This window comes from Enoplosus armatus, chromosome 17, assembly GCF_043641665.1.
Source record: "Enoplosus armatus isolate fEnoArm2 chromosome 17, fEnoArm2.hap1, whole genome shotgun sequence".
NCBI lineage: Eukaryota > Metazoa > Chordata > Actinopteri > Centrarchiformes > Enoplosidae > Enoplosus > Enoplosus armatus.
In genome coordinates, this window is record NC_092196.1 from 17,587,622 (window position 1) to 17,656,799 (window position 69,178).

The window sequence follows — 69,178 nt, forward strand, 5'->3', positions numbered from 1 at the left end:
CAAAGATGTGTACATTAAATACAAGCGGTCTAACTGAGAGGCTGTAAAGGAAAACAAAAAAGCACACTTCCAAGCCAAGGACATGTCTATGCACTCTCTTTGCCTTTAACACAGGCATTAACAGCTATTACGATGCTGCTAAGAGGGCAGAAGCATAGTATTCTCTCAGCTGCTTCTCTTAACAAACTGAGGTCATCTCTCTCTGCCTAGTGATCCACAGTGTGTGAATATGGTACACCTAACAAGCCCTCCCCAAATACTGCATTAGGTCATGTCGGACAACATTCAGTTTCCTAGAGATGAACAAAAGGAAAGCTCAACAGTCGGTGTGTGTTGTCTGAAATGTGATCCACCTAATGTCTCGTTGTTGTGTTTTAAATCTTTTTGTACATACTCTCTTAATATGTAACATATTGTATTGTGTACATTTGGAATTGCTTTTGAGTATAACTAATATGAAAAATGACTGGACTTAAAGGGTTGTCCGCCTGAAACTATTTCCCTCATGGCTCGTGTGCTTTAAAGCAAAGTTATATGATGTAAATAAACAGAACTATGTTTAAAAAAAAAAAATGTTCACGTGTATTTGTTTTTGAGATTTTGCAAGACACACACACGAACTTGTACAGAGAGGATGAACTTAAAACAGGAGCTGAATGCTGCCCTCTAGAGGCTGCACATGAATAAGGTCTCTCCAGGCCAAATGGCACAGATTGCCTCTGCACATGAAGGAAACTTCATCTGAACTACTAAGGCTCTGTTTGAACTAACATGGACAGTTTAACATTTATGCATTCTGTAGAAGTTAGCTGTAATACTGGGAATATATGATCATTCTACCTAAATATAGAGATTTAGTGAACATTTGCGGCAGATTGGGTGGCTTTTAACATAACCTGCACTCCTTGTGAACAAAATCTACTTCAAAAGAGGGAAATAAACCCATTTTGCATTCCTTCTTGCGAAACATCCTTAACAGATTTAACTCAGAGTGGGTTAACCTTCATAAAGCGCATATCCATCATATCCCATCCCCCCCTTCTGTTCTGGCTACAGCCCGTGTATTCTTCCTATTCAGACTCCTCTGATGTCGTCTTTCTGGCCCATTTCAGGATCCTCACAAGAAAAGCTTTGTGATTATTTGTGTGGTGACAAACGCCACATACAGTAGTTTCACACTGCAGCATTCATGCGCCGCTTCCTGTGTCTGAGATCAGGCTTTACAACACATGACAGCAGAATTTCAAAATTTTATTTGAACTTATGTTAACACACAACTGTTAAAACGGTCACTCTGGAATTTACTTCTGCAAAAAAAATGAGCTGTAATCTGTTATTCTTTCTTTTTTGGAGAAAATGCAACATACGATGTTTGTTTTTAAATTCAAAATGGAACAGTAAATGTCAATATACCTACGAAGTTGACCGGGGAAACAAACAAAATATCCTGGTGTTTTCAAATACATTCTCTTTATAAAAAGAATCTTATTTTTGAAATATTTACATTTCTTCTTGAAAAAAAAATTGAACAGGACACCCTTACAGTCCAAATAGAAAAGAAACGTCAAGTATTGCATTGCAATGCAAGGACTTCAGATGACAAACTGATTACAGAAAACTGATGACAATTTTAAAAAAATGCAGCAGTCCCATGTTTTTTTTACCTTTTTCAAAGGGTTATTCCCTACTTGAATTGTGTCCTTTAATTGGTAGCGACCTGGCCCCTGTCCTTGCTCGGCTGGCTCTGCAGAAGGAGCTCCGTGTTTTGGGCCCTCAGTCTCTCCAGTTCCCTCTCCAGCTCTCCGAGCCGGACCAGGGAGCTCTCCACGGTCAGACCCCCGGGCTCCACGGCGCGCCTCAGCCGGTTGTTCTCCTCCTCCAGCCGGGACATGCACTTCTCCAGCTCCAGGTACTCCTGGACCAGCTCCTGCTTGGTCATATTCTGCAGGCTCTCGACGTGGTACATCTCGTAGGTCTCGGAAAAGTCTCTCTGGAGAAACTCCCCACCTGCGTTCCCAGGCCTCCCGATACCGTCGCTGCCTCCGCCGCTGCCGTCATCATCGTCCTCCTCCTCATTGTCGAAGAAGTCCTCCTCGCTGCCCGTGTCCTCCATGCGGCCACCGACCCCTGAGGGTCGCCTGACCCCGGTCTCAGTGTTGAGGTCTGGCTCCTCTCGGTCGTGCTCGTCCATCAGGAACTGGGTGGTGTTATAGGGGGCCACAGGGAGCCCTTTGGCGAACATCTCCTCTCTCAGCCGGGATGCCCTGGCTGTCTCCTTCTCCTCCAGTTCTTTCCTTTCCTCCCAGGAAAGTTTATAATAAGGCTTCCAGCTGCGCTTCTTCTTGGAGTTCCTGCGCCTGTGTCTCTTCTTGCCCAGACGCACATCAAAGCCAGTGTCGGAGTCGATGAGGGAACTCTCCTCTTGCACCTGGTTTAAGGTCTCCTCCAGCGGTCTGTCTTCACCGTTTTTCCCCTGTGAGATGTGATTACCGTCTCCCGCTGCAAGAACATCGGATTTCTGATGAGGCTGAGCTGCAATCGGGCACTTTGGGAGCTCGTTTCCGGCTGCGAAGGCAGGGCACACCCCCCTCTGTCCGCCTTTCATTTGCCATAACTTGTCTGTGTTGATATCCCCACAGTTCTCCGCCCGCTGCTGCCGCTTCTGGTCTCTCTGTCGCCCCCTGTCGCCGTTCTCTGGTCTACCACGGTTTCTGGCTGGGAGATGCTCCAACGCGTCTCCGCTGCTCCCACCTGATGGGCTGCCTGAAGTTTTCAGGTGATGGGTCTGCTCCGCTGGCTCTGTCATCCTGATAATCCGCTCTGATGGCTCCACTTTAGCGCATTTCAGATCATATTCACGCTCTCAAAGCTGAGCTTCGAAGTTCGTTAAAAGACGTTAAACTTAATTTGAACAAAAATATTCCAGAATGAGCCGAAGTCACTAAAGTAAGTTTGAGTTCTGACGTTTGAAAACAAACTCCCGCAAAATAAAAGTAAACTTCCGAACAGTAAACACTTGTTACTCCTCCAAGGGTTTGTCAGAGCAACTGTCGCTAACTACCATTAACTGTTTCGATGCTGTCAGAGCTGTCGTTCACTCGGAGACGACGTTCCGCCGTCACAACAGTGTCCAGTGTGCTATTCAAGAAGAGGGAGCTCGTGTTTATATAGTGGCTCCGCCTCTAGCCGTGCGCATGCTGCTGCTTGTAGCGTCAGTTGAATTGTGGGACATGTGGTTTCAATTTCAGTGAAACACTAGCGGAGGCCTCTGTACTAAACTACATAGTCCACAAGTCTACCATAACTGACGAGCATTTCAACCAATCAAGTGGAAGAATCTTGAGCACGATAAAGCCCACCCTTCTCTTTGTTGATTGGACAAGAAGATAACTTTGCTGTTGCTAAGCTTAAAGTATTTTCTGATTGGGCAATCCAGCAGGCAATCAAATGTACGTAATCCACACCAAGAAAGCAGTCCGGGGCATTTTTTTGGACGCTACTATCCACAAATATAGGGGGATTGGTTAAAAGTTACGAAATACAAGTTGATTTGAATACTTTCCAATGACATTATATTACAACTGAAACAAAGTAGGACATTTTACACGTAAGATCATATGGTTTATTTATATTTGCTGACCACACAGTCTAACGCCGAATTAATAATACCATGAAAATCCTCCTGTATTTTAAGCAAAATGAAGACAACCTCTTACGGAAACTAGTCCCTTTTGAATGTTCATATAAGAATATAACTAAACACGGCTCATTTTCTAAATTTAATTATCTTTCATCTTTAGAGGAATAAAAGGCGTCGTTTTGGTGCCAATTGGATGATGAAATGTTTCAGTATGAATGCTCTATGTGTCGTGCGGAGTGATACGCTGTGGGTCAGGGGTTCGGGCGAAGTCTGGAGGCAGCGTAAACAAACGACATTTATTGTCAAACTGCCGCTACGAGCACACCTCCAAGCCCCTCGTTGTTAAAGGGTGGGTCAGGCGATCTCACACTTGCTCAATAATCCTGCTACCAGTGGACGGAGTGGTGTAGAGCAGTTTTGAGTATTTCTGCGCAATCCATGTGCTGATATGCAGTGTTGGTTTTACACTGTTGTGTCGTGTTAACAGCTAAGGATAAGCTAGCTAGCTAACGTTAGCCAACTGTTAACGTTAGTTAGCAAATGGGCGCTACGTGGTGTCGCTTCCAAACTAAACACTGCATCAATCTATAAAGTGTGAAGCCATACGCACTACAATGAAAATAAACGTGAATTTTGAGCACCGCAACATGTCAAGAGACCGTGGGTTTTAGCCAGGACTAGTTACGTTGTAACGATGAATCGCCATACTGCACATGAAGCCAAGTTCGCTAATGCTAACTTAACTAACCTAATAAACCATGAGCGGTCGACCAGTTTCAAACAAAATATTTCCCGTGTTATTTATTTGTTGATACAGCTTTCGCGAACCCACAACAAAGTAAATAGATCACAATGCAACTAGCCTCAGAAATTGCTAACATTAGCCATTGCTAACTAGGCCAATGTGTTTGTACTGGGTCCGTGTAATTGCTGGAACGTAATGTTTCCCGTGAGAGTTTCCCCACAACAGAATTACGATTAATTAAAACATTATCATTACGAGATTATGTCGGAACGATATAGACCACATCCTGTAAAAATACGTAAACCGAGTGGAAATACAGCCCTTGTTCGTATTAACCCGTGATACGGAACCATCGATGAACTATTTTAGTTCCAGGAAGTAGACAACCCCTGATCTTGCAAGGCAGCACTGAAGCTTTCCTTTATTTTCCTGATGGTTAGCAAGCTCTAATTGGGTTTTACACGCTAAAATAACAATCTGCCTATACATTGTCAGTAACATTTCTTTTTAACTATTGTGGGTTTGTGTAAAATATAATGTTGAAGTGAATTGTTGTTTGATAAAACAAAAATATGGCATTCTTATTATGGATTATAAATATCCAAATATTGGTTTTGTATTTTTATGATGTATTACACATTGTTTACATACACAAACTATATTGAAGGAGTGTTTGAACACACTGTCCACTGTACTGTAATAGTCAATAAACTGACTTCATCTTTAACTGTGCATGTTTCTCTATACCATGTATACGCACACATACAGTTTCTTAACAGTTTCCACGAAACATTTTACTTCTACTAATGGAAGAAATGGGTTATTCAGTCTGTGACCTCTTATGGTGGGTGACTGGTCTTTCCTAACACTGCTTGTAACTTAGACTGGGGAAGCCAATGGCTACAAACAACACAGGCCTACTGTTTCTACTAATAGAAGCAGGCAGAGTTTCAGCTCTGGCAAATAAGCAAGCTGAGCTGGGAATCCTGTGAGGACGAGCTGATACGTTCCACTTAATAAGAAGCCTAATGACCAGGGAGATTGAGAAATCATAGCAATTGTTCCCATATTCTCAAATCAAGGAGCGGTGCAGCTACAGAACCAAAGCTGCTCCTGCATAGATCACAGCTTGTGAGGATTAGTAGGCATGACTTAATCTCTCACCCTGTCTAACATGGTTGTTGCTGCAATTGAGAGGAGATAAAAGATAGAAATTGTTACAGGCCTACGCATGGCCTTGAAGTGTAAATTTAACTAATGGCTGATATCTGAATCTTTTTAGATGTTTTATGAAAACAGCAGGTTCAGATTGGTGTTTTTGCAAAAGTGTGACAGAGAGAGAAAAACACTGGATACATCGGCTGCATTAAATGACGGAGTGAAAGAAACATATCACTTTAAATGCCTCCCACCCACCCCACCAAACCTGCTTGTTTGTATGTGTGTGTGCTCACAGTCCTATGTGAGTTCAGGCTGCAGATCAGGGAAGATCACTTTTTTTTTCTTTGCTCTTCCTGACAGGACCAGTTCCAGACTGCCCAGCTGAGCTCTGTCCCACTCTGCTGTCTGTTATAACTCCATTACAAAGACTTAATTAAGTTTCCAGCCGGTGCTCTGGTGCTGTGGTGCTTTCTCTTTCATACAGAACATCACCATTTAGATCCAAGCGTGCTCATACATCTGGCAGATGTAAGCAGATGAATTTGACTTGAATTGATTGTTGTTGAAGTGTTTGCAGTTTCCTTTCATGACCAGCAGGGGGCGCTGCACTCTAACTGATTGGTGAGAATTGGATAGGGAATATTTTTGTGCTATCAGATTTTTTAAAATAATAATTCTAATTTGCCCTTTTTTTTTTTTTTACCCACAAATTTCTCATCAGTTGTCCCAGAGCTTTGAGAGGACACGTGTTGTCCTCATGAACCTCACCTGGGTAATATGAAAGGATTTCAGGTGTTAGATGACAAAAAAAATGGCAAATATGACCATCAGGCAGTGGTCAGCAATACACACACAACCATCCATACACAGGTAAGCACACATTTATCATATTTTAACACGTTTCCAGTGTATTTAAAGCCCTCATGGTGGGAATTGGCGTTTTAGTTCAGTTTCTTCTCTGCGCATTAAAGTTAGTTCACAAAGTTTATATGTGTTTTTACCTTAATGGGGAGAACTATACATTAAGCAGCCATTATGAATTATTTTACTGCGTTAATATGTACTTCTGTACCCTCTTCTGGACTTTCTGAACGCCACTTAGGAAATAGGGAGAAAACAACGTTATATTTATAGCGTCCACCGAGTCAAAGATGTCCTATTACTACTCCAAAGTCCATAGAACTTCATTTAAAGCAAAATAACAGAGTATTTCCCAGATCAATGTGTGCTCAGTGAACTTTAAACAGTTTGAAACATGTTTTAGACACATCGGGACTTGACTTGACCATCCCTGGTTCATGTTGTTCAGCTGGTCTGTGTTTGTTGGGGCAGGAGGAGGAGGTGGAGGTGGGAGTGAGTAAAGTGTGCGCCTTGTTTGGAGTCGTATTACGCACAGGCATGGAGAGCAGCGCCGGGGAGGGACTCTGCACATGTGGAAAAGGAATAACTGTTGCGCTCGGCCGTCTCTCTCTCTCTGCTCGGGGCCTCTGTGGGACAGCTCAAACACCTGCACCCTCAGACTGACTATCTCCCAGAGTTAACGGGCGAGCCTCGAACAGCAAAGTCGTAGTTTGCAATTAGTTTCGCTGGAGTTTCCATAAGTTGTAAGCATGTTAGGCAGCGGGAAGTCAGCGGCCACCAGTCCCAGAGAGCAGAGGAGGAAAGGGGCCGAGAAGACGGTGGACCCCAGCAAGAGGCTCGGTAAGGAAAAGCTCCTCCGTCTGTTGCCACAAAGTTAACTGTCTCACCATCACACTGTTTCTGCTGTGGTGTTACCTCAGTATCCCCATGACTTTCTTTATACGAGTGCACATTGATTTCAGTCATTTCTACCATGTTTTATCGTGGCATTTCTATGGTTTGTGTTATCAATACCATTATTATAGTAGTTATTTAACTGGTGTGCTGATATTTGCATCCTCATATCCTTAACTAGCTCGCTCACTACTGACTTATCTGATGAATATGTGGTATGATTTAAAGCCTGAAACACATTTACTCTACTTACACATGTGCTTGTGGCCTAGTTGCCCGTCAGAAATCCAGTAATGCTTGTATTTATAATAGCTTGTATTTAAAGTTTGCTGGTAATCAGCAGATAGTGACAGCTCACTGACACATCAAACACAGCTGAAATGGACAGTGTGTGTGTGTGTGTGTGTGTGTGTGTGGGTGTGGGTGTGTGTGGGTGTGGGTGTAGTTGAGGTGATCATGTGTTTATGAATTGGCTCACTAGCCCACTTGTGTGATTCAGGCTCCTCACCATTCCCATCCCTGCCTACTCCCTCCCGCTGCTGGCCCTTCACACAGCCCCCCCCCCCCCCCCCCCCCAGTTCGCGGTCAAACCTCGCCCCAAAATAGACACCTGCTGAGCAGCGACGCAGCACCTGTCAGAATCTCTGAAAAGACATTAGATGTCTGGAAATCTGGACCACTGTTGTTTCCACCTGTTTATACTTGACATTAAGTATAGTATAATTATGTAAAATGTGCTTTGCAGCCAATCATGTTTCATGTTCTCTGGCAGGTCTACAATATCAAATTAGCAGTTTTGCATCAATTTTAAATGCATGTAATAATAATTTCACAATAAAATACTGTTTGCAGTACAAGTAGAAGTACAAGTAATCACTTTTTTAAAAAAAACTTTATTTTCGCTGATTCCTTTTTCTGTTCTTGTAACATATCATCAGTGTTTATTTTGGCATTCATATAACTGAACCTGCTGCAAACATTTCATTCCTGAACATGCAACTCCTGATTTTTCATGTTTTTTGCAGCAGTGTCTGTGTGTGTGTGTGTGTGTGTGTGTGTGTGTGTGTGTGTGTGTGTGTGTGTGCAAGGATCCAGTCCGTGGCATTGACACAGCAGACTCTGTTGAACCTCTGACACTATGCAGACACGTGTTAAAGCATCGCTGATGTTTGAGTTATGAGTTATCTCTGTGCCTGAAAATGTAATACGCAACTGTCAACTCTATATTTGAATGTGCCGCTAATTCTGAATAATGAAGCCAGTGAGGTCGCCCCCCCACCACCACCCTGACCCCTTACCGCCATGTGTCGACATAAATCAGTCCGATGGCCTTCAACCCACCACGTCTTAGCAGCTTTTTAATCCTTCCTTACATCAAATGGAAAACACAGTTTTGTCATTTGCAGAGTGGAGGGAAGTGAGTTCAGAGGTTTTGTGTCATGTGGTGTCACAGGACTACTTGTTTGCTCCTACAGATAAAGTGGTAAATGTGGTCTTTGAGCCTGTTAGTTTTCAGATAATCTATGTTTGAATCAGACAAGTGCACATATGGAGAAATACATTCGTTGCCACAGACGTCCCCGGTGGTGTTTGTGGATTTGATTTCAGAGAGCTTGTCTGCGGTGTTCTTAACTCTGGAGTTCTGCGGACGCAGCAATTAGTTTCTTGTGAGAAGAAACAGTTTGCCTGCGTACGCTGAGGATTTACACAAACTAAATCCATAACTTGACTTTATGGGTTTGGACTGAAGCTATGAGTTCACAGGTTGCACATGTGCTGTGCAGACAGTCAACATCAATTGTCTTGGTTAGCCCGCATGGGTTCACAAGACACCACAAACTCATAAAAAAACAGATCCAGGATGCAGTTTGTTCATAAGAGGTCTGACTGGGATTTAGACCTCTCTGAGTCCCCAAACAAACGCTATGTGGAATAACAAAGTGTGCATTCACTTTCTCTGAAAAACCTTTTCAAATCAAATGTGCCTAAATTGTCTATATATTACGTTTTAATGAAGATTGGACCCCAAACATTGAGAAAGTAAAGCCAAGGTCAAATCAGATTTACAGACTTTCATGACTGCAACTAAATTCATAAATCACTGACAAAACACGTCCTGTACATTCTGGAGAAATCAGAATAAATACGAATTAAATAGTCAATCTTGCCTTCTTTTCGAGGCTTTTGAGACAAAGTTAGCAAACTTAGACACATCAAAAATGTTTCATGCACGCCAGAATATTTAAATCACAGCTCACACAGCTCAGACAATCTGGTTTCCTCCTGAATATTCTGTATATATCTGCCAACTTCAGACGCCGGAGGAGGAATCCCAGCGACTAAAGACCTTTGGCTTCCACATAAGCGAGATGCAACTTGTAAATCGGGGCCGTAACTGTTTAATATACAAGCTAAAAGTGAAATAATGTCATTAACAATGTTAATTGTTTCACAACCCAGATGTTAAACTTGTGATAGCTGATCAATTACTATTACTTACTCAATTACGTAGATCCGAACAATTACTTCGTCACTGTGTGGTCACATCCAGCTTATTAATGAGTGAGTGATTGATGCACCATTCATTCTGAAAGACAAAGAGAATGTGAGAACTGAATGCTGCTTACTTTCAGCTGAATACAAAGAGGCTGCTTTGCTTTCATGTTCAAACATGCGCTGTCCAAAAACCATTGGCAGCAATCGTGCATTTCAAAATAACACTCAGTTCTAATCCTTTTTCTGGGGAATCTGTTCTCAGATCAGACGCTGTGAGTCACAACTCCAAAGTACAGTCATTTTTTTTGTCAGGTTTTCCTCAGATCGTCTTTAAACTCTGAGGTTGGGATGTCATCATTCTCATTAAAGGCTGGGCCTCACATTAAGGGACTGGACTGCCCTACTTGCTGCCTGAGCCGTCTCGTGGGGACAGCTGTGGGACAGAATTGAGAAAATTAAAATTTCCTGTCACCGGTTTCATTTCAACAACACCCTTAAGTGTCTATCTTTATGCAAGTGCAGAATCAGTGCTAGCTGGCTCTCGTGACAGTTGTTATGCCGAGAGAAACGTGAACCGTGTCCCAGGAGGAGCTGGTATGTGGGCCTGAGTGAAGAGGACTCATGCAGACACAATCTATTACTGACCAGCTGATATGGTGATTTTCTTTCTGATCCCCCCAACCCCCCGCTGCTCACAGTGTCGGTACACCCTCAGAGAAATATACCTTATGGGACTGATTTGAATGTTTATTGTTTTCTCGCTGCTGAAACAGCAGAAGCCTTTTTTAGTTTTTGCTTTTTGCCAGTTGTCCACACATGGAGCTGTTTGTTGGTATGGTAGCAGCATGCCTGGAGGGATGGCGAAGTCGTTCTATTGGTCCACTTGGTCCACTTGGCCTGTTAGTCCACTACTCTGGACCACAGTGAAACATCTCAATCATTAAATAGATTGCCATGAAATTTTGTCCAGACATTCATGATCCTCCGAGGATGAACCCTAAAGACTCTGATGGCTGCCTGACTTTTCCTCTAGCTCCACCAGCAGGTCAAACGTTTTACTTATCCCGTGATCCTGTTATCTCAACATCTACCTGATGGATTGGCATCAACATTCGTGGCTCCCAGATGATGATGATGATGATGAACCCTGGTGATTCTCTGACTTTTCCTCTAGCGCCACTATGAGGTTCACATTTGTGCTTTTAGGTAAAATGTCTTAACAACTGTTCAGTGGATTGTCATGAAAGTTGGTAAACACATTCATGTCCCCCACAGGATGAAGTGTCATCACTTTGGGATCCCTTAGCTTTAGATATAGTGTCATCATTAAAGTCATAATATTTTAATCTGTCCAATACTTTAGTTTATGACCAGATACCGACATTCCCATCAGCCTCAGTTGTACTTGTGTTTTTGTGATTTTTGGCGAAGGTTTGCATGCTAAGATGCTAATCTAAGATGGCAAACATATCTGCTTTACATCAGCATGTTAGCATTGCCAATGTGAGCATGTTAGCATGCTGATGTTAGCATTTAGCTCAAAGCATTGCTGTGCTAAAATATAGCCTCTATAGACTCTTAGTCTTGCTTTAAACTTTCTTTCCTCTGCAACATTTTCTACTTCTGCTGCTCTTCTACTTTTTCTTTTGTGCCGCGTTGAGATGCTTTCATTACAACACATCAGCATGGTTGCTAGCCGGTCGGCATGCGGGGCTTTGACCATCTGATGAAGTGGATGTCAACCAGATTTCCAGCAGGAGACGATGAAAAGAAAACACGATTCGAAGACTCATCCCTCCGTTTACACCCTCATGAATGGGCTTTCAGAAGCGTTTAGTGTATCAAAATGTGAATGTGCATTGAAAGACGTGGATTGGCCCACGCTCGCAGACTTGTGTTCTGTCGCGGTTAGATATTAAAACGATGCTGGTAGGAAAGCAAGAATTTGGTTGCGGCCGGAGAGGCAATAATAAAAGGTGAAGCAGTGGGTTGAGATAGAGGCAGTTAAGGCTGTTTGGGCAGCATAGCGTGGTCAGTGACCTGCAGTTAATCGGGTCCATGTGCTCTGCTTGTGGGAATGCCTTGCATGTGGTAACAGCTTGGAAAAACAGGCTTGTTATGGATGGAGGGCTAGAAGGGGGATTTCTTTGTGTTCGACCCTGATGGGGAAGAATCCACAGCTCCATTTGGTTTCTAGTCAGGGGGGGGGAGGGGGCTGAGAGCAGTTTCTGTTGTGCTATAGCTTTGGGGGCCCTCGGAGGAGCGAGTTGGCACCAACAGTATGAGGACTGTGATTTAAGAGAAAGATGCCAACTGTGTGTGGACAAATCTTCAGGGGTGAGCAGAAGAGACTAAGCCATGAAGAACAATTTGACAAGAGTAAGAGTTTGTTTAGACTTCTCCTTTGAACAGTCCTGAAAGAGAAAGCAGCTCTGTGAGAGGTCCCATTCATCCCTGCAATAGAAGCAATGACGCATAGCTGAACGTTTATTAACACTTGAACTGTAAAGCTGTAGCTGCACATGAAGTTGCTCATATTTTTTCACATTTTATTGTCAATTTTATATTTAAGCTTCTTGACAGTACTTGCTTTATGTTTTCTACTCACCATGTTTATTATCATGCACCAATATACCAAGGCAAGTTTCTTGTATGTGAAAACCTCCTTGCCAATTAACTTCATTCTGATTCATTACTTTGCAGACAAAACAATTTGCTATAACCAGGAGTAAATCTTGTGTAATTTTACTTTTGACTCATGCAAAATGTCCACTCCACAGTATTGGATTTCACACTGAGCCTCCTTTGGGTCTCCCATGTTTGAACTTCAGAGAAAATGACTGTGTAAACACTCTGCATACTTTCAACCTCAACCCTGCAGTCCAAAAGCATTCTTAGCTTTAAACCAGAACTGCAGATAACAGCTTTGTTCATTGTCAATTATTTTTAACCAATCAACAGTCCAAACTCCAACTATATTCAGTGTGCAATGATATAAAAAAGAAAAAACAGCAAATCCTCACCAAAAAGATCTAATGATTAATCACTAATCATGTGTGCTCTATTTTAGTCCTTATTTAATCAAAACCAGCTCATGTAAAAATGGCCTCATACTTTATCAAAATATTTGGCTTTGTGAACAGTCATAAAACCTTCTTCTTCTTGTTATTTTTTTACAAGATATAGCACATGCACCAAACAGTACGTAGTTACTCCATGATCCCACATGACTGTTCACTCTCAACTTAAACCTTTATTGTTTGTTTCACCATATAGATCCCTCAGGCTTCCTGCTTTCTCCTATAACATGCCCCGATCCTCTCAGTGCTCACAACAAATAATAATCTGCTCTGAGGCTCTGCATTTGTTTTCGCTTCTTCTATGATTACATTTCCATTGCTGGTAGTAGCTGGGGAGAACTAGTATGAACGGCACAGCCAGGCAAACACTTTCCATACTGCTGTCTGTTGGCCCGCTGCTGCCCCAAGAGAGACATAAATCTACAAATTATCATGACTGATTCACGTCTCAGCATTCGATTTCTCTCAGCTTTATTCTGAACTTAAAGTACGGTGTTCATTTTTCAGTCTAGGCTGATAGAAAACGCACAATAAGACACAATAAGTCCCCTTTCAAGACATCCGTGACAGCTTCACTCAGCACACTGAAAACCGTCTCTATGACCGGTATGAACTTCTGGTCCCAGGTCTGTATATAAAACACAAGCTTGGGTTTAGGGTGTAAGCAGGAAAGTGTTGACTATATTTGTGAGGTCGGCCGGAGAAATACAACAAGGTCAAGCCAGCAAGGTCTGTTTTCAGGGGGTTTATTGCGGTTGCTTGAGAGTTTGTCATTTTTAAAAGCAATATCCACTGCCAAGCTCTTAAAAAAGAAAAAAAAACATTATTAAGTTTGGTGAAGTGGCCGTACTATTGGAAGGTTTGCTCTGAAAGTTTCATGGTGTCTGACTGACCACCATGAAGTCTGCGTTTGTGGTTTTGAGGTGAAATGTCTCAACAACTATAAATTGTCATGAAATTTGATAACACATTCATGTCCCTTTACTTTTCAGCCACCGTGAAGCCAAAATTGTAATCTGTCCAATACTTTGGTTCATGATCAAATACCGACAATCCCATCAGCCTCAGCTGCACTTTGTGTTGTGTGCTAATTAGCAAAACTTAGCATGCTAACACGCTAAACTAAAATGGTGGACATGATAGCATTATACCTGCTAAACATCAGCATGTTAGCCTTGTCATGGTGAGCATGTTAGCATTTAGCTCAAAGCTCTGCTGTGGCTTATCACAGCTGGCTGTGGACTCTTGTTGGCCTTACAGACAGCAACAAACAGTCAACTACAACCATCATACTCAGAGGTACGTTTTTAGAAACTTTATTGTAATTTACAGTATTTTTTATCATATTCTTACATTTGTGTCTGATACTTTTATGGCCCTTCACTGTAGTTTCAGCTTTTTTGTAACTTTTTCTTGGCACATCTTTGTGAGAGATAGTCAAAGATGGTCGAGTTAACAGACAGTATGAACTTCTGATGAACCTCATTAGACTCATTACATTAAGCCTGTAAGTCATCACACTAAAACAGCACGAGACCAAGTCAAACTCAACTTGCTGATGACGTCGTGACTCAATTTCAAACTGAATCACTGCTTATTTTTACATTAAAACTTCCCGTTTTGTTTTGTGTGTGTGTGTGTGTGTGTGTGTGTGCTCCAGGGCTGCTGGACAATGAGGACATTCGCATGATGATGCAGGGCTCCAACATGGTGAAAGTTCGCTCTCAGAGGTGGCAGAAGAGCCGAAACCTGCGGCTGCTGGAGGACGGACTCACCGTGTGGTGCGAGTCCACCAAGAGCTCCCGCAAAGCCAAGGCCCAGCAGACTTGTAAGTACTGCTGAAACTTGGTTTCAACAATGTGTGTGTGTGTGTGTGTGTGTGTGTGTGGGCTGGCTCGAGCAGACTAATCATCAGGAGGGAGGATTTAAGGTGGAAAAGAGGCTGAGCACCAAGTGGAAAAGGGAGTTAGCTGAGGAGAGGGAGGAAAGGGAGCTCTGAAAGTGAGAGCGCTCATGAATAGGAACTGGTGCTCCACTCTGACAAGAAGGGAAACTTAAGCGATATCAGATTAGGAGCGAAGGGCTTTGCCTGGAGGGAAACTTATCTACAGGGGAGTAATGTTGAAACAGACCAGCAGGCCTTCCACCAGTCCAGCACAGACCTGGATGTGAGTCAGCGCGCTCATTCAGCCTGCTTATTGTTCAGAGTTGTTGAGCTGTTTTATCTTGGCTCTATCTCATGCCCTCTCCTCTACTTTGCCTCATTAAAGTGGCTGCTTGTTTCCTTGGTGAGTGAGGAGACTAATCATGGGCCCTGCAACCTGACTAAATAATAATCACGTGTAATTGATGCACCAATTCATGAAACATGTACCTTGACTTGTGAAGAGTCAGGTACGGTATGCTGGCTCACTTCTGCTCTGTGAAACTGTCGTGTGAACTGCAGATCAGAAGGGGAAGCTGCTGTGAGCTCACTGATGGTGGTTATCCTGCGTGACTGGGCTGCCTTAATTATGGGAATGCAATCTCTAATCTTGTCATCTCAAGTCAAAAAACAAGTATATACAAGTAATATAAATGCAATTTTATTCATTTATATAAATTTATATCATCTTGCAAATAATAAATCATGATTGGATTGACTATCATGCTTTTAATAATGTTAATATACAACAAAGCCACATAAACTGTTGCACTATAATTCACTAATGTCATCAATGAACTCAATAAATAATGTTTTATTTCTGTCTTTACCACAAAGAGCACTGTGTTTTTTACTTCATTATCTGATGGATGATCAGCCCTGAGTTGTGTCTGCAGTCTTCCTCACAAGCTGCATAAATCCCCAACAACCTCCACAAGGAAGGTAGGGCAGCTTGTATGCAGCCTGAGAGGCAAAATCCAGGGCAAAAGGAAGACTGCAATTCACTGGTTACTGCTTGTAAAACTTAAAAGCTGTGAGTGCACTGTAATCACTGATGGCGACTCAGATTATTAAACATTTTGATCAACTCAGATCTTCTCCCATCTGGATTTTGGCGGTTTAGTGTTTAGTCTTTTTATAAATGAATAAAACTTAAACTGTAAAATTGAAATTGTGGAAATTGCATGCTTGTTCAATCTTGAGGTTTTGACCTGAGGAGAACGGTTTAAAGCCTTCCGGCTTTTTTGAAGACACGAGGCACAAAGACATCAAAGGGTCAGTTCAAACAAATTGAATAAAGAAACCAAAACACTCCCACTTACCCCTGAAGGTCTAAAGTCATGCAAATAGTTTTGGTTTAATTTGCCATGCTCTGAAATCTCTACCACTGATACTTGTTCCATTGCTCTCATTCAATGGCTCTTACTGTCTTCCCAGAAATGGAAATAAAGCGATGAAAAGTGGGAGTCAGCAGTAACCTTTGAAAATGGAAAGAAAAAGGGGAAACGGTGCAAAGCAAAACAAGAAGTGAATTTAATGGTTTTTCATTAAAGCAGATAACAGGAAACAGAAAAATATTCGATAGAAACTACGAGCTGGCAGGTAGGGTTTCAGTACCTCGCCAGTGGTCGATACGGTAAAACACGAGTCCCACTCATGTGCATTCAGATCGCAGCCTGCCATCTTTCTCATTAGCACACAAAAGTATTGTTTATATATATATCTTTTTATATAGACTGTATATTTATCTTCTTTCACCTACTTATATGTACATAATAGCGTAATATTGCCCTTGTTTGTAGCTGTATTTCTTTTCTGTGTCAGCACATTGAGAGCAACATAAAAACAGAGTCACATTCCTTGTATGTGTAAACGTACTTGGTCATAAAGTTGATTCTGATTCTGAAATGACAGGAACACAAATGCCTGGAAGAGGCAATAAAACAGGAAGACTGATTGGGGTGATAGTCATAAAAACAATATCAATCCTGAGAAGACGGTGATTTATGAGGACAGCATTGGCTCTTTTAACCTCAGCAGAGGCATTTCACCTGCCTCGTATTTTCCATATTGACACAGAAAAGGTATTTGAACAACAGATATTTGACTCTGGAGAATGCCAAAGAGCAGGGTATTTATTTAACCTTACATTTTTTTGGAGATAAAAAAATGTACTGCGAGGGGGCTAAAGGTGTCAGCTGACATCTCCCCCCACCCTCCCTCTCTTTGTCCCTCTTTTATTTTCTTCCTTGTTGTTTGACCTTTAGCTCTCCCACCTCTCCTCTGTTGGTGCTGTCCATTCTGATGTTTAATGCTAACCCCCGCTGGCCTTACAGCGGGGTGGATGGGTAGGCAGGTTTGTGGGTCAGCGGGTGGTGAAGGCCGTCTTGATTGTGCTGCAGCTGTGCCAGAAATAGACACAGAGTGCTCGAGTTGCAGTGTGTAACGCTCCTTACAATGATGACAACAAGCAGCGCGAGGGGAGATACTGATAATGCCACTCAGGCAGGCTGCTGAGGACCATATCTGTGTGTGTTTAAGCGTGTGTTCGTGTGAGTCCAGGAAGAAGGCTTGGCTTGGTTCCTCTTTTCCAAGCTCCAGGCGCTTCTCCAGGTCCAGTGTGATCTGACGCCTGTATTTCAGCGCTGTCTTGTGCTCAAAAGCACTTGGCACAGAATACAACACTTAACACTTCTGCTGTTGCTTTCTAAACCACACACACACACACATGCGCACACATGTCACTTTTGCCATGTCTCTGGGATAACCACAGAGGAGGAATGTGGAGTCATTTTGAAGAGGTGGACGGCAGAGGCTTTATGACCTCCAGCAAGAGAATGAGGCTTTTGTCAGGGCAGACACTGCTTATTACCCCACTGAGTGATCACCACTCTGCAGGCATCCCAGTGCACAACTAGACGAGTTCCAGCGCTGAATAAAGTTGTTGTTTTGGGATCAGCTCGTCGCCAGCGCGTATTTGTGTTTGGCTGTCTTTTCTGGGCATCAAGCGTTGCCCGGACTCACAAGAGCTCCGCAAATACAAGATAAACAGATCACATACAGTTAAAGAAATGTCAGCCTGTTTGACTCCTCAGACAAAGTGGTAATGTCTGCCTGTCAGTCCACCACTTTGACTGAAATATCTCAACAATTATTGGATGGATTGCCACGAAATTTGGTTCGCTCACACACACGGTGCGCAGAGGATGATTCCTAAATACATCATCAGCAAAATTTCCAACGTCAAAATGTAGTGAAAAATGTCCATCACAACTTCCAAAAGTGATGTCCTTAAATATCTCCTTTCACCCGACCAACAGTCCAAAACCAATAAAACATTTGATTCACTGTCATATATGATAAAAACATCAAATCCTCACATTTGAGAAGCAGCAAATATTTGGCATTTGTGCTTGAAAAATTAGTGAAAGGATTTATCGATTTGATCTCTGCAGACTCTTTTGTTATTTTTCAAATTCTATTTATCAGCCCTCAAAGTGATGCTGTGCAGCCACCACATTGAGATACTGTGATACTGAAGGTCCTGCTTTCACATGCGTGTCAGTCTGTGTGCTGTTAAGAGTCATAAAGTAGCAGGTTAAAATTATCCCGTTGAGAAGAAGTACATATTATCTTTTACAATCACGAAGCTATGTCACTCTTGCTTGGTGGGATTTATGAATCCCTAAAAACACATGACGTTTGACCTTTAGCTGCTGTGCTCCATGTGTTGTGGTGATGTCCTGCCAAAGCTGTGTTTACTCAACAACACAAGAACTTTTTTTTTGGTCTGAACTCTTCTTCCCTCTTTTCTATTTCCCCTCTCCTCTCTCAGTCGCAGTGACGGAGGTGGAGTGTGTGCGCGAAGGCTGCCAGTCCGAGGCGTTGAGGCGTCTGTCTGGGTCGGTGCCGGAGAACCAGTGCTTCACAGTGATCTTCAGAGGAGCCAGGAAGAGCCTGGACCTGCTGTGCCCCTGCGAGGATGAAGCTCAGCGCTGGGTGCGAGGGCTCCGCACTTTAAAGGAGCACGTGGCCAACATGAGTCAGAATGAAAAACTGGACCAATATCCTGCCCATTTTCCAATATGCTAGAATAAATATAGTGTAGCTGAGGCAGCACTGTCACATGTGCCATCCCACGTCCACAGCATAGCTAAGGTGAGCAGTAATGACTAGATAAGAAAGCTCTGTCTAAATATAGTCCGACTATCACTGTTAATTACGATCCCTCACAGCCAGAGTGTAGCAGTCAGGTAGTGTATAACATTAAGATCATCTCTGCCTCTCTGTTTATTGCACCCTCTTTCTTCTGTTGATATATTTTTAGCTTTGTGAACATACAAATCATCAGGGCAGTTATCTAGTTTATTATGTTTCATACTGTAGACTTTTTGTAGCCTAGGTGATGTTTATCGTAATGGTGTGATGTGTATGTGTGGGCTATCTGCGTTACAGGCAGGTGACAACGAACTAAAATTAGTCTCTTCTTGAAAGTGACTCTTTTAGGCTGTAACATTACATTACATTCATTTGGAAGATTTTTTGTTTCCAAAGGGACTTACAATAATTGCATTCTACCTGCATAGAAACAAGATTTCATCAAAAAATAAGTAAGTGCATCCCTCGCTGTTCAGTGGTGTTTAAAAATGCATTTATTTATAAGAGATCTTGGTGCTAACAGATCACAATGTTAAACAATGTTGGCATTGACAAAAGATAGATTATACCACTTATTCACTACACACTGCCAGATTATTCTAACTTCTTGATTTGGCCAACTCAGACTGCTGAAGCCTCGTATTAGAAATGCATTTTGTCCTGATGATTACAGCAACTAGTAACTCTTTCAATGTTCTTATGGGGAAGTGAGTGTTGTATTAACATTGTGAACTTCCTTCAAACAAAACCCTCTCAAGTGGGCAGGGAAACATTGGGTGGGACCACATCCCCCTCCAGGGCAAACAATAGGTGCCAAGTGGTTTATAATAACAAATAAAATCTCTGCAATATGACAGAATGGAGCTCAGTAAAGACTCTCTGATGTCTCTCTGTGTAAGATTTAAGTGTATCTCTGCCGTAACTGTTCTAAGACTATAGTCTCTATGTTCTAGTCTGGTTTTATTCCTTAACCCTTCACACTTGGATCCGAGGCTACCTGAGGCGAGCGGATCAGAACCAGGACGGCAAGATGAGCTACGATGAGGTCAAACGGCTGCTCCAGATGATCAACATTGACCTGAGTGAGCAGTACGCCCGCTCTTTATTCAAGGTCAGGGTCATCATGTGTACATTGTGTACGCTCGGCTTGTGGTCAGTAGATGTAATTTATATGAGCTGAATGCTATAAACATAAACAGTAAGAGGAGAGGGAGGAGCTGCACGGAGATGTAGAGTTGGTGGTATTTTTGCTAGTTAGGATTGTATCAGTTTACTGTGACACCCTGGAGTCTGTGTTCAATTACCAAGCCAGCGGCAAGCCAACCACCAGCCCCCCTCCTCCTCTTCATCCCTCCCTCTTGTCTTCTCCACAACAAATCATGAGCCTGTTATTTCTTTATGGGGGAATACTGCCTGCTATGTCCCTCAGCTCTCTATTACAGCTCATTGTTGGTTTTTACGCTCCTTCCCGATGCAATTTGCAACACTGACCCTCCTCAGAGAAGTTTGCACAGATGGGTTGTATTATTATGGGGATGCTTTCCCCACAGGGAATTTGAAGCACTCCCAAAATAAAAGCATACTGTGTTTGATATGTGTCTGTCTCTCTCAGTGTGTGTTCGCATGTTTGACTTTTTTAACTCATCCCTATCCCCTGTACCTCAGAGGTGTGACCGATCCGGCGATGGTCGTCTGGATCATATAGAGATTGAGGAGTTCTGCAGGGAGCTGCTGCGACGGCCCGAGCTGGATGCCGTGTTCAGACACTATTCGAGTAATGGTTGTGTGCTCGCCACGGCTGAGCTGCGCGACTTCCTGGGAGACCAAGGAGAAGATGCCTCACTGAATCACGCTCAGAGCCTCATACTTACCTATGAGCTCAATGACTGGGGTAGGTCCTAAAAGCAGCCATTAAAGGCTTTAAAGGAAGAACACATAACATTTTCATATAAACAGTAAATGCCCCTTTTGTCAAATGGAGAAGAATCATGAAGTCAGTGAACTGAGTCAGTAATGCGCTAATGTAAAGATTGCTGTGAGAGGAGGAGGCTGTGATTCAGTGTGAGCCGTCTCTTGTCCTGGCCTGCCTTCCATGTAATTCAGTCCTATTATATGTCCTTTAAAGCCTTTCATTAAACTCTCACCAGTGCTGCTGATAAACCCACTAAAAGATAGCCGACTCGTTGGAAACACGTTGTCATTTATTTCAGCTCAGAAGAACCAGTTCATGACCCAGAATGGTTTCACCATGTACATGCTGTCCCGGGAGAACGATGTGGTTAACCCTGACCATGCCAGAGTCTACCAGGACATGAGCCGCCCTTTGGCCCACTACTTCATCTCCTCGTCACACAACACCTACCTTACCAAGGACCAAGTTACCAGCGCCAGCAGCACTGAGCCGTACATCAGGTATTCAAGCATCTCGTCAAACATCATCAGACTCCACATATTTTAACATCATCAAACCTCTTTAGATGTTCTTAGTGCGTACGATCGTCCTGCGGTGTAAGATTAAGTATGTGTCTTTCACTGACAGGGCTCTGAATCAGGGTTGTCGCTGTGTGGAGCTGGACTGCTGGGATGGAGATAAAGGTGAACCTGTCATCTATCACGGCCACACTCTCACCTCCAAAGTGCCTTTCAAGGAGGTCATTGAAACCATCGCTCAGTACGCCTTCAAGGTAAGAGGAGCTTGATCTGATGGTGTAAATGCTCAGCTACGACAGTATTGCTTGCTGCTCGTCGTCACTGCTGATGAAATACGCGAGCAGTCAGTCAGTAAACAAATCCAGATTCCTGACTTTCACAGCCTGCTGCACTTCTTGTGGTTGCATACTTGGCTCAGAGACAACCCTGCAAGCCATACTAGAGAATTACAGTGTTAGGTCCTGCTTTGCTATTATGTGATCTAATTGCATTTTAATGGATTGGCATACGAGTTTTCCTGCGTTTCTCCCTGCAGGCGTCCCCATATCCTCTAATCCTGTCCTTGGAGAATCACTGTTCTGTGGAGCAGCAGGCTGTCATGGCCAAACACCTCCGCACCATCCTGGGAAGCAAACTGCTCACTAAGCCCCTCACTGCCCAGCCGCTGAAGGATCTGCCTTCTCCAGAGGTGCAATACACACAGCTAGATCCTGTTTCAAAGCCCTCTGGCTGTCTGGTTTTCTAATGAAGTAATTTGTTCCAATGACCTTCGTTGCAGGAGCTGAAGGGGCGTATTCTGGTAAAAGGGAAGAAGCAGATTCCTCACTTGGGCCAGCTGGGCAAGAATGGCAGCTGTGCCAGCTTTTCTTCAAGCTCTGAGGATGAACTAGCAAGCAGCAATAAGAACACACCCAAGAAGGATCCTGCAAAGGTCAGCTCAGAAAGACTGAGAGGCTGTTAAAGTGAACTTTTTAGATAATCAGCCAATTTTCTTTTATGTTTGCCTTTCTGTCCTTCCCAGGTCTGTTCTAAACTGAGCCCAGAGCTGTCAGACCTGGTGGTGTACTGCAGAAGTGTCCCCTTCCGTGGGTTGGAAAATGCATCTGAAAAACCTCCAAATGAAATGTCCTCCTTCTCTGAAAGTGATGCCCTCAGGCTCATCAAAGACTCGGGTACAACAGTGGAAATAATTGCATCTTGACATTATAGAGAAAAAGTCAAAAATACTGTATGACATTGCTCGACTGCAGCTGATTCTACAGAAAATATAATCAGCCTCCAGTGTATCATGGCATGTGGTTTTCTATCTTTTCATTTGCAGGAAAGCTTTTTGTGAGACACAACAGCAGGCAGCTGAGCCGGATCTACCCCTCCGGCCAGCGCCTCCAATCATCCAACTATGATCCTCAGGAAATGTGGAACGGTGGCTGCCAGATGGGTTAGTATCCAGACTAGAAGCGAGGATGCTGTTCTGATGGCAGCAAATTAAGGCAATTCATTTGAAAAACATTATGTGGTCAGTAAGTGCCAAAGACTCTCATTTTTGCAAATTGCTGCTGCATCACAACACATGGATGTCGCTTTTACTGATTCATCAACTGTAATTCAGCATTCACTGATGCTGAAATGTGTGTGCGATCAGGCTTGCCGTGTTACTGACTCCACTCTCTGTGCTGTGCAGTGGCTCTGAACTTCCAGACACCCGGGGAGCAGATGGACCTGAACCAGGGTCGCTTCCTCCCCAACGGTCGCTGTGGATACGTCCTCAAACCGAGCTTCCTGTGCAGCCCCTCGTCCAACTTTAACCCAGAGAACACGGGTGGAGGCCCCGGTCACGTCCCCACCCAGCTGACTCTACGAGTGAGTGGTGACCTATTGAGGAACAGTGTTGCGGCAAATTACGATTGGTTGGCTCAAATCCATCTTAAATGGTTTGATTTGAGAGCATGTTATTGTCTTACACAGTCGTATATGTTTGCACTTTATTTAGATTACTATTGTTGTTACTGTCTACTCATTGTCTACATATTATATCCCTCCTCTGTTGCTCTTCCTGAGATGTTTTCCTTTTTTCACATTAAAGGTTTTATTTTGGAAGTTTTCCTTGTCTGAAATGAGGCGTCATATGCTGTGCAGAGTATGAGGCCCTTCATATTTGTGATTCTGGGCTATACAAATAAAATTGATTTGACTTGGCTTGAATATAATTTTATAGATTTCCCGTCAGAATTTGATGTGAAAAGTGACATTTTGCTTTTCAGATTATATCTGCACAGCAGCTGCCAAAAATCAACACGGAGAAGGCCAGCTCCATTGTGGACCCACAAGTGTGGGTGGAAATTCATGGGGTGGCTATTGATAATGCAAGACAAAAAACCCACCGCATTGACAATAATGGTAATTCTGAAAGTCAATAATTCACTATAATGCATTAACAATAAATATTTTAAGCAGAGAGCTGTCACTGTATTTTTATGCAAATGATTAATGTAATGCAGTTTTAATTATTGTCTTACCTTGTAATGATGTAAACACAAGAGATCTTTGACATGTTTTTGTTGGAGCCTTTCCAGTGCACCGCCATGATTAGTTTGTTTGACAGGTACAAGACTGGATGATGTATTTACAGCTCTTGTGCGCCCTCTACAGGTTTTAACCCACAATGGAACTGCACTCTGAGCTTCCAGCTGCAGGTCCCTGAACTGGCCCTGGTGCGGTTTGTAGTGGAAGACCACGATCACACTGCCAAAAATGACTTTGTGGGGCAGTTCGCTGTACCTTTCACAAGCCTACGAACAGGTGCTCATAAAGATCCCCTGCACATATTATAAAGCATCAACGTGGCACGTTGTGTGTAATGTGCGTAATATACTCTTTCTTCTCAGGTTATCGACATGTTCACTTATTGAAGGCGGATGGTTCCAGTCTGTCCCCCGCCACTCTCTTCATCCATGTCAAAGTGACCCGCAAAGGAGCTCCCATCAAAACTGTGTCCGAGCGTATGGCCATCGCCAAAGGGAAGGCATGATGTGCATCTGAACGAGATGGAAAGCTGCATTTTCTGATGACAAAGGGCTTTGGAAAGGGAGCTCTGAATGTGAGGAGAGAGAGAGAGAGAGAGAGAGAGAGAGACTGCTGCCGCTGCCAGCCAGTCTCCCAGTCCAGACCTCAAGTGGTCCAATTTACACTGAGCCACTTCCAAATGCAGGAAGAAATATGTCGCTTAACAGAGAAGAAGAAGGCCGCTGGCTCTTAGCAAATGAATTGCCTCGGGCTGGATAATGAATCCATGATACACTGTGGGAGTGTCAGTGCTCTGGAAACAGGGCCCTGAGGATTGTGGGTCATGAAACACACTGATATGTGACTCGTTACAAAATTTATTTTAATGTTGTTAACTCTCATGTGTTGGCTATGCCTTAATCTGTTAGACAGACTGTGTGTTATTTCATCCATTTGTATTTTTTATTTGAGAAATATTTTAACATTTTTACACTCTTAACTTAAAGAGGGAGGATAGTTTTAACCAGAAACAGCACTTACTTAACTGAGGCTGTCTCATTAGTGCTACAAGTATGAATCCAAGCATGACTGGCTGTGATCAATATTATTTAGCAAATTATTGTTTCAGCACAAATTGTGATGTAACACAGATGTAATAGCGTTTTTATGATTGTCGCAGGTTGTATTGTCCATGAAGGTCGAACAAATGATCAAAGAGTTTCATCAGCTGGTCTTACACTATGCATGGCACTTTTAATTTCTCTCAGGAGAAAGATTTTATTTTCTGAGACAAATGACAATATATTTCTACAACTTGAAACATAAACAGTATTAACTTTCTTGATAGATGTTTACTTATGCTCTTAAAAATGTAAATTGTTGTATTTGCCTCAGCATAATTTAAAATAAGGTGGTGAGTCTAATTTTATTTGACTTTTGAAGATATTTGCTTGTATATTTACTCCTTGAAAACCCTGCATAGTTATGTTTTAACAAATCTTGTCCTTACATTCAGATGATAGATGATTGATCTAATTGTGGTTAAACACTAATACAAGACGACCACCAATCACTTAAGGCTACAGTGAATCATTTAATACTCTAATTAGGAGGTTCCTTGATAATAAAATAAAATAAAATCTAATGAAAGGTGCCACACTTTGATTACTATAATTACAGTTTATAGCATGTAACAAATGTTGAGTGAAGTATGACTCTGCAGTTTGGAAGCTTATAGCCTATGTTGTGTGAACGGCAGCTGGTATTATGTGTGCAAGAGAAAATACTGTTTTCATAAAGGCACTAATAACACCCCACTGTGTGACTCCTTTTGTTGTTTATGCATTAGCTATCAAGAGAGACAGAGTATGTGTGTGTGTGTGTGTGTGTGTGTGTGTGTGTGTGTGTATATAGGGGGTGGGGGTTGCACAGAAATATGTCCACATCACATTTGGTTTCCATTTAATTCTTGAAGTTGTGAATAATGGCTTTATTAATGGTCAATAAATAATTTATGTTTATTTATTTATGTTTTAAATATCAGTAACAAGCCATTGATTAGAATACATTTGGGTTGCCAGGTTTTACAAAATCTGTTGGCTGTGTTTATCATGTCTTTTTGGTAATAATGCAGTTAAATTGAACATTTTCATTGATGGGCTTGTCACTTTATAATCCTTATAATCTATCAATTCTGCAGGTACAAATAAGTTAATAAATATATTTTGGTCCAGATTGTCAGCAGTCTGATTCCAGAAGACACGTGATTAAATTGTGCAACCAGTCAAAGGGATTTTTCACAACCTGGAAACCCAAAAGTTGCATAAGAGTATTGTCTGTGTATCCAAATCCTGATGAGCCTGATGAGCCCTCTGTGCCATTGACCTCCATCATTATCCAAAACACTACTAAAAACACATCAATAAACCACACTGTTGCAACTGGTGACATGCTCCTTTAGCACAACGAGCACAGACATTGTAGTTTGTTTTGAGTCAATCCAGAAAACATTGAGCACACCATTATCCACAGCTGCGAACAGTCCCCAAAAAGAACAATTTACTGCTGTTTGAGAAACATTTGCTAAAAATCACAGTGCCCAGCTGTTTCAGGAAATGACTGAGCCTTTTTTAAAAAAAATTAAACTTTTCATTATGGTAGTGAGAAATTTAAGATTGAGGCTTCTAAACCAAACCAACACCCCTCAATTATGAGCTTGTGTTTATTAAAGCGTCTTGGAAACACCCACTGGAAGACAACAGTGAGGACATTTCCATCACTGCTCTGAGCCAATAGCATCGAGAGAGGTTTAAAGCCGTCGATGGCACGCGGTGGCTCCTCACTTCCTGGTTGAAGATGGCGGATGAGAATGAGACAGCACCGATGCCGGAGAAAGAAGATGTAGAAGACCACGGACACTGCAGCGATTGTGAAAATGAAGAGCGCCACTCTGACGATGGGTAAGAAGGCAGGCTTAGCAGCATAGCGGTGCACAATGTGTCATGTGGCTGTACACGTTAGCAAAGCGAGTGCAAGCTAAACCCTCGGCGAGCAGTCGGGGTAGACAGCCATCGCTGGAAGTTGTCCCGCCTACTTACTTCTGCCCTATTGGTTAGAAACGGTATTTGCTCTCCAGGTCTTTGATATGATTGGCTGAGTGTGAGTTCTGTTCCTCATATGGGCGGGCATTAGCGTCTCCTTCCAGCTCTGATAGCAAGGCGTTGTAGGGGGGTAGAAAAACCAAAGTACGCTTGAAAGCTGGTGATATAAAAAACACCACATTTACAGTCACTTTTACAACTTACAGAATAAAGTCCAATCTTTTTGTTATTAAGTTGATAGTTTGATATAATATGAGCACGCCGTTGTTGGCTGCATGTAACTGATCCAATTCATGGCAACCTCAGTTGACATTTAGCTAGTTAGCTTGCGTGCTAACATAGCTGTCAAACCCCTATTGTCTGTAAGTGGACCTCGGTGCAAACAGCAGCTGAATCAAAAGTGAAACAAGCAAAACCTTCACGTCGTTACACATGCAGCGTAATAATGAGAGATCTGATCTATCTGTGCTTTTAGTGATCCCTTAAATCACAGAAACGTGAATTATCCCAAACCAGCCTAGCTCTGAGTAGCTCTTGCTTAAAACAGGCTTTGATTGAAATCCCACTTTGTTTGGCATTATCTCCTGTTAATGTTTACCAAGCGGTGCACACACATGAAAGGGTCTTGCAAATGACCAGGCGTGTCCTGCTCACGGCAAGTGCGTTTTCTATTTTTGGGAGCAAATGGAGAAAGAAAGTGCTGCTGCTGCTGCTGCAAGGCAGTGGCTCACTTTCTGAGGCTTGTGAACACTCGGCGTCTACTTGTGACCCCTCGTCTCAAGTTGTGGCCTTAGTGTGGTCATGACCTGTGAACCTCATGACAGTTTGACCAGAGATTGAATTTCCTTCTCAGATTGCTTTAATTGAAGGATTTTTTTAGAGGCCTGAAGAGGTGAAATTGTCCAGTATGTCACTATGGGGAAAAAAAAAGCATTTTGAGAAAATAATAAACATATTTTGGTGTAACAGAGAAGTGAGGACCCCTTTTATTAACTGAGGTGAAGCAGCATCACATGTACCCTGCACCCCATACACACAAACACACACACACAGAAACAAAGAATAGTTCTGGCTGTTAGCTGGTCTACTCTGCTGAAATGGAAGCCTGTGGAACAAACTATTGAATGTTTTGTTGTCCATTGTCCCAGTCAGTCACTGACCTCTTGTACATACATGTGTACACACGCGTAGATACCATACACTCTTCTTCCAGAGGTCATGTGATTCACCATCTGTGCTGGTGTTACAAATACAGGCCAGTGCTTGGCCTCTCTCCTCTCTCGGACACTAATGAGATTATCCTCTGTAAGTATGCAGTCTCTCTGTGGTCAGAAAATGGGATAGCTGGGTGGGGGTGTGTGGGTTCTCAGGTTTTACATTCTAAGACAATGAGGGTCTATCACAAACAAGCTGTTGGAGGGGGTTGACTACTTGTGTATGGTGATTTATACTGTCCCGTATCCCGTTGCATATCCTGTATCAGCACAAACAAGAGATACAGGTGATGTGTTTCTAGCGCTCTACCTTGTATGTGTCCAGCCAATGTCTTGCTTTTTTTCTTGCTGATAGACTGGTGTAGTTGTTTCGTTACCTGTCCTAGAGCTTCACCTGACGCTGTCAAAGTAAACAAACAACTCTGTTAGTCTGTCACTGAGAAACGGCCCTCAAACGAAGTCTAGATGAACCTTTTCCAACAGACTGGTAGCAGTGAGATATCCATTTTGTAGGACTTTGACTTAGGCTGGTAAGATAGCTGTTTGTGTAGTATCTCAATAGAAAAGTGTGTATAATGTGGCTTTAATCATCCTGGCTGTTGAGTTGAAAGCATATCCCAGGTAGAGATTTAAAATAATAGATTTTGACCAGAACATGGCAGTCCTCTGGGATAGCAGACTAATATGGATGCCTTCTATTTCTGTCCTGTTTCAGTGACAGGGGTCTGGGTGACGACACTGGCGCTAAGAAGAAGAAAAAGAAGCAGAAAAAGAAGAAGAAATCTGGTGCCACAGAAGCAGTTCAGGACCCCCTTGCCAAGGCATGAATTTTTGAAGTAACACTATTTAAATTAAAGGGTCTGATCACCTAAAATTCAAAAATAGTTCAGGTGTGACTTACCAAAGTTTGGAGTTACAGGCTCAGGTCTGTGCCTCCACAGGCCTAACTTTGCCTATCTCCCCTTTGTTAAATGTTCTACTAATGTGTGGCTGTGTATTGCAGTGCTCATGGCTGAGTTGGGTGGAAACATACTGTTGTGGACTGCAGCATGAGATTTGTACACTGTTGGCTTACAGTGCAGCACTCTGCTGATTAGACGCTACATGTTTACATCCACATCATTAATGACCACTATTATCCACTTTGTCCTTCACCACTCACACCAACACTGTTCAGATCAGAGATAAAGATTTATTGGGTAGCCATTTTAACAGTATTGATTTATGTCTGTGTTCCTCTTTTTTTTTTTTTTAATTGAATTAATCTTGACTAACTTCCAAACAGGTGAATTCATTGCCAGCTGATAAGCTACAGGAGATCCAAAAGGCCATTGAACTGTTCTCTGTAGGCCAAGGCCCTGCCAAAACCATGGAGGAGGCCACTCGGAGGAGTTACCAGTTCTGGGACACACAGCCTGTGCCCAAGCTAGGTATAACATTTATCAAGACTCTCACTTCTGCTCTTAAACCCACAAACAAGTGAAAGCCATGTATTGTGGGTTTCTGTGCTTCCTGTCTGAAACTTTTGATTCCCTTTAGGGGAGACTGTGACATCACATGGCTCCATTGAACCTGACAAAGATCACATTCGCGAGGAGCCCTACAGCCTCCCACAGGGCTTCAGCTGGGACACCCTGGACTTGGGGAACACTGGTGTGGTAAGAGATCTTATAAACACACACACGCATTTAATTGATAAATTAATCTTTTAGTAACAATTTCCTGATTTTTGTAAAAAAGTTAGTTGAATTTTATTTCAGTGCCTCTGAATGTGTCCTTCAGTCACTGTTGTCAGCTCTTCAGTTGTGTGATTGCTGGTGGATGATCACAGTAATAAAGTGCAGCTGAACCTTTAATGCTGAGATCTACAAACTTGCTTTACAGTGAAAGCATGTGTACAGCAGTAATACAAACTTCAGTGGAGTGGATATAATGCCTCGTTTCAGATGTTAACAACCACAGACAAACAATACAAGGAATACAAAAGCAAATAAAACAAATAATGACCACACAAATGAAAAAAAAAAAAATTTAAAAGGGGAAAAAACACTAGTAAAAATAAATAAATAAATAAACAAATACTACACACTGGAGCACCCAGATGAGGTGCTTCACAGTGAAAAGTAAAGTCCTAACGGAAACAAAGGTGTAACTCACATACTCAAACACCAACTTGTTGCCTAATTCTCTGTTGTTGGCATTATTCTTAACACCAAGAGGATATGATACCAGAATCTGCAAGTTGCATTTTGAATGTTGAATTTCAAATGTGCGTGTACAGCACGTGTATGATACAATCCGTATTAACTGGAATTGATGCAGAACAGGTGGAGTTAGCAGAGTTTGTTTCACACATTTGCACAAAGACACACAGGCGTGTAGATTATAGACTATGTGAACTGAGAGTGTTTTTTGTTTTGGTAAATGTTTGTTTGACTTTGGTATCATTTAAAGATTGTTTTTGAATGTGTTACTCTCCTGTGTTTGGTCACGAGTTAATGTCCAATTCTGTCGTTTTCTGTCACACCAGCTCAAAGAGCTTTACACGCTTCTCAATGAGAACTATGTTGAAGATGATGACAACATGTTCCGGTTTGACTACTCCCCCGAGTTCCTGCTTTGGTAATTTAAATACTCTCTTTTTAAAAGGCACTTGGATAAACGTTTTATAAGATGCAGGTGATGGCAAACCAGTAATATGTCGCATTTAATGACTGACTTGCCTCTTTCTCAGGGCCCTGCGACCCCCTGGCTGGTTGCCCCAGTGGCATTGTGGGGTGAGGGTTAACTCCAACCAGAAGCTGGTAGGCTTCATCAGTGCCATTCCTGCTTCCATCTGTATCTATGACATGTAAGTGAACACAACAGTGCAGCGTGTAAATATAATGGATTGAATCAATTACATCATGCTACATGGAATAGGATCATTTACGTTTCTTTAATTATCTCACTCACTTCCACATAACTCACACTTTATTAAAGTATATATATTTGACACACCTCTCAATATAATGCAGTCCAGTACAGCACCACCTTTAACTATGACTTCAATAATAAACATGTTGATGCTCACATGTTGAATTGTTTTCCGTGATGTTTAGAGAAAAGAAAATGGTTGAGATCAATTTCCTCTGCGTCCACAAGAAGCTTCGCTCCAAACGAGTTGCTCCGGTTCTGATAAGAGAAATCACCAGACGGGTCAACCTGCAGGGTATCTTTCAGGCGGTCTACACTGCTGGAGTGGTACTGCCCAAACCTGTGGGCACATGCAGGTGGGTCTGATGGACTTGCTCTCCTCATACTGTGTGCTCACACCCTTCTCCCTTCTTTGTTTACTGTGGCACCAAGTACTCAAAAATCCAGTTTCTCTGCACAGGTACTGGCATCGCTCTTTGAACCCACGCAAACTAATCGAGGTGAAGTTCTCCCACCTGAGCAGGAACATGACTATGCAGCGCACCATGAAGTTGTACCGTCTGCCTGAGGTCAGTGCAAACACACAAATTTGACAAACACAAATAGACTGCGTTGCTCTGCCACGCCTTTTTATACTTCTCCTCGTTGTGTTCTCCCTCTCAGGCTCCTAAGACTCAAGGTCTGCGGACGATGACCAAGAAGGACGTGCCGGTGGTGCACCGCCTCCTCCGTGAGTACCTGAGCCAGTTCAACCTGGTGCCCGCCATGAACCAGGAAGAGGTAGAACACTGGCTGCTGCCCCGGGAGAATATTATCGACACTTACCTGGTGGAGGTATAAAAATATTCCAGAGAATTTTTACTGTTTATTAATAATTCTTCAAAGAAAAAAATCTTCCAGTGTGTTGTACACTAAGATGTATGTTCTCTTGACAGAACGCAGGCAAGGTGACTGACTTCCTGAGTTTCTACACACTACCCTCTACCATTATGAACCACCCGGTGCACCGCAGTCTAAAAGCAGCATACTCCTTCTACAACGTGCACACCACCACCCCCCTGCTCGACCTGATGTCTGATGCCCTCATCCTGGCCAAATCGGTGTGTGTTCCTCTTCAGCCCGTGTGTGTGTTCTCTGAAATGTTTACTCCCAGTGAACTAATGACTTTCTCTTTTTATACAGAAAGGGTTTGACGTCTTCAATGCACTGGATCTAATGGAAAACAAGAACTTCTTGGAGAAGCTTAAGTTCGGCATCGGTGATGGAAATCTACAGTATTATCTGTACAATTGGAAGTGTCCCAGCATGGGGTCAGAAAAGGTACACTTTCTGCGACTTCTTCTTTTTATGATTGCAGTATCATAACCTCGGGGTATCTGCATTGACTTTAGTTTTCTCTCGCCTGCTGTACGTTATTCACAAAAGTGTTGCGACAGTGGATTGTACACACAGGAGGCTGTTGAATCCTTTTTGGGGAGTTTTAGTCGACACCATCAGACCCTGTTTCAAACAGTCACTACTGCTAGCTACAGCAGCAAGGAAGCTCATCATGTCCTTATCCAGGTCCGGGTCTCGTAAATTGAATTAATTATCACAAGGACTTATTGTTTTGTTGACTTATTTTATTTACTACAGTAAAATACTGAAGAATCGTCCTTACTGTGGTCCAGTGGCTGGTTTTACCATGAAAGAAGTATTAATTTGCTTTCTATTTATTATTAAAAAGCTCTTAAAACGTCTTAGATTTAACTCTGTGAACCTGCAGAAACCCTGTAACCTAAAGTTTCCCAGAAATATGTTTGTACCTGTTTTCCTAATGGCTCTGCTTCTCCTCTCTCAGGTTGGGTTGGTGCTGCAGTGACACCCCTTTACGCCATACACAAGTGTCACCAACAGGCCAGGAGACCGCACCATCGCACTGACCACCTGACAGATGGACTGATGACTTCCTGCTTCAGGAACGGAAAAACCCACCGCCCATTTTTACTTTTTGACCTTTTGAACTTTGACCTGCACTACCGCTGCCAGGCGGGGAGGCAGGGAGAGTCTTCCTGCTCTTCCTCCTCCCTCGATCACATGGACCTTAAGCCATTGTAGTTACCATCCCAAACAACTGTATTACATCTGAGAGCTGTCTTGATTGTACCAAACACACTTACACACAAGAACAGTTTGCACAGATACCAAACACTCACTGTTGGCATACCTACAAAACATACAATACATGTAAATAATATCAAACATTGCTGCGGATTATGCCCTAACTCATACAGACTAGAACCTACTGTTTTATTTTATTCCTAAACGTTGGAAGTGCTTTTTGCAATTAAAATAAATCTGTCATCCTTCAGTTTTAGAGATAAAAAAAATAAAACAAATAAAAATGATCAAAAAATATTTTAAAGAGGAAAAGGCTCAAAAAGGTGAGGTAATAAATACCAAAAGTGGACACCAGATAAGGGCTTCTGTTAAGATTTCTCTTGTCATGCTTGACCTGTGTCTTTTTTTTTTTATTCTTCTCATCAAACCCTCTGTTCTATCAGTCGTTACGGAGTCGTTCTTCACTGCTTGAAGAAGATGTTTATGCTCGATTTGGCATTCGTCTTCTGGGTTCTTCTCATCATTAACTTTCATGCGCCTCGTCCCCAGCTTACTGCACCCACAGAAGAAGCCCTGAAACACAGACTGATAACAATGGACCATCTCAGATGCATGGATGAGGTTGTGACTGCCACACAGAGGTTGAAGGCATTCTGATGGGCTTTACGCAACACATTTATCAGCAGGGATCAGATTTGTGATGACACCTCTTAATTTAAATGTGCCCCAGTTTCAATGTCCACCCTTATGGGCTCTCAGACTCGAGAAGTCTGCAAGCGCTTAGGTTGAAGTGGGAAATCAAATGTGCTTGAAGGCACTTTTGAAGACTTTTAGAGCTCATTATGCTGACTTTGCTTCAGGGAATCACACACGAAGTCTTAAAAATAGTCAAACATTAATATAATAAAAGACAGAAAATACACCCATCAAGAAAATCTGAAAGATCTGGCAACAAGTTTACATGCACATGTCGCCCACTGTGTTTAGTTATTCGCTGTATAAAGGCATGATCATGGTTTGTTTTTGTCTCATTCGATGAAATAACATCACTAATATTATGCTTATAGAAGCTTTATTTATAAAGTGACAACAAACTATTATTAACCTACATAGTCTGAAATATGAGCTTTGCAGGTAGCATTTCACCTCCATGCAGCATTTGGAGCGCTACATGGTCATGCAGGTGACATCAGTTAAGGCCTGTGAGGGTGGATGTTGGAAATGGGCCCATGAACAGCAGTCTGGACTTCAAGGACTTTGTGCAGGGTGGGTGGTGATGATGATGATGATGATGACTGGGGAAACGCCCCACTTAAAGTCTTTCTTATGTAAAATGTTGGTTCTATTTGCAAACTGATGTGATGTAAAAGAGTGGGTCTCATATGATGCAGGAAATGACTGTGAAGATGCAGGTGAAGTTTTTTTTTTTTTTCTTTTTGGAGCAAAAAAATAAACTCTAGAAGTTGCTGTGAGGTTTTTGCATGTTTTGTTGTTGTTTTTTTTGTCAAAGGGGGATATTATGTTTGTAGAAAGTCCCGAATATGTAATTAAACAGGAGATTTAAACCAGATCTCAGTCTTCCTCAGTGGCTGGTGTTTCTGCCGAGGAAAGATGAGGGTAAAGTTACTAACTGTTCCATAATTTTTAATTTTTGACCATTAATCTAGTCAAGATTGAGGGTTTAACGTGCAACTTTTTTGTTGATAATGTTACTACTTATTATCATCGACAGGGTGTTTGGAAAGGTTGCCTGTTATTAAATATAATCAGGCATTTTTAAATACAGAAAATGGAACAGCATGAAATAAAAACTCATGTATATTAAACTGAGTTAAATAAACAAATAAAACGGACAAAGATTTGTAAAAGAAAATATAAACTTAATAATGCTGTTTTTAGAATTGACAAGATAATAATAGCAGTAATAATAATTAGTAGACTTTATATATTTTTATATATATATTAATGATAATAGTGTTTGTTCTTTTTTATTCTTCACGAGGAACACCGAGGTCAAGAAGACCTTTTCTGTTTGCTATTATGAAACACAGCAGGGGCGTGTTTTCCGTCTCTTTCCTCATGTTTTAAAACGAGGCGTCGCTCTCACGCTGAACTTGACGTTGATTGGTCGAAACTGCCTGACGCGTCGTAAAAAAATAGGGCTCTAATTGGCCGGCAGCACCACCTGTCGGTTATGCAGGCGATACTTTAGCGAGTCCAACGCGGAAGTGATCGGAGCGGTTTCGACATCGGTCGAATTTACAGCCACAATGTGGATCAGTGTGGGGATCATCTGTGTCGCTTTGGTCATATTTATATTCAAATATGTCTTCGGCAGCTCCGGACCCAATCCCTTCGAGACGGACACTCGTGAACCGCTGAAACAGATGGTTCACAACAGGAAGGAGAAAAATAAAGTTCTGAAGCAAGGTAAGTTACACTACCAAGGTCGTTATATAATTAGTTTCCAGCTGTAAAAGAAACACATAGATATTTTACTTAAGTAAAAGTTGCAATACCACAGTGTAGGAATACTTTATTACAAGTAATATATACATATACTACCTCACTATTACTTACATGTGCAATACATACATATATAGACAAACATATACATTGTATATTTTCATTTTCTATTTCTTATTTTGATATTTTGTACATACTTTTATTTCTTCAATTTATGCTGCTTTCTACGCTTGAATGGGAGCACTGGTACTGTACAACCCCGACCCCCCCCCCCCCCCCCCCAAGTTGGAACCAAGTTCAGCAAACCTTGTTCCCCTCCTGGAATCCTCAGATTCATTGTTGTCGTGCCATCTGTGCAACATCCACGCTGTTGTCTGAAGGTCTTGCTTGCCCTTTCTTCAGGTTTTGTGGCCGGTAAAGTTCCTGACAACCTGGATGCCATCATCATCGGCAGTGGGATCGGTGGGCTTGGGCTTGCGGTGCTTCTGGCCAAAGTTGGAAAGAAAGTCCTGGTTCTGGAGCAGCATGATCGGGCTGGAGGATGCTGCCACACGTTCACAGAGAAGGGCTTTGAGTTTGATGTTGGTGAGAAGGAAGGCTCTTGTTTCTTGTTATATATATATATATATATATATATATATATATATATCACACCTAAAATCAACAAAATGTCGTGAAGCTTTCATTTAATTTAAGATTTTTTTTACTAAACACCAGAATTTAGGCACGTAAAGTTGTACAAATATGTCTCAGTTCAGGTGAGGGGGCCATTTTCTGTACTGAAGTCTTGTCTGCATGATTTCTCCTTCCTCCCTCAGGGATCCACTACATCGGTGACCTGCTGGAGCACAAGCCGTTTCGCTGCATGTTGGACCAAATTACTAACGGACAGCTGCAGTGGGAGCCTCTGGCGAATCCGTTTGATCACGTAGTGCTGGGACCTCCAGAGAACCGCCGCCGGTATCCCATCTACAGCGGCAGGACCCGCTTCCCCGAGGAGCTGAAGAAGTGCTTCCCCGGAGAGGAGAAGGCCATCGATGAGTACTTGAAGCTGGTCAAGGTGGGATCTTTAAAATGATCTGTTAAGTATTAGGACACAATATTCTGCAGCTCCAATACAAAAACTTTAGAGAAACATTTAGAGTTGAAAAAATATTTTCAGTGACAATCTAGCCATTTATTTTCTTTCTCTACTCACTTAAATGTGCAAAATTGCAACTGTGTGTTTGTAAATTGTACTTTAGCACAGAGAGGCCTCATTATCAAGATTTTTGTTGGTGTTGTCACTGATGTTCTTCACAAGCTCAAGGGTTGCTAAATCAAAGGTCAGAGTAATTGGCAAAGCCTCTCATTAGCTGGGATATTACATCACTTTACCCAGACTGAGTTGCAACAGCGTTTTCCTTTGACACCCGATAAAGGAATGTCACTTCCTTTATCTTTGTGGCGTCGATTTAGTGCATCTATTCATTTCTTTCAACTTATTATTTCTCTCTTTTAAATTGCTCATAGCACTTTGCAAAAAATGAATTTACAGAAGGCAAAAATGTTTCATGGACCGCAGACATTATTCCTAATTCTTCTATACTTCCTTTTATCTGCTTGTCCATTTTCCTGTGGACAGCACATCCTCACTCAGCCATTGTCCAGTTATACATTTAGTTAGAGCACGTTTAAACTTCCATGAAAGTACATCTGAAACCATATTTATATAGTTTGTAGGATCAATTTAAAGCCGTCGTTTGTGTGTCTTGTGTGCGTTTCGTCTTCAGAAAGTCGGGCGGGGCATTTGGCTCCTCGCTCTGCTGAAGCTCTGCCCCGCCCCCTTGGCCAAGTTCCTGGTCTACACCGGTCTGGCCAAGCGCATGTCTTTCTTCTTCCAAATGGCCCCCCGCAGCCTGACAGAAGTGGTCAATGAGCTGACGGAGAACAAGGACCTCAGGGCTGTCTTCACCTACATCTTTGGCACCTATGGTAGGCCGAGCCGCAGCTCTGCTGGTTGTAATCAGTTTATTTCTTCAGTATTCTGAAGTTACTGTGCTCATAGTTTTTGTTCCCTTGTGTGATCTGCAGGTAACATGCCAAAAGATGCCAGTTTCTCTATGCACAGCTTGCTGGTCACTCACTACCTGAACGGTGCCTGGTACCCGAAAGGCGGAGCCACTGAAATCGCCTACCACATGATCCCCATCATTGAGAAGGCAGGTGGTGCTGTTCTAGTTCGAGCGCCAGTCAACCGCATCTTGTTCAATGAAGCCAGGGAAGCTTATGGTGGGTGTGACCTCCTCAGCTTTACTGTACACAAGCACATCATGCAGCTCCCACAGAGGAGAGACTCACTGTGTGTGTTTGTTTGTTTGTTTGTTTGTTTGTTTTGATGTTTTCAGGTGTGAGCGTCATGAAAGGCCAGGAGGAAGTACACATCCGTGCCCCTATGATCATCTCTAATGCAGGCATCTTCAACACCTACCAGAAGCTGCTGCCCAAAGAGCTCCAGGCCATGCCAGGTGAGGAATAAGTGCTGCAACTAATGATTATTTTGTTTAATATTCATTTATTTTTAATGAATCAATTAACCCTTTAGTCTACAAAATGCCTGGTGACAACTCAAGTAGCTTTATTTGTTCGATCAACCTAAAGATTTTTCATTTCCAATGAAATAAAACAGAGAAAAGCATTGATAGATGAGTTAAACAATTCATTAATCCTGTGTCGATTGATCACGTCATGCTTGTCTGTTAAGTTGACCTGTACGATGTGACGCTCCTGTTCTGTGCAGCGATCCAGAAGCAGCTGAGCATGATGAAGAACGGTGAAGGTGGCCTGAGTGTATTTCTGGGGCTGAATGGAAGCAGTGAGGAGCTGGGCCTAAAGGCAGACAACTACTGGATCTTTACCGAGAACAATTTTGATGAACTGTATGTTGTCTTGCATCTTTTATCTGTTTCTTATAACTGAGTTACAGCCAAAACATAGAGCTGGCTCCTAAAAAAAACCTTGTGTTTAGTTTGTAAGGTGCCTGTTTTAGACGTTTTTATCATGTGGTGGAGTATAAATGAAACATGCATTGTGAGAGTCAGTACATGCTGTTAGGGATGTAGTCCTGGTGTAAGTGTATTATGCTCAACTATCTGTGTGAATTCACCAGAATGACCTGCCTTTCTTTTACAGGGTGGAGAACTACATGAATGGAAAGAGGGAAGAATCTGCTAAAAGCGTGCCTCTCCTGTTCGTCGCCTCTCCGTCAGCTAAAGATCCAACCTGGGAGGAAAGATCACCAGGTCCAGAGACTGTTTTTACCGTGGAGCGGCGTGAATGCATGAGTCGTAACAATAGTCAGTGTGTGCTTTTTGTTTCTTTTCCTCAAATATTCTCTTATCTTTTAGGGAAGTCCACCTTGAGTCTGGTCAGTTTTGCCAACTACGAGTGGTTTGAGGAGTGGAAGGACGGCAAAGTGACAAACAGAGCGTCTGACTACAAAGAGCTGAAACAGACACTCATTGACTCTATTCTGGAGGTGGTTATGGGCGTCTTCCCTAAGATAACCAGAGACAAGGTAACGTTTCTGAATCTGTCTGCTGTCCTCTGGAGCACTGAGATAGGCCGGTCCTCTGTAACCCTCTGTAGGTTGGCACTCACTTGAGTTACAACCACCTTATCTATTTATTAAGTTTCCAACCTGAACCAGGTCTTTTTGGTATGCTGCTCCCACTTAAACCTTAAACCTTCTGCAACTCATTTAAAACTGCCAGATGTGGTCCCCCCCCGTGAATTTAAATCAGTGCTGCAGAAACTCTCTGCTCTCCTTATGGCTTCCTCTTGTTTGAATATTGATGTGTTAGCCTCATTAATTGTTTGATCATATTAGATTGGTCTTATTTATTTATTGGGGCCATTTTAGACTGTTTCTAGGATGCAATCTTTTGTACATTTCTATTCTTTTAGTCATTTTTGTCAAGATTTTGTGACGTTATCTCAGTTAAAACTCATTGTTATTGTTGCCCATCTCAGCCAGGAAACTCACTACAAAATGAGTTTTAATCTCAAAACCTTCTTCTAACCTGATAATCAGACTGAATTGCCGTCATATTTTAGTCACTGAACATGATACAGAAGTCTGAAACCAGGCTAGCTTTCCTGGTTTAATAAAAATATGTTTATTCACCTGCCTGTTTGTGTAGATTGAGTACATTGATGCTGGAACCCCCATCACAAACACACATTATATCGGAGCCCCCAAAGGTGAAATCTACGGAGCGGATCATGGCATGGCCCGATTCAGCCCTGAACTCCACGCTACAGTGAGACCTCAGACTCCACTGAAGAACCTCTATCTGACCGGTGAGTCCGCCTGTGCAGCAGAATACCATCCAGAGAGCGCCTTTAATTCCTGACAGGACTCTGCAGTATGAACTACCCTCAGTACATGTCGTGTGTTTGCGTTGCAGGTCAGGATGTGTTTGTGTGTGGCTTTGCCGGTGCTCTCGCTGGAGCTCTCACCTGCGGCTCCGTCATCCTCAACCGCAACCTCCATCTGGATGCCATCGCCTTGGCGAAGAAAACAAAGCTTCTTAATGACAAACTGAAAGGGGAGTAACTGCCTGGCAACGTTCAGCTGAGTGACCATTCTATACTGTATTTAATCAGTACTTGAGCTTACATCGAACTCACAAAAAACCCTGTGTAAGGAGGCTCAAAGCACCCCAGCAGACTCCCAGATTTCACCTAACAAGAGTTATTATTGCTAAAATAAAGTGGAAAGATGACACCAGCTCATAGCTCTAAGCTGTGTCTATACTTATTATGCATACCTACACTAATTCACATTTGAATAATTCAGTTTTGATAAATTGTGAGTGAAGTAAGACGTGGGTTGTTACACGTCAGCCTGCACTGATCAAAACTAACATTACCTCACTTGTCGATGCAGATACTTTATAAACCATTCACTGTGTTGGAATTCATATGCAACCTGTTGTGTAATATTTTGCACTAAAAGGCCTTTGCACTTCTGTGCCTGTGGTGTGTTTGATTTGCAGTTTGTAACAGGTTTACAAAGGTTGCTCCCTTTTTAATATTAAAGGGTACAAACAATGAATTGGTTGCAGTTTGGTCTTTTGTGTGTGTCGATTTTATTGACAATATTTGGTCAACAGGTTCCTATCTCAGTGTAATTAAACACATTCAGTCTGCTGCTCTTTTGGGGCTTCATTATCTACAAAGCAGAAATGTTGTTGAAGTGTTAGATGTCTGTAAACCAGCCCTTTTTATGTTTATTTGTTTATTTATGTTGTTTATATGCACTGGCCTCCAGGAAATCGCCTGCACCTGAACGCCGCATGTGTTTACAGTGACATTGACAGCAGCAGGGAGCACGTGTACAAGAAGTGGGCTTCCCAAAATGTTAAAAATTTGAGCTTTCTGATTAGTTGGCGAATAAAAGGGGTGTGATTCTCTCATACTTGTCTGACGCTGGCTGCAGCGACATGGAGAGGAAAGCGCTGTCAGCAGTCTGAGGTAAAGTAAAAAACAGCAGATTCTGCAACAACAAGATGAAATTCAACACTTAATTGCTTCAAAACGTTGTTATTACAGGTGTTGTCTGTGACAGGTGATCATTACCTGCTAGCTAACCTGCAAACGCCTCGTTAGCTAGCTTACTCTCACTTACATTGAGTGATGAAGGAGGTAAATGCAACATATTTAACTGTCCTCATGCTAAAATAGACATTTTATCTGGAGAGGTTCAGGTGAAGTTATTCCGGATTTATTTTGGAAAACCATGGACGTCGTCTGCGCTAAACCTTTGTGCTACGAGCTGCTGGCAGAAGTAGGAGAGGGCTCGTTCGGTAAAGTGTATAAAGCCCGAGAGGCGGCGGGGAAACAGCGCCTCCTGGCGGTGAAGAAGATCCACATCCGCGGGGACGCGTCAGAGGCCGGCATCCCTGCTTTCATGATCCGCGAGGTGGCGCTGCTGCGTAAAATTAAGTACTTCAACCATCCCAACATAGTCAAGTAAGTGAATGTGTTCATTACACGCTGTGTGATACAACAGTCCTGCAATAGATCCTCCATCAAGGTTTTAATGTTTTAGAGAGGTGTCGGTTCAACTGGAGGATGTAGTTTGTGGTGCTGTTGTACAGAGAGGTGTTTCTGTTATTTAGCCAACCCTCGTATATATAAACGAAGAACTTTTATTCATCCAGAGGGAAATTGTTGTGCAGCAGTAGGAAAGAGTGCAAATATAAAATAGCTATAAAGGTGCAAAATATACACAAACATGTGAACAAGGTCAGGATCATAATTTGCTCGTATGTGAAGTTGTTTCTTGGTGAGTTGCATACATATCAAATCCCATGTACAGGTAAGTGTATATTTAGCATTATGTCACCTGCCACAAACTGCAGCCTCCAAAATGGTCATAAAGTTGAATCAATATTGAATAAAAAGCGGTTGAGCTGCACATATTGTGTGTGTTTTCTAACCCTGATGGAAACGTCCAGGCTGTTGGATGCGTCTGCTGTACCGGTGGGCCGCAGCCTGGACCTCACTCTGGTGTTTGAGTACATTGACCAGGACCTGTCCACGTACCTCTCCAAGGTTCCTGCTTCTGGGCTGAGCCGCGACTGTATTAAGGTGTGAACTCATCACCTGACTCATCATAGTGTAGCTGCATGTGTTTAAGCTTTGAAAAAGCACAAACATAACGGTAGCATACTCTCCCCCAGAAATGCAGAGTTTTATTTTCCCCTCCTCATGTGCTTCTTGACATATAGGCCTGTTTTCACTTTTTCTTTTGTGTGGCGTCTTGACACCCTCCCACCACTCTCTTCCTCTGGTCTGGAATTTCCTGTTTTACCAGCATGATGTTGTCTCTGGACAGCTGACAGATTGTTGGACAGCAGTAGTAAACTCCATGTACTTCTTCTTTCTATCATCACGAGTATGAACGCCTATGTGTCATTTTAGAAAATGTTCAGGCTGCTAACAAGAACAAAGTGCCTGACTTGTATTATTACACCTTGTAGCAGCTTTTACATTGGTCCACTTCAAGTGACGTATTTACCAGTAACTGATCTGGTAAATATGCTGTTGTCATATAATCCCCTGAATGCATTTTTCACCTTGTCAACCAATCGTAATGTAGTCTAAAAGAAAACTTAGTTCTGCCGTGCTGCCGTCTGTCTGTACAGGATGTGATGCAGCAGCTGCTGCGAGGATTGGACTTCCTACACACAAACATGGTGCTGCACCGCGACCTGAAACCAGAAAACATTCTGGTCAGCAGCCGTGGAGAAGTCAAGATCGCAGACTTTGGACTGGCTCGCATCTACACCTTCAACATCGCTCTCACTCCAGGTGTACGTGAGGCGGCGCGTAACCTCCTTCTGGTGTAGCTCATTAACTGATGAGTGAAGGCTGAAAAAGAACTGCAGTGATTCTCTGCTAAGACATTTTGCAGCCTGTTCTTCCTGCATGTAGCGCTGTGTCTGTTCCTTGGCCTGAGGTTCTCTCTTCATACCTGCCTCTCTCTGCTCAGGTGGTGACGCTGTGGTACAGAGCTCCCGAGGTGCTGCTGAACTCTGTTTACATGTCCTCAGTGGACACGTGGAGCGCCGGCTGCATCTTCGCCGAGCTCTTCCTCTTGAGGTGAGGACAGCTGACTCTGCGTCTGGCTGGAGGAGATATGAGGCACTAGAGAGTTTCATTCAAGAGGCAAAACGTTGTCTACAGTTGTCAAAATAGAGATAATGTTGCCACATGACGTTTGTTCTCCCACAGACCACTGTTTCAGGGATACACAGAGGTGCAGCAGCTGCAAAAAATCTTTGAGTGAGTATTTTCTACCTCTGTATCTACAATACAGCTGGTGTTATGGTGATCTGGTGTTTGCTCCAAATTAAAAGCAGGCAGGGATTAAACTGTACCAGTGCTTTAAGCCTTTTGTCTTGCTGAGTTCAGAAGTTGTTCAACAACCGTTGAAAGTCATCACACTGAAGTACAAGTAATGCAGTTCAGTGATAATCCCTTTCCCTGTAAATAACAAATAAAAATAAAAAATGACTCCACCCAGCTTTACATTGTTGCTGCTGCTCAGGTCTTTGCTTTGCTGTGTGTCTGTCAGGGTGATCGGTTTGCCCAGCGAGGAGGACTGGCCCAAGGACAGCCCGATCTCATACTCAGTCCACTGGGGACCAAAAGGCTCCTGCACCAAGCTGCTGCACAACCTGGGCCCAGACGAGAACGACCTGCTGTCTGTGAGCAGATCTGTGGTTCTTGTTTTCATGACACGTCGCTGTGCTGCACGTTTCACACCGCAGAGAGAGGCTGACTTTAAGTTTGAAATCATTTTGAACAGAATGAATACATGTTTAGACAAACATTCAGAGTGATTCTGACTTGATTAGTAGCTTAATTCATGAACCTCACAGAAATTTGACAATTGATCAATAGTTTCTTTTATCAAGTAACAAGACTAAAAGTCTACGACCATGCTAGCTAACCTGTGATGTTTGAAAAACACAGAAGGTCGTTTCCTTCATGGTGGAGCGTTTTTCATCCCGATGGTTAAAAGAGTCTTTGAGGGTTCAGAAAATAGTGTTTTTAAATGACCCTCCGGTTGATTATCTCTTAGAGAGACCGATGCGTACCTCTGTGACCCGCATGTATGCTAAGACATGGTGGAGTTTTGAGCTAAATGCTAACGTCTGTATGCTAATATGTTGATGTTTGGCAGGTATAATGTTTACCATGTTCACCATCTTAGTTTAGCCTCTCAGTATGCTAATATTTGCTAATTAGCATGAAAACCAAAGGACAGCTGAGGCTGATGGGATGTCATTAGTCTTGCAGGTATTAAACTAAACTGTAAACTATTGGACAAAAGTTTTGACTCGACGATGGATCAACAGAAAGATTATAATTCACCCTGAGGGAGACGCGGCTCTCTCTATCAATTTTCACGTCAATTCATTCATGTTCATCCAAATGTTGAGATATTAAACCATGAATATGATCCTCATGGTGGCGCTAGAGGTGAAGTCAGGGTATCACCAGCCAGTCAAATGCATCGTCAGTATTTGAGAGTTTATACAGTAGATGATGAACTGATTATTCCAGTAATTGTGATTAAAACAAAAGGGATCGTAGCAGCAGCACTCAGACTTTAAACAGCACTTGTTGTGACGTCTCCTTACCTGCAGAAATGTTTGGCATTCAGACCGAGCTGTCGCATCTCCGCCGCCAAAGCCCTGGCTCATCCTTTCTTCATGAAGCAGTGAAGATTTCAGTCAAACGCTGAGTGGAAGAAGAAAAACCTCCTCCTGCTCCCCCTTCCCTCTGCTTTACCGTCAGCGGTACTGACGAGCGTACACTTTGGTCAGAACGTGGACTCTTCATTGGCTGTGACACCAGCATCATGAGAGACTGGTCAGGTTTGAGGGAACGACTTTACCCCCTTTTAACAGCAGTAAATAAAACTAGTATGACTCTGATGGCACAAACTCCAAAATATGTGTTTGGTAAACAAAACATTTTTGACAGTTGAACAGTTTAATTTACAGAGTCGTATCTAAATTTGACCGGCCTTCATATGAACGGAGTAAAAGCATGTTGTTCTTTGATTTACATTTCAAAAGATATTTTATTTCCACAAAATGTAGTACTACTTTGTTGTTGTTGAGTGTTACTACATGGGGATTTTGTTTTGCTGTGAACTGCTGTCAACACCATTATGAGCACCTTTAAGTTGATGAGTTGGTTTATGTTGTTTCACAGAAGCTTTTTTGTTCTACGCTTGTACTGACTGGAGGAAGTCCTTTTATTTTTTTGTTATTTTTGTGAAGATATTTATGGTGTAATCACTGGAGCAGATCACACCTGTGTTTATGTTTGTGTTGACAGATTATACGAGATATTTTTCTACATGAGTTACACTGTTCATTCGAGAAGCATTTCTATAAATAACTGCCCCTCAAACCTGTGTCTGCATTTGAATGCAACACCATCAGTAACATCAGTGTTTCACCCAGGTAGTTTAGAAGATCTGCAGACTTTGGTTACAGATATATTTCCCTTTGCAACTACACAGTCTGAACAGAGGGGGGCAGTGCGGAAACAGGGAAGAACCAGGAGCCAAAACAAACTTCAGTTGCAAATATTAAATATAAAGCAACAGAGGAAATGTTATTTTACTTAACCAGTCAGTTTAACCAAATTCCAAACATTTCTCTACTCATCTCTGGTGGTGTCTGGCTGTGCAGACAGTTTTTACTGTATGTGACGAGGATTTGAAATACCTGGATGCAACAGGAGATATGAAAATGTTGAAGCAGGAGACAAAAGAGATGAAACAGGAAGACATTAGTAAGTAGAATGAATGAATTTCAAAGGTCATCATTTACAGACAGAATAACTACATATAAGTATTAATATATTTATTTTATTCATATACCTATCAAATGTTTTACTTTAGTTTAATTTTTATGCATCAATTAAATGCAAATGTAATGATTTTATAATAGCACACAATCCACAAAGCAGGCTATACATGGCAGCTTCATTAAAGGTCCACAGACCCAGAAACCAAGGCAGGTTTTCTGTGTGTCAGTTATTAATAAAAAAAATTATATATAAAATAAATAAAATCTTCAAACAAGATTTTGACACATGGCCACAAGTTCAGGTCTTTAGTTGTGCGAATTAACTAACACATTCGCAATTAATCAACAAAAACCATCTGACGAGCGGTGATCCTGGACTTCTTCTGGTCCTCTAAACGCTACAACAAGCGTCTCTCGGCTGCTTCCTGGACAGTGGAAGGGGCGTCCCACGGTTTGTCCATCTATTTATACTCTCCCCCCTTAATACGGAGAGCCCTCCACAGCTGCGTGTGTGACTACATTTGGAGCGACGGTCCGTACAGTGAAGGGCCAGTGGGGAGGGACCGCCGGTCTGAGGAAGGGCAGCGGCACCACACAAGTCCACTTCACACCGCACTGCATGTAAGTACATGTGTGACTTAATACTGCATTCATTGTCTCTAATAACGAGTTTAGGTGGCAGCTAGGACCAAGCTCTGGATATTTATTCAAGTAATGTTACTGTTGAAGTTCGGGCTGTACAGTGGACATGGAAGTCATGGTGTTCGGTTACTTTGTGAGCTTTGTGTGTATAAATGTTAGTATTGTCTAAAAATGATCCAAAGGCAGTGACGATTTAGCAGTTTTCGGATGCCAGAACATGTTTTACGCACAGTTTACGCACAGTTTACGCACGAATGAAACCGCAAAAACCTTTAAACAAAACTTACATTAGTGAAAGTGTGTTACTCAACCAACTTATTATTAAGTAGTTTGGTAGCCTAAACATGCTTGAGTGTGTTACTGTATATGTACATCTATTATTTGCCCAATCCATTTGAAATATTAGGAGTTTGACATTCTGGAAATGAATCAAATGTATATGTGTAACGTAAGAACTGCCTCCAGAGCAGCTGTTAATGTGCTACATCCCGCTGGGAGATAACAAGTGGCTTATGCTGGTTGCATGAGGAGAACGCTGCTCTTGCTCTCTGCCCTGCAGCCTCATGCCTTTAATGTAGAGATCATGCAAAGGCGTAACAGTGACTGCAGCTGCTGATGTCCATTCCACACATCCCCGTCTTCCTCCTGGACAATGCATGACTATGTAAACCCATCCACATGCATGATATATACTGCTACACATGCCAAGAAAGGCCTCTGAGAATTTGTCCTTGAATTATGGTGCTCCATGGGGGGGCTTTAGTGCAGGTAGCCCAGCCAGGACAGGTGTAATTGGTTGGAGGCTTATTCTTGGCCAGCTTTTTAATCTGGTTTGCTGTGCTGCTGCAGACACTGAGGTCCTCTTGTTATCTAACATGTCTGCACTTTGAGGCAGCCTTGTAGAAAACTACCCAGCACAGGTCTCTAACGGTGTGTTGAAAGTGATACTGGAGTTCTGGAGGAATTCATCTGTTAGACTATGTGGAAGATTTGAATTTATATCCTCAGATCAGCACTAATGGCCTTTTGTTTAACGCTCTGGACATTTTCATTTGAATATTATTCAGTCGTTGATGTTACTGAGCAGGTAAAGAAAGGGTCCAGTGTGCTCGTCCACCTGCTTTATGTCAGAGCTGGTGTCAACTAGTGTTGCTGGATTAGAAGCCCATGATCCCTGTTGAGCCTCGGTGGCATTCTCCCCTCCAATCGACAATCCTCCCGTTTGTCACGTGACTTTTGCTCTTTTTTTTGTGGCCACTCTCGACTCTTACTCGTGTTCTGCCAGCTAAAACATAAAGGAGCGCGGCGTCAGAGAGACTGGGGATGCTTGTTGCTCTCTCTCCCTCTCTCTCTCTCTGGGTCTGGACAGGGAGGTGAGTTCTCCTGTTCTGGTTGGCTTTTTGTTCAAAGCACATGTACACGTGTTTTGAAGTGCCGACACAGATACATAGAACACAAATCCTTGAGCTTGATGTCTCGGGTCAGGGATCACTGAACCTTACAGCTCAGCTCATTAAAGCTCTCTGTGACGCCGTCATTTTGGATCGACACTCTCCTGCTGACAATGTGTGACATCTGTGTGTGTGTGTTTCTGACAGATGACAGGCAGACCTGACCGGTAGCTGTGCAGACTGTGTGTTTAATCTATATCTCTTTTGTCTGTTCACTCCTTATTTCCTTCCAGCAGTCTGAGAGGAGCTCAAATAAACTTAAAAGTTGCACCGTTTACTTTGTGAACTCTCCTGCCACCAGAAGCATTCAGCCCTGCTGCAGATCTATCTGGTGCACTAAGTCCGTGGCTCGCGGCTCTTTGTTCGGGCTCCATTGTGCTTCCTGCATCAGGAATGCTGACATCCACAGTTTTGGAAAACACACAGACACATATGCAAACACACATTTATGTTTGTACATATTTGTGAGCACACACAGTCACTCATTTGTGAACCTAGCTGGTGGTTAGCTGCTGTCTTTGAATGCAAAATGTGTCATATCAGTTCTATTTATACGTGGTTACAGCCTCAGGCTTTGTTGGTGTTGTTTATTCACATCCAGGCAACCATGTAGCCAACGGGGACTTCATCATCATCATCTATGTGAGCACGTTGCCTGGGAACATGTCATAATTCAGATCAGGTCATTATATGTGTATTTGAACACATTTGAAACCATATCTAATTATTTTTTAAAGATAACACGCTCTGTATTGACATACAACGATCAAACTGGCTATGCAGCTTGTTAGATAACATTTGAACAAGAAAACAGGGACTTGTTCGGCTTAAGTTACATCCAGGGTTGTGGAAAAGACCAGCAAGCCTGCAGACTCAGTGCCATCCAGGCCTGAACCCAGAGTGGACCTGAGCTGCTGAGGTGTTGAGTTTCAGTGCAAGGGGAGATTCCTGCATGGCACTGCAGGCCAGTGCAGGTCATCTTACATGGACTCAAGCAAGAGGAGAGAAGAGACTTTAATGAAAGATGCACTTTTAGAAAAAGTACTTAATATATATTGAAGGCAGCAGCTCATCGATCACCTTCCTAGGAAGACGTGCAGACTGCTGAAGGGCCCACAAGTGACGTGTATGTGCTGTTAGTGACGTACGTTCCTTACCTGTTCTTGTTTGCTTGTTCCTCTTTCAGGAGCAATGTCTCACCCTCCAAGGAACAGATTGTTCTGCAACCCCTGATTGGTGGACTCTCAGCAAGGAAAGTCTTTAGGTCCAATGGAATCTGAGTTTGGCTCCCGTGTTTTGCCTTAGCTGAAAAGTGGAGAAAGAACAAACCATCTGCTTTCTGTTCCTAAATGCTTCACAATTATTTGAGGACAATCGACTGAATCCTTCTGAGGGACTATGGACGCCATGGAGAACCCAGTCCTGGAGCCCAGATCAGAGCGGATCGCTCGTTATAAAGCCGAGAGGAGGCGAGAACTGGCCGAACGCTACGGCAACATGGAGGAGCTACCCTCCAAGTGGGTGAGGAGGGATGGGAAAGAGGTGCACGACCCAGTGAGCCAAGCCCACAGAGGGACATTGAACTCGGACGGCCTCAGTGAGAGAGTGAACGGCAGGGCGCGAGGGGTTACAAATGGATTAGAGGCAGACGCTCCTGCAGAGGCCAACCACTTAAGAAGGTGAGTCATGTCTGGAGTGAAGGATGACTCTATTGAGTGCGTAAACTTGAACCAGGTTTCAAATAGGGCACATTTTTCTATAAATTCCAACAATGGTTTTTATTGAAAAGTATGTGTCTTCTTCCAGCTGGAAACACAACAAACTTTGGATGCACGGGGACATAAAATCTGTGTAAACATCATGTTAAACTATAAAAAACATACAGCGAGCCCTTCAGGCCTTTTGTGTGGTGCAGATGCAGCACAGTGTCGGTGTCGTGGACGTGGAGGGGGAGCAGGTGTTTTTAATTTGTCCAAACACCAATAAAGCAACATACCCGCCTCCTAACCTCGATGACACCTGCTTCAACCTTTTCCACCTTGACATCAATGCAAACTGTTGGTTCTTTAAATAGCACAATGGATAGTTAGTATTTTGGTAACTGCTAATTACAGCGTGCAGCAGCGTATTAATATAATCAGTGAGGAGAGGGGTAACGTAACCAGGGTTAGGGTTCTCTCTATATACACGATGCATGTGGGACATTACATGATGTTTTGTATGTAAATGATGCAGAATATGCACCCGAGTGTTGTTGCTGTCTTCTTCAGAAGCATGAAAACAGTCTGATCCTTTTGTTTTAGTCACTGATACTGAACACATGTAGTACAGTAAGGGAATGAGTTCACAATCATACAAGGGAATGTATTTAAAAAAAACAGCAGAAAACTTTATACTCCCACTTTTTAAACTTGGTCTGCTTCTCACCAGCGACCTTTCAGCAGCTCCAGATCCTTGACTTCACCACTTGCTCTGCAGCCTTTGTTACTAATTAAAAGTGACAGGTCTAAATCAGTGGGTCCCAGCAGGGAGTTTTAAAGCCAGTCTGATTCTCCTTATGCATTTGGTTGGTACTCTCCCAGCCTGACACTTTCCCCATCATGTGGTCTGGGTGCTTTTTCTCGGAGCTGGCGTTATGGAGCTGGAAACCTCTTTACAGTCAGAAAACAGGTACAACTTTGCACCTTTCACGGTTGGAGCTCCACATTTTTTGGCAGCGTCTGATGGAAAGGTACAGGATTGTACTTTGTGTCTGAGAGTGTGCCTCACCCCACGTTCCCCACTCCTGCATCCTCACCTCCTTCCCCTCACTCCCGCCCCCTCCAGGCAGGGTTCCCAGGACTCTGCTCTGCTGAGTGGGGAGGGGTACCTCGTCCCTCTTGGACTCGATGCCCCGCAGCTCCACACTCGGGTGTCGGTGGGCCAGTTGAGAAGTGCTCTTCTGCAACAGACGGGGAGCGGAGCGCAGCCCGAGAAAGTGTAGGGTCACCTGCATGTGTGTGATCCAGACTGTGTACCTCTGTGACAATATGTGTCTCCGCCTCAACCTCTTCTTCCCTTTCCTCCTCCTGCTCTGTTTGTGTGGACACTAGTTGCCCTGATGCTGGGCGAGCCACGTCCTCTCTGGATCTGGCTGTGAAGCCGGGGTCTGAGGGGGGCCGGCGGCGCACCCGGCGTTACCTCCCCGGCGGGTCAGGTGGCGGTCGCAAGACCAGCGAGCGCTTCAGGACACAGCCGATCACAGCCAATGAGATGGAGGAGAGCAGCGGGTAGGGGCTGTGTGCTCTGCACAGGAGGCGCCTGGTTGGGTTTTTCCCAAAGAAGATGCTGTTTGCAGTGATCTGTTTGAAGTGACATATTGTGAAAGTAGTGTTTGATACTTACATTTAGTATTTTGAATGATGTGGGGTTTTTTATGACAAGGCTTTCAAACTGCTGATGGTGTGTGTTTGATATTTGCTCTTCACTAATAAAAATGCTGCCCCTCTTAGGTGTAGCAGTGCAGCACCTTTACATAAATGCCCACGGGTGGTGTGGTTTGCATGTGTCCGTCTTCCTGACCTCCACATTGCTGCTTTATGCAAACATGACACAGTATCTTGATTGTTTGAGCAGCATGCTGAAGCTCACAGACGTGTATTGTAAGCTCGAAGCAGGACCTGAAAGAGAAGGCACAGGAGCCGCAGATTTACGTCCACTTCACCTCCCTGTTCCTGTTTCACCTGGTGACATCATGTTTTGCCTCCTTTCACTCTTCTAGGCTGATGGACGCAGAAGAAGAGGAGAACCTTAAAGGTAAAGCTGCACTCCCGCCTGGCTTAGATCGTACAGTTTGTTATGTGTTTAGAGACAAACACCTTAACAGCCACTGACAGCACAGTGAAGTAAACACACTGATGACGGCAGGAGGGAAAATATATAACATTCTCTCCACACGTTGCATACGAGACTAATATTTGGAGTGTGCATCCAAATTGCACAGTTGCCTCCATGAACTCATTTAATAGCTCATGAAATAAATCAGGTTATATTTTTAGGCTCACAATAGTTCATCTCCTCAGTGATGACAGATTTACGTCTCATAAAACCATGTGAGCAGCGGAGCACCGCTACGTCAGTCCCACTCTTAACCTCCACCATAAAAAGATTACAAGCAAGTCTTTACAAAGACTGAGTCTCGTGGTGTCCTGATAGAACGTTTACTTGCTCTATATGTTAGTAAACTACAGCCCTGCTTCCACAGTCTGTTATATGATCAGGCTGAAGTGTAAACATCATTCAACTATCAATATGTAAAAATAGGGGACAAAGAGAGTGTGAGATCAGGAACCAGTGTTACTGTTTTAATCCAGTTGACAAGTGAGAAGCAGCCGTTTAATTTAATAGCTATCAGGACAAAATGTAGATTGATTGAAGACAAAAGAAATTATTCTTTATTGCTGACTGTGGAGGAAAAAGTACTCAGATCATTTACTTAAATAAAAGTACCAATAAAAAGTCTCCATTACAAATAAAAATATTATTAGCAAAATGCACTTAAAGTATCAAAAGTAAAAGCACTGTAGTAGTCTTGATACTGATGCATCAGTGTGTGAGCAGCATTGTGCTGTTGTAGCTGCTGGAGCTAGTTTTAACCCCTTTATATACAGATTAGTAGTTTTAGTCCAGTGGTTCCCAACCTGGTGGCAGCCCCCCTCCAAAAGGTCACAAGATAAATCTGAGGAACCATTATGAGCCTTTGTATAATCTTCCACAAAGTACTGCATTTTAAAAGATCATCATGTGTCTTTTTGTGAAACTAGTGCGATAAATAAAGTGGAGTAAAAGGAGTAAATGTGCTTTGTTACTTTCCACCGTTACTCTCATGTTTATTTGCAAATCTTAATGATGATTTGTGTCGTTTTTTTTTGCCTCACAGCTGATGTGAAAACAGACGACCGAGCCAAAATGAGTGTGGCGGCCAAGATGTCTTTGTTTAAAGTGAGTCTATGTTGGTCTCGGCTCTGAAACAGGATCCTTATTGCTGTTCATGACCTGCTTATTTTCTCTGTCTGTGCTGATGCCTGCTGCTAAAAATGATGATGTGCAGAGATCGTGGAAGTCAACCTGTGGCTTTTGTCCATCTAATGTGACGGAGCCTCACAGCTGAATCATTTTGCTCTGAAAGTTTACTCACAGCAATGAAGCTGCCATCAGGATGTCAGGTACTGGATGAACTCGTCTGAGCAGAATTGTTCAGGAGTATATCGAACAAGCTTGAAGAGAAAGCTCGGTCACCTCAGCTGCTCACCTTACAGTCTGAGACGCATGGTGAGCCAGCGCTGAGCACGCAGAACACAACCTGATCATGTTGAGGGATATGACTGGTCAAACAGGTGCTGAGCCTGGATCCGCAGTTTTGCAACAGTCTGTACTTATTAAAAGAAAGGTTACATTTATAGAGATAGATAAATACACATCACAAACAGTCCAGAGGGGGGGACTTTTCTTTGTCGCTATACAGAAGACGAAACTCATTGTGGATTTTCTCCTCAACAATGTTCATTCCTACATTTCACCTCCTGCTCACTTTTTGACAGAAAGGTGAAAATGTGCCAGATGCTGTGTTACCATGAACAACCACAGTAGCGTTGTTATAATTAGCCTGCTTCTCCGTGGAGGCAGGCGGGGAGGTAACTGAAGCCGGCTGAGCTCAGGTTACGCTGTGACCTGTTGGGCTGGCATTCTATCCATGAAGCCAAGACGCTGCACCTCACGGCTCGCTGCTTTATTAACCGGCTACCCGACCCGCCTCCCCTCCCACCATCTGTCCATACAAATAGAACAGGAGACATCAGGAGAGGGACTTTTCACTGCCATTTTTGTGGTCACCCTTATTACTTATTTAGCAGGTGGAGGCTGTTGATTGAATGTTGGGGTCCACCTGGAAAAGGCCCCGAAATGTGTTGACGTGAACATGTCCCGCCTCCTCTGTAGGAGCTGGAGAAGGCTGCTGCCCCCGAGGCCTCGGCCTTCCTGAAGCCTCGCTCAGGCAGCGTCTGTCACGAGCGCAGGGTGCGCCGTGGCAACGACCATCGCTTCCTAACTCAGCCAATCACCTGTGAGGAAATCGTGGCAATCAGGTGGGGAAGCCTAGTGGCCAGACGGAGGGAGGGTTTAGCTTCAGTGCAAGGAATACATATATATATATTTGGATGGATTCATTTGCACAGTACAAACTAATATTGGCACTACTTTAGACATCTGCTCCAGAGTTGCTGTTGTTTTTAACTTAGCCACATGACCTTCATGTGTTTAAAGGGTAAGGCTGGCATTACTCTATCTTTTTCTTACTGTCAACAAAAATACCATAAAAAGACCAAAACCAACAATGACACAAATCTCTAAAAACAGGTCAGAAATGTATTCTTAAAAAGTAATTTCCTAAAACAGCTGGTTATTGTAGTTTTTAACAGAAGTACTTCAAACTGGAATACATAGAGAATTTGTTGATGACTGTTTTCAGTTAGATACAACAGTATTTCTGGCAGCTGGACAGTGTATGTGGGATTGAGGCAATACTTTTGGCCATAAGAAAAATATAGAATATCACCAACCTTATCTTGTGAACTCATGTTTCCCTGCAGCACCCCCAAACCAGCACCACCAGTGGAGCCCCAGTCTGTGCAGGCTGAGTCGGCGGAAGATGACGATGAGAGCTGCAAGCTGAGCATGAGTGAGAAGCTCGCCCTCTTCAACAAGCTGTCCCTGCCGGGGAGGCAGGGGGGCGGCCCTGCAGACGGGCCCCCAGAGAGGCGAAGGCAGAAGGGGGCTCGGTACCGCACGCAGCCCATCACTGTGGAGGAGGTCAGCCTGGTGAGTACACGAGCCAAAACAATATAAATCAGACTTTATTTGTATTACATGTTTCATCATCTGGTTCACCTTCTCTGAATATATATCATGTTTCTACATCAAGTACATTTTGAACTCTTGTCTATGCTCGTATCTCACCTTTGTGCCTTTTCTCTGTTCAGCTCCAGAAAGGCCCCGTACAGCTTCCTGCCTTCAGTTTGTCCCCTCATCTGTCCGACAGACAGCAGGCCTCGTCTGTCAACCTAAAACCCAGTGAGCTACGCCTTTCCCAGCCAAAACCTGACACCGGTCCTGAGCCCGGGGAGCCCGGTGGTCTCACCCAGCAGGGCCTGCAGCGCCACGACTCAGAGCCAGGCTTGAGAGGAATCCTGAAGAAGAGCTACTCCGGAGGCTCAGAGTGGAGCAGGACGGAGGGCGGCCAGACGGACGCGCCGTTCAGCTATGAACAGAATGGTGGAGGTTGTGAAGAAGCAGGGATGCAAGGGAGGATGGAGAGCACAGAGCGGCAGGACATTTCTGTGGCACCACGGAGGGAGAGACGTGAGGCTTCAGGTGAGGAGGGAGGCTCGCTGACTGCCGCTCCCTGGAGGCAGAGGGCTCGAACCAGGAGGGAAACCATTGCCTGTACACCAATAAGAGCCTTGTCAGAGCAGGACACTCCTCGGGAGGAGAGGAACAGCCGGACCAAGCCGCAGGAACAGCTGGTTTCCTCTGAGGAGCACAGACCGGATACTGCTGCAAGAACTCAGTAAGTAGAGTTCTGAAATCAGGAAGGTCTTGCTCTGATTCGTATGTGACATTATGAACTATGCATGATGATGATAAATGATAAAAAGGATCAAATTTACAGATGTCACACCAGCTCTCAGCAGTTTTAGGATGCAAACTGAACTGGAATACAGTGTTTTGATATGTTCTGTGGTTCTTTGGTGATCTGTCCAAAAGGCAACAGGATGAGGAAGAGAGAGTGAGGGAGATGAATGAAGAAACCACAGCCGTGGGTCACGTTCAGGTCACACTGGAAGATGACACCGTTAAACTGCAGGAGACGACCAACACCAGCAGAAGTAAGGTACGAAAGCGAGATACGTCACACTGTTACTGTAAAGGTCTGAGATGAAAATATCAGTGGACCAAATCACAGCTGCAGAATCAGCAGCTGCTCTGCCTCTTGTCTGTAAAGGGGCAACTCTTTTCCCCCTCCATAGTCTCTAATCCTTTGAGAGTCCAGTTTGGAGCCCGTGGGTTTCAGACTGTCAGCAGAGAGGGATAAAGTTTCAGAGGGTTGACAGTACAGCTGTAGAGTCAACACAGCCAGGAGTGTCCATCTTTAACAAGTCATGCAGCCTCAAGTCTGCAATGGCGGAGCCAGCCAATGGGGGGCCAACACAGACTAAACCCTGGCCACCCCATTGGCCACAACACACGGCATTGCCTTTTGGGTCACTCTTGATTTTTTCCTTCCTGTTGCTCAGTCACCCCTCAAACATGTCATGAAAAAATCCCATTTTTGTCCCCCTCACTTTTAAAGCTTCAGTTGGATTTACTCACTAAAATCTCTCGAAACAGAATCTTCAGACTCTCAAACCACCAAAATCCAGAGGTGAGAAGAGAGAAGTTGACGGCCACAGTAGTTAACCAGCAGCAAGATATTTAGGAACCTTTTTGACCTGGGTTTTGCCTCTCAGGCTACATAGAAGCTACTGCTCCACCCTCTGCTTGGTGGAAGTTATTCTTGCAGCCTGAGAGGAAGACAGGGGTTATCTCAGATAATATACCGGATAACATTAACCGTGAGCTAACATCCTGTCACCTTGCTGATTGTATATGCACAGGCTCCTTTCATGTCGTGTCATAAAAACTATGATTAATGATTTTAGAAGAGCATAAGGCAGCTCACTCCTCTGGTATCAAGACACACCATTCTTAAAACAGGTCGAATCATATTTGAATACAAAATGTCACAGAGTTTTGCAGCGTTTTGATGTAAACTCTGTGGAAAAGCAGAGAAACGTTGCATGTAGAGGTTGTTGGGTTCACTCCTCTTGCCATCCTTAAATCCAGAAAGAGAAGAGGGGCGGGGGTTAGATCTGTGTATTTGTCATTCCAGTGAAACCAGATATAGCATCTCTTAGCAACAACACTCTGGATTTGGTAGGTGCTAAATGTCTCGAGATCACACTGAAGTTACAGGGGAATATATCCAGACCGGTTAGTGTTTATGGACTGATGTGGATTTGACTGTCTCAGAACAGGATGTGGAATGTAAACAGACTGATTATTCTGGTGCCTTTTATGACCTTACGATATCACCGTGTGTTCATTTTTTATCTTCTTTTCTCTGTTTTAATTATCCACGCCCTGTTTCCCGTCATTGTGCCCCCTGCAGGAGGAGACAGAAGACCTTCATGTGGAGTGTGTGAACCCTCAGTGCTGGGTAAGTCTCCAACGAGTGCTTTGAAATGCATAGATCCTTCTAAATCTGCATTATTATCTCCAGTACTAATTTTACAGTAGCTTCAGCCTGCCCCATCTCTCTTCCACTTCCTCTTCTCTCCCAGGAACCCGTCTTTGCCTCTGTCTATTCTAGCAGTACGCCCCAATATATCATGTGTTTCAATCAGGTAATAGTCTGAGCCGCTGCATGGCAGATTAACCGGCGCTTCTTGGTTTGCCGTGTTTTGTATGCAGTGAAAAAGTCTTCAGGAGGCTGTGACAGATGACGTGTGAAGTTTCACTCACGCTAACGAGTCGACTCTGTCACCTGCAGAGTGTCTTTTCTGTGTGAAAATGATCCTTTTTCTGAAGTGATACATCGCAGCTCTCGCTTCACAGTTTCCATGTTGTTTCTGTTAATTCTGTGCTCTTACTCTCATACTTTTCCTGAACTTGTGGTTTTTAAACTTTCACTTTCATTACCCCCAAAATGTCATACCCTCACACCCAACCTTGGATATTGGAGAAACTAGCTACAAAGAAGAGCAACGTTTGACTTCAGTTGCTCAAATGAAAAATGCAAGTTAAACCTTTAAGACAAAGGACAAAGCACACAATTAATCAGTCTGTGAATGTGTCAGTTTGCCAACTGCCAAGATGCTGAAATGACAACAAGAGCGGCAAAATAAGCTCTCAACACATCGTACACAAGGCAAACAATAAGACGTAAAGTAAAATCAATCACTAGGATTAATCTTAATATAATGTTAAAAGTACTTATTGTACTTAAGTGTCTTTTTGCTGCCTGAATACTTTCAATAGCCGCGTTAGAGTCTGAGCGCTCCTGTTTGTTTATTGTTCCCAAATAAATCAGATTCCCTCAACTTTCGTTCTGCATCCTATTTCCTGGTCATGCATGTCCCCAAAAGGCATCTCCCCTCACCCGCCTACACCAAAGGACTCACCTGTTACTTTATTATCCATGTTATTCTGTTTTCACGTCATCCTCAGACAAATCTGTCCTTTGAGGCACAAGAAGTCGCGTCTCCTACCAAGAACCAGATTCAGCCTCAGTGGAGACAGAAGGTGACGCATGCCGGCATTTCTTTAATAGTTTTGATGCTTAAATCTGATGCTTACATTAACGCGTCTGTTTCTCTGGTTGTGTAGGCGAAGGGAGTTGAGGATGACCTTCAGACAGACGAAGCCGAGGAAATCAATACACAGCAGGAGAGGAACGAGCAAGAGGACGGACGTATGCCCAAGAGAGGTGAGTTTATTCGCTCTGGTTACTCTTATTATCTCTGCATCTTTAAACTCAACCTCGGTAGGCTTGTGTCTCTGACTCGTGCCCTCTGTCACCTGTTAGGTCTCGGATCGCCAGAATCAGACAGAAATGAAGCCTCTCACAACAAGAGACACTCCACTGAAGCTCCAACATGCACACATGAAGGTTAGAGCAGCATTAGTTCATAAAGACTGTCGATTTGGTTCTCTGTAAACTGAAGTCTCCAGGCGGAAGGTAACATCATGTAAAGGCTCATTGATATAAGCCGTTAAAGTCTTAAAGTATTTTTAAGTTTATTAAGTTTACTGTCCTGTCCCCCCCGGCAGCTCCACAGAGCTCTCCGCTCTCTGTGGCTCCACATGAGCAGAAGGAGGACACGCCTGTGGATGAATCAAACACGCCTGATGGAGGTTTCTACAGAGACCAGTCACCTCCCTCCGCCTGCGGCCCCCCGCCCTGTGGACACGTTGCTTCCACAGAGAGCGAGCAGGACCTGGGTGTCCTCTGCCAGACCAACACACCCATGTGAGCCTGGTTTGACCACAGATTGTAAGATGATTGGCCTTCGCTCTCGCTGTATTATAGACATCTCAAATGTTCAGGGATGTGGTGGAAGGAAGCTGCACCTGTCTGTTTTAGGTCTTTAAAAGTGACATTTAGCTAAGTGTGATTCTTAAGTGCTGACTGCAGTGACTTCTAAGTGTTAGCAAGAAATAAGAACTACAATTTAGTCTACCTGAAAAAGGCACTGTGAACCAGCCAATAGCAGGCCTCCGATGGTGATGTGTCAGGACTGCATCACATCACAACATCTATTATCCCTTCAAATAAATGAGTTAATGAGTTTTATAGCCCGGCTGAAACGTGTCCCTTTTTCATCATACATTTCCAAGATATCTCGTCTTGGTTGGAAAGTGTAGCCTCTGTGCATGAACACAGCCATCTGCTGGTGACTCCCAACATGGTTAGGAAGCTTCTGGAGCGCTCTTATATATATATATATATATATATATATATATATGACATCGTTGTGTGTGTGTGTGTGTGTGTGCTGCAGGCTGACCTCAGCAGTGGCAGAGCACAGGCGGTCGGTGCGTCCGTCCCGTCGGACTCAGGGATCCAGAAACCCTCTGAGGGCTCTGGCTGCCAGGGAGGACATCAGGCAGGACTACATGGGAGAGAGAGTCAGCACAGCTACTGAGGAGAGGATCCAGGCCGAGAAGAGTGAGTGAAGGATTTTCTTTCTTTTTACTCTGCCTTCCTTTTTCAGCTTCCTTATCGTGTGTTTTTCCCTCCACACAGAGTCCAAGAACTCCTCCGTAGCAGATCCACATCTCGCCAGATCATCTTCCTCAGAGTCTTGCCCTCCCTTCAGCAGCCTGATGCTCATTCACATCAAAGGTCAGAAAAGATCTGGTTTACGAGTGTCCTCACGATGACGTCTCTGTGCTCAGGTTTTTACATTAACTGGTTTCTGTGGTGACAGGTAGGCGGCATGTCCAGGTGCGTCTGGTGGAGCCCTCCGTGCGGTCGCTGAACAGCGGAGACTGCTTCCTGCTGGTCGCTCCGGAGCATTGCATCCTGTGGAGCGGAGAGTTTGCCAATGAGCAAGAGAAAGCCAAGGTAACAGACTGCACTGTCATGTCTTAATTCTCTAAGGTGGCGATCAAGACAGTACGTTGTTAGCATAAAATTACAGGGTGTATAAGACATTTTGTGCCATGAAATGTAAATTTGGTGAAAATATATACTTCACTTGAAAACCTCATCGTCATGTGCCCAGATGCCATGAAATATCACTTCATTTACTGGAGAAGAACATATTTCTGGGTGTTACAAATTAAATCGTAATCATATTATAACTGTATGATAAATGTTTTAATACTCATATTTTTCATTTCATGCCACAAAATGCTTAAAAAGGCATAAAAATGACTCTTAATGCCCCCAAGAGCATTTTGTGCATAAAATACATTTGGAGCAGCATACAGAGGCGGTAAAAGACATTAACACAGTTTCTGGATGTAATACTGGCAGGACTGATGCTTTGTGATGTGTTCTGCTCTCAGATTACATAATCAACAGCGTCCATGTTCTGCTTTATTTTGTATAAAACACACTTGGTTTACAAAGGTTTACCTCAATTCTATAATGTGTACGTTTTGATTACTTTCAGTTCACAGATACTTTTGCTTTTCAGGCCTCTGAGCTGGCATCACTCATCCAGAGTCAGGGGGATCTCGGCTGTCAGGCCTCCCAGATCGTCCACCTGGAGGAGGGGCTGAACTGTGACGGCAGTCTGGCTGCAGACTTCTGGAGTCTTCTAGGAGGGAGGACACAATACAGAGGTCAGAAGTCAAAATGTCCACTTTGTACATTTCTCCAAGAGTTTATCTGTGTACATGAGGACTTTACAGCTTTTTTTTTCTGTTTACGTCTCTTCACAGGAGCCAGCGCAGAGGAGGAGGATGAGCTCTATGAGTGTGGTGTGGTGGAGTCCAACTGTGTGTACAGGCTGATGGAGAACAGACTGGTGCCTCATGAACAGGCCTGGGCCTCCATCCCCAGTACTTCCCTGCTGGGCTCCACTGAGGTCTGAGGTCTCTCCTGGATTCTCCTGTCGTTTCTAATTTGTCTTAGGTCTTTACAAGTCCGTTTTAATGATTTATTTTGTGTGTGTCCAGGCCCTGGTGTTTGATTTCGGCAGTGAGGTGTACCTGTGGCATGGACAGGATGTTTCCCCCAGCAGGAGGACTGTTGCTCTCCAGCTGACTCACCAAGTGTGGGCTGGAGCTTATGACTACAGCAACTGTCGAGTCAATCCACTGGATCCCACACAGTGTAACCCCAGCACACCGCTGTAAGTTCACACCGCAGGCAGTAAAGCTTTTAGTCCACACTTCACATTGAAAACAGTGAAACGGCACATCAATATTAGGACACATTACAGAAACAGTGGAGAACAGCTGTAAGTATTATAATGTAACACCACACACAGCGAAAGCATTAAGCATTAAGTTAACTGTGCGTACAGCAACACCCCAGAAGTCTGCAGTAGGTCTTTAGAGCACGCTGTAAAACTAAAGCGAATGGTTTGTAATCCCACACCTCACGTAGAGAAACGCCAGCATACAGCATTGTGTACACATGACATGCTGTAACCTCCCAGCAGGCTGTTGTAAGTCTGCTCTACACGCTGACATGCGGCAGCTGGCAAAAGACAGTTGTTTAGAAATTCAAACAAGTGGACAGACTGCAGCACACTGTGCAAACACACTGAGAGACAACATTAAAGTCTACCGTGTCCCTGGTATGGCTGAACAAAGTAAGTGAACATTACACTCTTATGTGGTTGTTGAACATGTTATTCCAAAACTGTGGGCGTTAATCTGCTGCTACAGCAGCCTCCACTCTTCTGTGAAGGCTTTCCACCAGATCTGAGAACCTGGCTGCAGGGATTTGCTCCCATGACTTGGCATGCTCTGTGCAGGCCAGTCAAGGTCTTCCACACCAAACTGGGAAAAAAACATTTCTCTATGGATCTGGCTTTGTGCTCGAGGGGCCATATGCAGCCATAGGTTCATACTCAGAATGAACATATAAAGAGGCAGCAGAATTAGCATAATAACGTAATAGCTTAGCATAATTTAAGGGCATTATTTAGGGTTTGATTCAGTCCAAAACAAAAGAGTTTCCACTGTTTATTAAGGTTTAATGTATATTTACTGGTAAAGCTAGAGACTGGACTAAGTGCTGTCTGATAAAAACATCACAACTACGTGTTAATAACTAACATTTGTTCACTCACCTTTACTTCTGTCCTCAGGAGGGGAGAGGGGCGTCCCAGCTGGGCGTTGTTCGGCTGCGTCTCCGAGCACAACGAGACGGCTCTGTTCAGAGAGAAGTTCCTGGACTGGACAAGCAGGACTGGAGGCCTGGAGGAAGCAGCTTCAGTGGACAAGGAGACACAGGTTCATCTCACAGTTTAACATTTAAAAGTCATGCTGCAAAAACACAGTTCTCTTTCTAGCTCTTTTAACTTCTTGTCTGTTTCCTTTCTCTTCACAGTTTGTCCCCGTTCAGTCCTCCCAGTCCGTGTCCCCATCATCAGACCTCTTGAGTGCCTGCGACGCCAGGTCTCTAGTGTCGGGTCAGTCACTGGAAGGGGACAGTTTGGTCCACAACGTGCTGGCTGGGGTTGACGTCCAGAGGGGGCACGGAGTCGTCACACTGGAGGAAGGACGCCAGATGGAGCTGAAGACAGTTGCTGTGGACACTTGGCACGTCCAGGAGTTTGATGACAGTGAAAGTCCAGTAGAGAGCACCGGACAGCTTCACGAAGGAGACTCCTACGTCGTCCGCTGGACGTACAGCATCAACACTGTTGGTCAGTGACATTCATCATATAATACCTTTGCACTTCGATTTGCACAAGGGCATCAGCTACAAAGACACCTTAAATCTAGATGAAATGATCGTCCTTCATGCAGTCTGATGATGGTCTGTGTTCTTCTCTGCTGTAGAGAACACAAACAGCCCTGATGAGTGTAGCAGAGAAACCACCGCCTTGTTCCTGTGGAGGGGCCGTCACTCAAGCGTCAGTGGGCGGGACACTGCTGCTTTCCTGTCCATCGGCATGAACAACCATGAGGAGTCACAGGTAAGATCACGGCCTTCAGAAGCCATCATCTACTTGTATACATGACTGAAGTAACTCTGTAAGAACTGTGAGAACATTTACTCAACAATACCAAAGGTGCATTGAACCACCTAACATATGTCTTACAGGTTAATGCAACAATAATATAACGTTGAAAGGAACCATTCTTTACTGTAGCTACTTTCACTTCAGTGCATTTACCCTTTTACTATAATAAATTGATGTTTTTTTCCAGCATTTAGTTAAAGAAGCCAGAACTATCTGCTGACATCTTCAGTTCCCCTTCAGCAGGACTGTCTGTGTTTACAGTCTCTGTGTCTGTTGTGTTGTTTCTGGAGGTGGTGGTTCCTCAGGGAAAGGAACCTCCCTGTTTCCTGCAGCTTTTCCAGGGCGGCTTGGTTATTCACAAGGGCAAGCGAGAGGAGGCCTCCACCGATGCAGGTGGAGTAAGGGCATATTTACAGTCTTCCTGTATCTATTTTCCTTGTTTTTTTTACTCATGTGATTTAAAAGAAATATTCTGTCTGTTGTAGCAGAGTGGCGTTTGTTCTGTGTGCGAGGAGAGCTCCCAGAGGAGGGCTCTCTGTTAGAGGTGCATTGCTGCTGTGCAGGTCTGAGGTCCAGGGGCTCTGTTGTCCTGCTCAACAGCCAGCAGGGGGTGCTGTATCTCTGGACTGGCTGTAAAGCTCATAGTAGCTCCAGAGAGGTCAGCAGGAGGGCAGTGGAGCGTCTCACTCAGATGTAAGTCACATACTGCAGGAGGGCTTTGAAAAGATGGAAGGATCCAGTGATGTTTTTAACATTGAAGGTTGTGAATTTTATGTTTTTATTAGGTGTCCAGCAGAGTTGGGGCTCAGCAAAAGCAACACAGTGAAGGTGCAGGTAGTGGAGGAGGGTTCAGAGCCTGCAGACTTCTGGACAGCGCTGGGACAGATGGACAGGAAGGCCTATGACTGCATGCTGCAAGGTAGAAAGCAGCACTTACTTTGTTTCTGTCCACCCTGGATATTACATTTTTCTCAGCCCTGTAAACTTTAAAATCATAATAAAAACAATACACGTGTGCCTTGTGTCAGATCCAGGGAAGTATAACTTCACGCCTCGCCTCTTCCACCTGAGTGCCTCCTCTGGGAGTTTCCAGGCCGAAGAGCTGCAGAGTCCAACGCGGCTGCCGGGGCTCGTGATGGCGATGCCCTTCGTCCAAGAGAGCCTGTACTCTGTACCGCAGCCAGGTGAGAGTGCACTCACTTCAGTTCAACTCTGATGTTTTAATTCCTCAAATGTGTCCTTTGAAAACGAGAAAAAAAGAAATAAAATCAAGATAACAACAAGGTGAGAATTTGTTTTAGTAAGCAAACATTTTAAAAAGAAGCGGCTTCAAAGACTGAAGGCTGTTCACATTACTGCACGGGGGCTTTCTACGGTAAATGATCATAATACAGAGTCATACATTGCAAGCTGTTTTATGTTTTCATTAAACATTTCATGTTGTACATATTCAGTTATCGTTCTCTTGTTTTTTAGATGCTGAATGTTTGCTGCAAGTATTACATTAATATTGAGCTTGAAGGTTCATTATTCACCTTGGAAACAGCACTTTGACAAAACATTGTTAGCACAAAGTCCACTCACTGGAGCTCTTAACCACATCCTCATGGCCTTCATCAGCAGATGGAGTTTGCTCGGTTGCCATGGAGATGGTTCAGTTATTATCACATGACTCAAGTACAAAATTATATTTATATAACATTTATAAATCCTTGCTGCCAAAAAAACAACAAAACATCCCACAGGAACATCACAGTCAAACTTAATTTAATATGAATCTAATCTAATTCCACTTTATTGTCTTTCTTGTCTGTCTTCCAGCCTTGTTCCTGCTGGACAACCGTCTGGAGGTCTACCTGTGGCAGAGGGGTCAGCCTGAGCAGACGGAGAGCTCGGCTTCGGCCTGGAGCTGCTGGCACAGCGAGAGGAGGTGTGCGATGCAGACGGTGCTGCAGTACTGCAAAGGTAGGAGGAGGCTGTTCGGCAGGAAGGGTTCCATTCAAAAGATGTCACTGGTCCCTGATGTGTTAAAAAACAACGTGATTTTTTTCTCTGTATCCCAGAGATGAACCCAAGACGCCCACCGCAGGCCTACCTCGTCTTTGAGGGGTCAGAACCTCTCACCTTCACTAATGTGTTCCCCCGCTGGGAGAGGAGTCCGGGACCCCACATACAGGTACAAGACCAGGCAGTTATATGATCAGTTTGTCATGTAGAAGCCAGGCCAGATGTTGTGCAGTCTTGTGGGGGCGACGTATACAGTAGGTTCAAAGATTCAAAGCTTTCATTGACATTTTATGGCAAAAAGAAGGGGTCTTTGGGTTACATTTTAAGGCACATATACAGTATGTGATCATATCACAGTATTAAGGTAAAAGTACATTTCTCCATACAAATTATTTTGCTGACTACTGCAGTCCAGTCGTTCCTTGTTGGAGGGTTTGGCTGCAGTCCAGTCCAGTATTTCAAACAGGTATTCATCAGGTAGCCATGCATTTGTCTGGGATTTTGCAGGTATAATGTGACAAAAGAGCAGCCAAACATTATTTCTTAAGCAATCTCTTGCCATTATGAAAACACTGAAGGGCGAGGCCAAACAAGAGGAAGACAGTGAGTCATTTTCCTACCGCATCCAGCATTCATCCCGTCCCTGATAACCCCTTTGAATAAATCACAAAATATCGTATTATGTTCCAGCAGAACTCTCTACAGGCACCTTGTTGTTAATCTCAGCCCATTTCTGTTTGGAGTTTTCTATTCTATTGTATATTTAGTGACATTAGATGTTTGTCATCTTTAATCGTAAATGCATCAATGAATATAATGAATAAGTTAGGGTTACTATCCTTTGTCTTTGTCTGTAGTCTCTGACCTGATATCTTATCGAATCTTTCTTTTCAAGGTTATATGTATTAATATGTATGAAGCTTTTATCTCTATAGATAAATATTCTTCTGCCAGTATTTTTATTAATATCTGCCCGCTGTGTCCACATGATAGTCGTTCCTCACTGGCTGCAGCTACATGTATACAGTCTACAAAACCTGCATCATTTTTCTTTTCACTCTCACTTTATTGGCTCATCAGTTTTGTTTTGTTTTGTGTGTGAAATAATTCTTCATCTGGATGCAGGAATGTATCTCAGAGTGGCAGCTATCACTGAGCAGGGGAAACTGAATCAAACTTGAGAGTTTGCATTGGAGCATTTCGTGTTTTAAAACACAAGTTCTGGTTGAATATTTGTTATTTTTTGGTATCATCTCTGTGAAACTGAAACAGTTGTTACTGTCAACTAAAACTGAACAATATTTTTAGACTGATTACTAGAATTTTGTCGACCCTCCAAAAATGAACAAATTCAATTATTCCAATTAATTGAGACTTTAAGAAATCATACACACTTATAAGAAAAGTGGAAAAAACACACTTATAAGAGGAAGAGATACCTGGTTCTCCATCGAAAAGGAATATTTATTCATTTTTGGCATCATAGGTAAATTATAATTTTGGAATATCCACATTAAATACTAGAAACCCATATTGTTTTGGCCCTCACAGTTAAATCCCACGAGGATACTTCTATAATTAATGAGCCACAAAAGGGGGAACAAATTGTGAAGTAATGAAGTATGAAGTTACCTCTTGGAGCACTGTGCAATACACATCATTTTCTGTTTTGAAGTAATCATTACAACAGTGTGTTACTGGCAGCCATAGCAACATCTCTGTCACTTTCCCTGGGTGTGTTTGATGCGTGTGTCAGGGTGAGGCGGGGCGGGTGAAGCTGACCTTGGTGCAGGACGCCCTGGCCCAGCTCATGAAGACCCAGTACCCTCTGGAGGAGCTGCTGCGGAGCCCCTTACCTGAAGGAGTGGACCCCCAGCACCTGGAAGTCTACCTGTCGGACCAAGACTTCCAGGTAACCTGATGGAGCCGTATGCTGTGATGTCTTTCAACCAGCAGGCTGCAGTGTTCACCATATTTTGCACATGAAAACAGACTTTTATCATCTGATGATGCATCCTGAGAGGAAGTTTAGTCTCAAACTTTAACATTTATATTTTAATATAGGAATTGATTTTTACATTGTTTCCTCCGTAAATAAATCACTACAATTACGTTTCAGACCGTTTTGGAAATGAAGAGAGATGAATACGCCTCCCTCCCAAACTGGAAGCAAATTGATCTGAAGAAAAGCAAAGGGCTGCTTTGCTAGACTGCGAAGACAAGTGGAGGCTGACTGGCGCTCCTGCAGCAGGGACTTCCTCCTCCACCGAGAAGGGAAGATGGCAGGGGGACATTTGCACCATGTTGCTGCACAAAGGACTGCTCACACCGTAATAAAAAGAGGAAAGAAATTCACTTTTATTTATGTCAAATTAGTATGAGTGTGTGGACTTTTTATCAGACATGGATTTCTCCGTAGCTATTGTTCAGAGCAAAAACAAAAACACATTTTCCTATGAAACTTCATTTTATCTGTACAAATCAATGAAAGATAAAAAAAGAGAAGGTGTGTGGGAGTGAGGGAAGGACATCAGTAACAAACTGTGGGGTAAGGATGAGTGCTTACAAAAAACGATCAATGCTAATAAACAATGTAAACAAGAAAAACAAAACAAAACAAAAAAGGCTAACCACTTTCTAAATGTTTCCTCCTCGATCGTTACCTTTCCATCAGAGCTACAGATTTCACTCCTTTTCTTCCTGATTGTCACCAAAAACAAGTGTGTTTGACTCGATAATACATGATGTGTGTTTTACAGTCGTGTCATACGATGTACTGATGTGTTCATTTGTCTGCCAGCCTTGTGTGTACAAAAGGTTTGTGCCATGTGTTGACTGTGGCTGTGGGTAATGCCTTATTAGGACTCCCTGGGGATTCACTATTAGCCATGCATGGAAGAGCAGGTAGACATGCTCCAATAACATCCCTCTGGCCCAAAACAACACGCCAATTCTGCTTCACCTCAATCAACACACAGTTCAAAACATCCTCACAACACATAAAGACAAAGGGTATCTCTCAGTAGAGTGTGAAAACTCAAGATTTCTTCAACAGCTAATGGTGATGTACTTAAAATGTTCTACTTTGATATTTGTGTAATGTCCTTATTCCTGGACACATGGAGATAGAAACCGCTACTGTTGAATCTGACAGCACATTTGAGCTTTTTTTAAACATTTTGTTGTCAGAATTAAAGTGTTTCTTGACTCAATGTCTAGCACTGACATTCAGAAATCATACAGGGGACAAAACAAGACTTCTACAGCGGCTCTGTGAGGCTGTGCTAAGCTAACTGCTAACATGAGCATGCTCATGAAACTGAAAATGAAAATGAATCATCAAAGTAATAAGGATTCCTCCGGTGGGGCACATGAATATCTGCGCCATATTTCATTGCGATCCAAGTTGTTCAGACACTCAAAACCACAAATGTGAACCTGCTGGTGGCGCTAGAGGAAAGGTCAGAGGATCCCCAAAGTCTTTAGGATTCATCCGCTGGGAAACATCAATGTCTGTCCACATCCAGTAGCTGTTGAGCGGTGGACTGACAGAAAGACATTGCCCTACCTAGAGCCGCGCTGCTAGCACGTCTAAAGAAGAGACACCAGGTTCTCGATTAATCATAATACAATGCAGCAATGGGACAAAAGGACATTATTCAACTGGAACCTGGACCTTTTACTCCGCTGCTGATGTGGCAGCTGTTGGACTGAAAACTCA

At 43.3% G+C, this 69,178-nt stretch overlaps 6 protein-coding genes across 7 annotated transcripts; 5 read left to right on the forward strand and 1 right to left on the reverse strand.

The window, feature by feature from the left end:
- Window positions 1-1,230: 1,230 nt before the first annotated feature.
- Window positions 1,231-3,116, reverse strand: hexim1 (HEXIM P-TEFb complex subunit 1). Its single transcript, XM_070923261.1, has one exon. The coding sequence runs from the start codon at window positions 2,804-2,806 to the stop codon at window positions 1,703-1,705; it is 1,104 nt and encodes a 367-aa protein (XP_070779362.1). The 5' UTR covers window positions 2,807-3,116; the 3' UTR covers window positions 1,231-1,702.
- A 4,040-nt stretch (window positions 3,117-7,156) lies between these two features.
- LOC139299714 (1-phosphatidylinositol 4,5-bisphosphate phosphodiesterase delta-3-A-like) lies at window positions 7,157-24,456 on the forward strand. Its single transcript, XM_070922571.1, has 15 exons — window positions 7,157-7,247; window positions 14,538-14,705; window positions 18,637-18,865; window positions 19,941-20,070; window positions 20,625-20,850; window positions 21,170-21,371; window positions 21,499-21,643; window positions 21,925-22,077; window positions 22,168-22,320; window positions 22,411-22,561; window positions 22,711-22,827; window positions 23,071-23,249; window positions 23,651-23,786; window positions 24,039-24,188; window positions 24,275-24,456. The coding sequence occupies exons 1-15, from the start codon at window positions 7,157-7,159 to the stop codon at window positions 24,415-24,417; spliced, it is 2,373 nt and encodes a 790-aa protein (XP_070778672.1). The 3' UTR covers window positions 24,418-24,456.
- Window positions 24,457-26,747: 2,291 nt separating this feature from the next.
- On the forward strand, window positions 26,748-34,698 carry LOC139299715 (glycylpeptide N-tetradecanoyltransferase 1-like). 2 transcript variants are annotated; one of them, XM_070922573.1, is made up of 12 exons: window positions 26,748-26,851; window positions 28,922-29,027; window positions 29,492-29,636; window positions 29,746-29,864; window positions 30,737-30,828; window positions 30,941-31,057; window positions 31,308-31,478; window positions 31,583-31,691; window positions 31,786-31,956; window positions 32,058-32,222; window positions 32,305-32,442; window positions 32,963-34,698. In XM_070922573.1, exons 1-12 carry the CDS (start codon window positions 26,748-26,750, stop codon window positions 32,981-32,983), a joined length of 1,458 nt encoding a protein of 485 aa, XP_070778674.1. In that variant the 3' UTR covers window positions 32,984-34,698. The 2 variants fall into 2 exon arrangements, with proteins under 2 accessions (XP_070778674.1, XP_070778675.1); XM_070922574.1 differs by having other exon boundaries at window positions 28,928-29,027.
- A 771-nt stretch (window positions 34,699-35,469) lies between these two features.
- retsat.2 (retinol saturase, tandem duplicate 2) lies at window positions 35,470-40,786 on the forward strand. Its single transcript, XM_070922977.1, has 11 exons — window positions 35,470-35,652; window positions 36,091-36,273; window positions 36,507-36,748; window positions 37,461-37,662; window positions 37,762-37,959; window positions 38,076-38,195; window positions 38,468-38,606; window positions 38,860-38,969; window positions 39,075-39,244; window positions 39,870-40,029; window positions 40,137-40,786. Exons 1-11 carry the CDS (start codon window positions 35,493-35,495, stop codon window positions 40,283-40,285), a joined length of 1,833 nt encoding a protein of 610 aa, XP_070779078.1. The 5' UTR covers window positions 35,470-35,492; the 3' UTR covers window positions 40,286-40,786.
- Window positions 40,787-41,470: 684 nt separating this feature from the next.
- cdk21 (cyclin-dependent kinase 21) lies at window positions 41,471-44,969 on the forward strand. Its single transcript, XM_070922993.1, has 7 exons — window positions 41,471-41,703; window positions 42,192-42,324; window positions 42,882-43,049; window positions 43,229-43,338; window positions 43,471-43,521; window positions 43,814-43,946; window positions 44,892-44,969. Exons 1-7 carry the CDS (start codon window positions 41,471-41,473, stop codon window positions 44,967-44,969), a joined length of 906 nt encoding a protein of 301 aa, XP_070779094.1.
- Window positions 44,970-49,561: 4,592 nt separating this feature from the next.
- On the forward strand, window positions 49,562-68,316 carry svilc (supervillin c). The gene is made up of 32 exons (XM_070922676.1): window positions 49,562-49,842; window positions 50,990-51,142; window positions 51,256-51,432; window positions 51,924-51,958; window positions 53,082-53,143; window positions 54,140-54,285; window positions 54,790-55,018; window positions 55,180-55,766; window positions 55,964-56,090; window positions 57,408-57,455; window positions 57,580-57,642; window positions 58,466-58,540; window positions 58,625-58,724; window positions 58,824-58,907; window positions 59,069-59,267; window positions 59,800-59,966; window positions 60,045-60,143; window positions 60,229-60,365; window positions 60,943-61,090; window positions 61,190-61,335; window positions 61,427-61,602; window positions 62,569-62,713; window positions 62,811-63,129; window positions 63,266-63,402; window positions 63,741-63,843; window positions 63,936-64,143; window positions 64,236-64,369; window positions 64,479-64,634; window positions 65,272-65,415; window positions 65,514-65,626; window positions 67,214-67,369; window positions 67,577-68,316. Exons 1-32 carry the CDS (start codon window positions 49,562-49,564, stop codon window positions 67,664-67,666), a joined length of 4,944 nt encoding a protein of 1,647 aa, XP_070778777.1. The 3' UTR covers window positions 67,667-68,316.
- Window positions 68,317-69,178: the final 862 nt, after the last annotated feature.

Bases quoted from the DNA above. Each gene is read 5' to 3' on its own strand.
- hexim1 (XM_070923261.1), bottom strand. From the start codon at position 2,806: ATGACAGAGCCAGCGGAGCAGACCCATCACCTGAAAACTTCAGGCAGC.
- LOC139299714 (XM_070922571.1), top strand. From the start codon at position 7,157: ATGTTAGGCAGCGGGAAGTCAGCGGCCACCAGTCCCAGAGAGCAGAGG. The intron at 21,644-21,924 runs GTAAGAGGAGCT...TTCTCCCTGCAG, and splicing joins TCGCTCAGTACGCCTTCAAG to GCGTCCCCATATCCTCTAAT. The intron at 23,250-23,650 runs GTGAGTGGTGAC...TTTGCTTTTCAG, and splicing joins CCACCCAGCTGACTCTACGA to ATTATATCTGCACAGCAGCT.
- LOC139299715 (XM_070922573.1), top strand. From the start codon at position 26,748: ATGGCGGATGAGAATGAGACAGCACCGATGCCGGAGAAAGAAGATGTA. The intron at 26,852-28,921 runs GTAAGAAGGCAG...GTCCTGTTTCAG, and splicing joins GAGCGCCACTCTGACGATGG to TGACAGGGGTCTGGGTGACG. The intron at 31,058-31,307 runs GTAAGTGAACAC...CGTGATGTTTAG, and splicing joins TCCATCTGTATCTATGACAT to AGAAAAGAAAATGGTTGAGA.
- retsat.2 (XM_070922977.1), top strand. From the start codon at position 35,493: ATGTGGATCAGTGTGGGGATCATCTGTGTCGCTTTGGTCATATTTATA. The intron at 38,196-38,467 runs GTGAGGAATAAG...TGTTCTGTGCAG, and splicing joins AGAGCTCCAGGCCATGCCAG to CGATCCAGAAGCAGCTGAGC. The intron at 38,970-39,074 runs GTCCAGAGACTG...CTTATCTTTTAG, and splicing joins CTGGGAGGAAAGATCACCAG to GGAAGTCCACCTTGAGTCTG.
- cdk21 (XM_070922993.1), top strand. From the start codon at position 41,471: ATGGACGTCGTCTGCGCTAAACCTTTGTGCTACGAGCTGCTGGCAGAA. The intron at 41,704-42,191 runs GTAAGTGAATGT...GGAAACGTCCAG, and splicing joins AACCATCCCAACATAGTCAA to GCTGTTGGATGCGTCTGCTG. The intron at 43,522-43,813 runs GTGAGTATTTTC...TGTGTCTGTCAG, and splicing joins CAGCTGCAAAAAATCTTTGA to GGTGATCGGTTTGCCCAGCG.
- svilc (XM_070922676.1), top strand. From the start codon at position 49,562: ATGGACGCCATGGAGAACCCAGTCCTGGAGCCCAGATCAGAGCGGATC. The intron at 60,366-60,942 runs GTAACAGACTGC...TTTGCTTTTCAG, and splicing joins ATGAGCAAGAGAAAGCCAAG to GCCTCTGAGCTGGCATCACT. The intron at 63,844-63,935 runs GTGGAGTAAGGG...TGTCTGTTGTAG, and splicing joins GGAGGCCTCCACCGATGCAG to CAGAGTGGCGTTTGTTCTGT.